General features: G+C 43.5%; 2 protein-coding genes across 2 annotated transcripts; both read right to left on the bottom strand.

The window, feature by feature from the left end:
• Window positions 1–23408: 23408 nt before the first annotated feature.
• Window positions 23409–44356, bottom strand: MEX3C (mex-3 RNA binding family member C). Its single transcript, XM_025273626.3, has 2 exons — window positions 43298–44356; window positions 23409–26447 (listed from the first exon to the last, which is right to left on the bottom strand). Exons 1-2 carry the CDS (start codon window positions 44076–44078, stop codon window positions 25222–25224), a joined length of 2007 nt encoding a protein of 668 aa, XP_025129411.2. The 5' UTR covers window positions 44079–44356; the 3' UTR covers window positions 23409–25221.
• LOC123331249 (translation initiation factor IF-2-like) lies at window positions 44275–68395 on the bottom strand. Its single transcript, XM_044934802.2, has 2 exons — window positions 68330–68395; window positions 44275–44988 (listed from the first exon to the last, which is right to left on the bottom strand). Exons 1-2 carry the CDS (start codon window positions 68330–68332, stop codon window positions 44386–44388), a joined length of 606 nt encoding a protein of 201 aa, XP_044790737.2. The 5' UTR covers window positions 68333–68395; the 3' UTR covers window positions 44275–44385.
• Between the last annotated feature and the right edge of the window lie 3694 nt (window positions 68396–72089).

Genomic DNA, 72089 nt, shown 5'->3' with positions numbered 1-72089 from the left:
TCCTGTCCCACTCTGTGTGACCCCATGGATTGTAGCCCACCACATTCCTCTGTCCATGGGATTCTCCAGGCAAGAATCCTGGAGTGGGTTGCCATGCCCTCCTCCAGGGGATCCCCCGGCACAGGGATCGAGCCTGGGTCTCCTGCACTGCAGGCAGTTTCTTTACTGTCTGAGCCACCAGGGTGGCCCGCCCAACAGCCTATACGTTTTGAAAAGCTTTGTTCAGTCTCTCATCTGCTCTCTGTGGATCAGCAGATGCACCCAGGCTCTGGACGCCTCTCACCCAGGGAGTTTCTGGTCTCCTTGAGCTCTTGGCCCAGTAATTTTTCACTCTCATGTTAGCTCTCTGATGCCTTCATTGATTTTTATATCTAATCCTGCTTTTCTAGTTGTCCTTGATGAAACAACTGGTCTGATTTACATGTTTTGTCCTTAACGGCCATGGAGGTGGTGCTGTTAACTATACTGTACTCAAAGAAGACCCACTGGGCAAGTATGAGGGCAGCTGTTGCCTATAGAGAGGAGGGCATGGCAGTCCACCCCAGGATTCTTGCCTGGGTGAATCCCATGGACAGAGGAGCCTGGCGGGGCTAAAGTCCATGGGGTCACAAAGAGTCAGACAGGACTGCCTGACTAAGCGCACAGCACACTGCCTGCAGAGCAGCTTTAGACACCCCTGGTGTCTGGGAAAGGTGACCCACAGGCCCAGCAGGGGACGCTGTTCTGGGGCGGGGGTGTGTGTCTGCCGGTCCTAGGAGCTGCACGTAATGCTTATCTCCCTGAATAAACACAATCCAAAAGGGCACCCGAGGTGGCCGGCGCGGTCCTGAGCAGATTTGGGCTCAGAGCCCAGGGCCTGGTGCCACGGGGGCCTCCCTGGCCTCTACAGGTCAATACGAAAATAGACTCTTTGTTCCACTTTCACAAAGATGGAAACAGCAAGTGCTCAGTGCATGTTAAAAGACCTGGGCCAAGGGTGAGAGTCAGGCTGTCCTTGCCGGGGCTGAGGCAAGGTGAGGGACCGGCCATTCCTCGAGCTCTGGCATCATCTTCTTGGGACTGAATGAAGCTGGGTGCTCTGCAGGACTCTTGCTGGCAAGGGCATAGCTCGGGTCTGACTCCACACCTCACACAAAGCCATTTCTTGGTGGTGTGAACTGAGTCTGTCCATGCTAAGTCACTTCAATCGTGTCCAAATCTTTGCGACCCTATGGACTGAAGCCTGCCAGGCTCCACTGTCTGTGGGATTTCCCAGGCAAGAATACTGGAGCGGGTTACCATGCCCTCCTCCAGGACATCTTTCCAACCCAGGGATCGAAGCTGTGTCTCTTACGTCTCCTGCCTTGTCAGGAGGGTTCTTTACTACTAGCACCATCTGGGAAGCCCACGAACTGAATGGTGTCCCCCCAAAGTTTGTATGTTGAAGTCTGAACTCCAATACCAGAGAATGCAATTATATTTGGAGATAAGGTGTAATTAAGTGAACGGGGTCGGATGGGTGGTCCCTCATTCAGTAGGACTGGGGTCCGTATGAGAAGGTGGAGAGACAGCAGAGATGCAGATGCACAGAGGAAAGGGAAGCTGACAGCCAGCTGCAAGCCAAGGGGAGGGGCCTCAGACCCAAACCTGCCCAAGCCTCGATCTTGGACTTCCAGCCCCCCAGGACTGGGAACAAATTCCTATCAAGCCCTCAGGCTGTGGGTCTTTGATATGGCAGCCTTAGCCAACAAATACTCTTGGGGTCACAGCCTCTCTTGGTTGATGGGAAGGTGATGCTGAGAACCTCTGTCCTCCTGGGAAACACCCCCACCCCTACCTGGTCCTGCAGTCTTGGGCTTCCTTCCCTCTACTTATTTCATCTTCCTTTACCAACCACCCGCTTCCCAGTGAGGAGACTCTATCAAGTTCTTGTCTCAGGGGCCAAGAGCCCCGATCGCTGGAGTTCCGACCCCAGGGGACCTGGGATCTGCGATCCTGGCTGTGCGGGGAGCACCAGCAGGGCCGCTGGTTGGACGCCCTTGGGGCCGCCACACCGCAGTGGCGGTGACGCAGCTGCCTTATGGGCTCCTTCGTTAGCGCCCCCCGCACGGCTGCATTTCTTGTTTTGCTCTTGTGAACACCGGGACCCTTGGGAAGTCTGAGAATGAACCGAACCAAGCTGTGGCCCTGGCTCTCCTGGCCCTGACAACCAGACCTGACCTGGTAACCCTCGACCCAGCAGCGGAGGAGGCGGAGGGAGCCCTTGAGGTTTCAGTTCCCAGGGTGGAGGCAAGGCGCTGGCTTCACCCCTGGGTGGTGACCTCACCTGCCTGCAACTGCTCTCCAGAGATTTGTGAGTGTTCAAATCACATTGCACGTGCTTCATTTGGCAACAACACACACACAAAATTCACTCTTTACTCATTAACCACAAAGCGCTAGAAACTAAGATTTCAGGCCCGAGTAACGATGATGGCAATAAACAGCTCCTGCTTAAACCCAGGAAACGCACAGGTGATCACATACCTCCTGCAGGCTCATTCTCTTGGTCGGTCCTAAACCCTAAGAGACTGTTCTGGAATTCTCCCAGCATAAACCCTTGCTTTAGATAATTCTGGATATCTGATTCGAACGCCAAAGTGGTGATTTTAAATTCTGAGTCAGGTACAAACTTCTTTCAAACAAATGAAACCAAAAGTCTTATGCTCCCTCAGGGCTGATTTAAATGATTTTGCTTATAATATTACTTAAATAAGTGTGGACACATAATTATTTAAACTTTGTATGCTTAATAGCTCTTACATGACTCTCAAACCCAAGCCAGCATGCAAATGAAATACAGAAAGTCCCTATGAGGCTGCTGCTGAAATTCCTCTTAGCTCACTTTTTTTTTGAAGTCTTTATTGAATTTGTAACAGTATTACTTCTGTTTTAAGTGTTGGTTTTTGGGCCTTGGGATCTTAGCTTCCCGACCAGGGATTGAACCTGTTACCCCCTGCATTGGAAGGTGAAGTCTTCACTGCACACCTTTCCCTTGGGTAGGATGCCATGATGTTCATGAGGAAAAGCCTCTCTGTTCTTTTTAGAAATAGTAATTGGTCCTGAAGTCTCCAGAAATATTTAGCCATGAGATCATCTTTCATGTGACATGGAACATGTTGACATTAATTTTTAAGATTTTCATCCAGATGAAAGTCAAAATTCTCATAGTGGGGGTCATGGAAACCCCTGAATGGGGCGGGTGCTTCTCAGGTCGTTTGCAGACCCCAGTTTGAAAACTCCTGGATTTGAGGATCTGGCTGTCATGTGAGAAGCTCTCTTGCTACTGTTTCCAGCTACTCTCGAGTCCTGTGGGACCCGGCTTCCCCCTAAGGTGCAGGCCCGGCTTGTTTTTGTTTTGCCTTCCCTGGCTGGAGCTGACGGCTTGCACATCTGAAATTCAACCAAAACGCAAATGGCTCTTAACCACCCCGGTAGGACTGGCTCCCGCTCCGCTCCGCTGGGCCCCCAGCACTCCCTGGAGGGTCCTCAGGTCTCTGGGAGGGGCTTTCTCCACACGACTGACCCTGCCAGGGGGTGGGTGGTTGAAGGTGGGGGGCTGACTGCTTACTGTGCCTCCCCCAGGGGCAAAAAATAGCACTTCGGTCCCTGAAAAAAAAAAAAAAAATACCCGACCGACTCACACAGACCAGAATAGCAACTGGAGAAGGATTTAAAAACAGAAACACCTGCCTCCGAATTGTGACAGGAAATGAGATTTCAGAAATGCCACAGCGGGGCGTGGTGGGCGGGGGCAGCGGCCCCTCCCTTGTGTCTCCCCTGCTTTGAGCGGCTGTCCCTCTGGGGAAAGCGGTGCCCACCCAGGCTGGCCAGCAGTGGGTCCAGCCAGGCTGGTCCTGGGGAGACTCCCGGCTCTGGGAGGGTAACAGGGTGCTGGAGGGAAGGGGGCATGTGGCTCTGAGACCATCCGACCGACCTGCCCTTGGGGGCCTGGGCAGCTCCTGGCAGGCTCTCTTGACAGACGATGCCTCGTTAGGGGCATCCACAGGCTTTGGGGGGAAGTGGAGAGTGGTATATTCAGTCTGGGGTCTCCAAAGTGGGGTACATGCACTCCAGAGGGCGTGGAAGATGATTTATGGGGTGGAGGAAAGAAAAGAACTGTCCCTCTTATTTGGACTGATGGTTTACTTCAAAAGCGAAACAAAGTTTGGCAACAGTAGGAAGGCTGAGTGCTGATGAACTGTGGCCTCCTGGGTTGTCACTGGGGGCAGGGAGGAGGTCCTGGAGGAGGGAGGAGGGGGCCCTGTGTGGGGAGGGGGTATCTCAGCACATTGTAACTTACATGTGTCCACCGAGGGGACCTGAGAGATCCTGTTATTTCTTTTGGAGTAAACAAACTCTCATGAAAATAACATGTGGCCTCTTTCCTGGCAGCTCAGCTGATGAAGAGCCCGCCTGTAATGCAGGAGACCCCAGTTTGATTCCTGGGTCAGAAAGTTCCCCTGGAGAAGGGATAGGCTACCCACTCCAGTATTCTGGGGCTTCCCTGGTGGCTTAGATGATAAAGAATCTGCCTGCAATGCCAGAGACCCGGGTTCGATCCCTGGGTTGGGAAGATCCCCTGGAGGAGGGCACAGCGACCCACTCCAGTATTCTGGCCTGGAGAATCCCCATGGACAGAGGAGCTATAGTCCATGGGGTCGCAAAGAGTCAGACACGACTGAGCGGCTAAGCACTTTTAAACATTGTTGAAAGGAACCTTGGACTGGAGCTGACACTAACATGGAAATCACAGGGAACAGCTCCGGGTGGCAGAGTTGAGCTGACCCATCCCCAAGCCCTGGAGGAGTTCATGGTCAGCCACGTGCTTTAAGCAGATCTGACCAACAGCTGGACAAAATTGAAATTATCCAGAAGACTAAAAGACTTTACTTCCGTAACGGTTCATGGTGAATGTTGCCTGCAGTGTATTTTGCGTCACGAGATACTGTTAATTTCAGCTGTAATTTCCACTGAGCACACTCATCCTTCATAATCTTTTTTGGATGCTTTACTTTGTACATAATATGATAGAACAGTACCTCACCATCATTGATAAAATAAGGCAATCAGAACTTGTAAACAGCTTTTTGTCCCCAGGGAAGAGTGGGTCACACAGGAGTTTGAGGACAGCTGACCTCAGACTTCACGAGCCTCAGAGTCACGGGGTGGCTTGAAAAGACACAGACCCCAGAAGGTCTGGTTGGGGAGGTCTGGGGTGGGATGTGAGAATTTACAGGTTCCCACATGATGTCCCTGGCCTGGGCCCTCTGTTCTGTAGAAATGACCACCACCTGACGGGACACATTCTGAAGGCCCACCGAAGACCAGTGACACCCCGTTCCCCCTGCCACACCCCCGACTGCCCAGACGTCCCCCTCAGAGGTGAATCCCTCTCCTGAGGTTTTGGAGTTGCCTCTAGAAAGGGTTTCCCAGGTGGTGCCAGGGTAAATAATTCTGCCAATGCAGGAGATGCGGGTTCAATCCCTGGGTCAGGGAGTTCTCCTGGAGAAGGAAATGGCAGCCCACTCCAGTATTCTTGCCTGGAGAATTCCCATGGACAGAGGAGCCTGGCGGGCTACAGTCCATGGGGTCGCAGAGAGTTGGACACAACTGAGCAACTGAGCACACCCTAGGAGGAGAGGACCTGGGCAAGAACAGTGGGGGAGAACCGCCTGGCTGCCTGGGGCCCTGGGGGAGCAGGGCCCTGTAGTCCACCTACTGGCCTCATCCTGAGGACCCAGCCCGGGGGCTTTGCTGTCAGAGAGACGTGAGGGGTTCTGTGAGGCCTCGCACTAGCTTTTGACCTCAGATCTTCATAGGACCCAAACATCCACGTGTACCCCAAACATCCTACCTACCTCCTTCTGCTGCTGCCTTCTCAGAAGGGTGGGTCTCACTGGCTGAAGGCTCGATGGGCCGAGCTGATCCATGAGGAGGGGGCTGGTGAGTCCCAAGGGGCTGAGCTGACCCGTGAGTGGGGGATGGCGGGTCTCGATGGGCTGAGCTGACCCATGAGGAGGGGGCTGGGGCGGAGGCGGCAGGGAGTGGGGGACGGGAGGAGGGAGCGCCAGACAGTGCGGGGGAGCGGGGAAAAGGGGGCCTGGGGGCCGGGGGCCGGGGCCGGGGGCGGGCCACTCGCTGCTCCGTGTCCCCTGCACACCCTCAGTTAGCACTAGGGTCAGGGACAGGAGGCTGGTCCTGCACCCGCAGCCATGGCTGGCCCAAGGTGGAGCCCTCCTGGCCCTCTGCCTGGCACCTGCCCCCTCCCGCTTATACTCACATCCAGCTTTCTTTTCTTTTTTCTACCCCACATTTTTCCCCCCACACTATTTCTCTATGCTTGGAAGTCGGAAGCAGTCACACACCCAGGGCAGGATTTCTAGCACAGGCTGGGCAGTCAGGAGTCAAGGTCTTTGACACTGGACCCCAATCATGCCATTTGCTTGTGAGGGAAGGCCCACTGTGCGGTCACTTTTCTGCATCCATCTACACGGGCTGCCAGTGAGAAGTGTTAGCATCCCAGCCTCAGGTACCCAGGCTGTAAGGAAGGGAGCAGGCTGCCCTGGGCTCCTGCCCAGCCCCTGCACACCTGTGCAGGTGCTGCCCTGCTTGGGTGAGGGGTTAGGGGGGCTGAGAGGGATGGAGTCATGGGGACCCTGGGATCCTCCCTTCCCCAGCCCTCTTCCTCTTGGGGCCTGAACTTCAGGGTGGATTATGGAGCCTCCTTGACCTGCACGATTGGTGCCCAGAATCGCCGGTGTGGAGACAGCCAGTGAGACCAGGGTCTAGACCCTTGGGCCCCACGCTGAGCCTCAGTTCCTTGATCTGTGAAATGGGGTGATGAGGGTGCGTAGTGCTGATGGCCACGGGGATGAAGCGAATCTGTGTGAAGCGCCGGGTCTTTCCACTGCTCCCTTGAATACTTATTATGTGCTGATCCAAAATAAGTAAATTAAAAAAAATTCCTGTGGATCATTCCACTGAGAGCTAATCATGGAGAATCTTATCCTGGCATTCCTGGGGTATCTGAAGGTGAGAGCTATTAACTCATTCACTTCTCCACGCACAAATCAATATTGAGCGCTGGTTGCATGTCAGGCAATAAAATAGTAAACATATAAGAAGAAAATGCAGTGAAAGGGATCTATGGCAGACAGGTCTTGGGGCTCCCGTGGGCCTCCCTGGAGACTGTGGTGCTGGGTGGGGTGGGGTGGGGTCGAGGCAGGCAGCCGGCCCTCTAGGTGGATGGAAGCGCCCAGGCCACAGAAGAACCACAGAGGGGCCCAGGTGAGAGGCAGGCCGAAGCTGGAGGCTGTACTCAAGGAGGCTGGAATGGCACCTCCTTGCTCTGGGGTCAGGGCGAGGCTGCCAGTCTACACGCATCCCTCCTCAAGTCATCCTGGAAACCGGGTCAGGGCTTTGGACTCAGACCTGGACGCAAACCACGCGCCCCTGCTCTGCCTGGGGAACGTCAGTTCAGAGCTCTGGGCCTCAGCGTTTCCATCTGTAAAATGGTGGTAATTACATCTCGTTGTTCATTCCACTTGGGGGAACCAGATGGGATTGTAAGAGGAAGCGCTTGCAGGACGATGGCATCTCATAGTTCATGTCTACCAGGTGGCAGGACAGAGTGTCAGCCCGCAGCAGTGATCTCCGATGGACTTCTGTATTTTTTGTTTTTTTGAATCAGTAACAAAAGCCCTCAAATGTAACAGTACCATGAAGCAATCTGACCTTTCAGCCTCCTTGTGGTGGGGCATGGATCCTACAGGTGGATGTGGGGAGAGGAAAAAAAAAACCAAATATCTGTGCAGCTGTGCGCCAGAGACAGGAACAGCCAGCTCCCCCTCGGTGGCCAGCCAACCCCAGCATCAAAACCACCGCTCTCGTCAGCTCCCCGCGGCTTCAGCGGTGATCAAGATGCAGGGCTTGCTCAGCCAGCCTGGTGAGCAGCCGCCTCCTTCTAGATGGGCCCAGGGGGCTGCACCAGGACTGCAGACGGCAGCAGCCTGTCCACACCGCCCCCTTCCTTGCCTGAGGCACTCGGGGGTCTCCTGCTCACTACCCGCCCCCCCTAGCCCTCAATCCTTTCTGCAGAACCTTGACCCACAAAGCACAGCCCTGACCGGGGGCACCTTAGAGCAAAGGTCTGGCTCTATTTTTTGCATGCTTGTGAGCTAAGAATGGTTTTCACACTTTTAAACAGTGTAAAATGCTTCTCAAAAGAATAATAATGTTCTCTGACATGTGATAATCATATGAAATTCAAACATCAGTGTCCATAAATAGTAATTTGTTCATTTGTTCTGTAGTCTGCAGCTGCTTTCTGTGCTGCTGTGGTGGAGTGGAAAAGTTGTGACCAAGACTGTGTGGCTTGCAAAACCTAAAATATTTATACTCTGGCCCTTTCACAGAAAGTGTTTGATGATACCTGAGACCCCTTCCTTCCGGGAGCATTTGCACTTTAATTCACACTCATGCCTTAAGCAAAAGAAATGAAGCGCTAATGATGGAATTTAGGCATCTCTCGCTGACAGATGGCTTCCTGTGGCTGAACTTTCCAGGGGAGGGTGTGTCAGGGGGATTAGAGCCAGGTGCAAAGAGTCAGACACGACTGGGAGACTAACACTTCCACACAACGCAAAGGCAGAGGCAGCAGGGTGTCAGACAGCAGGCTGGAACTTCTAATTCCAGCTTCAGCTAACTCCTAATTATGTGATTTTGAGCAAAAAGGCTTTTCACATTCTGGTGCTTTTCTCATCCATCCAAGATCTGCCCTCTCCACCTCACGCAGGAAGGTAATAGCTGTGAAATGTTTCGAGAGCGTCACTCAAATACGAAGATTGGCCAATTCCGGTGCATCCTGAGAAGGTACATTGCTTCCCTCCAAGGCAAGGGGAGCGAAGTGTGCAGGTGTTGTTGTTAAGTTGCTAAGTCACGTCCGATTCTTTTGCAATCCTTTGAGTTATAGCCCACCAAGCTCCTCCATCCATGATATTTCCCAGACAAAAATACTGAAGCGGGTTGCCGTTTCCTCCTCCAGGGGGCATCTTCCTGACCCAGGGGTTGCACCCGCATCTCCTGCGTTGCAGGCAGATTGTGTGCAGATGTAGCCACGCTATTCTCATCCCAGATTGAGACCCTTAGTTTGATGACAAGACTGTTGTAGATCCTTGGCATTTGTACAGCTGGCCTGGTAGCCATTCCTGGAAGGTCCTCAACTGGTGTATTTGCCATTTTGCAGGGGCACAGATCTGAGTTACTCACTTGCTGTGGAGTGAATCTAGTGGACGGTCCGGTGACCTAGTCCAGGATGGCTCACTATTCTCTTGTTATAACAGACAGAGTAACTAATAAAGTGATTAAAAACTGTTCTTTGTAAATAAGTGTTCTGTATTCATGACACTGGCCCTCTCAAAAGTCTCAGGAGAGATTATTCATGAGGAACATGTGTCTCCAGTAAACCGTTTGCAACCAGGAGACTGGCCTGTGACAGCCATCTCTAGAAGCTGCCCAACACGCCTTGAAGAACAGCCCCAGGAAGTGGCGTCCTTTTATGGCTGTCATAGTTTCCGGTTCCCAGAAACAGCTGATTCCAATGGTACCCGATGACCACACATCACCTGAGGGGACCTGAGGCCAGGAGTGGGTGACAGCCACATTTTCCTTGGACACCAAAGGGGGTTGCAGTCTGACTTGCAACCACATGCTGCAATGACCCCAGAGCCTGTAGCAACATTTGCACTGGTTTATTTCCATTCTACCCCGTGAACATGTGTGCTCTTAAAGATGCAGGCCACACCTGAGTCTGTGCCAGAGACAGTTGCAACAAATTGTATCACCTGGATTTTTTGGTTTGGAATAGTTAGCCCATGTTGGCAGGGCCCGTTGGCGAGTTGTGTGCTATTTTGAAGCCTTCCTACTCCTTTTCCCGTTGTGCCAAGAGGGCACCAAGCTGCCCAGAAGGAAGGAATTCAATCAGCATCAGAAGAATGCACTGAAGTCCTACTTTCTGAATTCTAGGGGAGGCCTGAGCAGGAGGGGAATACCCAGCTAGTAGGCCACGGTTTGTTTTCTGTGACTTTCCCCCAGGCCAAAGGCCAGGCCCAGCTGACACACATTAGTGGGAGGGCTGTGGGCACGGGGAGGGGGTGGAGGCATTCTTCCTGAGGACTCATTCTGCCCAGAGTTTTCAGCTGCCACCTGCACAGCCCCGTCTGTCTGCCTGGCCTCGCCCAATGGGCCCTGGGAACATGGCTGCAGGTGGGACCTGTCATCCCCTCCCCTTACCAGAACCCCCCCAGCCCAGGTCAACCTGATCGAACTGAGCTGCTCTCTTTATCTGACCCTCCATCAAGATCCCTGGTGGCTCAGATGGTAAAGAATCTGCCTGCAATAGAGGAGACCCAGGTTCGATCCCTGGGTGGGGAAGATACCCTGGAGAAGGAAATGGCAACCCACACCAGTATTCTTGCCCAGAGAATCCCATGGATGGAGGAGCCTGGCGGGCTATGGGCCATAGTGTTGCAAAAAGTTGGACAGGACTGAAGTGACTAACACTTGCACTTTCTTTTAAAAAAAAAATTAATTTATTAGTTTGAAGGTGAAGGTGAAGTTGCTCAGTCATGTCCGACTCTTTGTGACCCCATGGACTGCAGTCTACCAGGCTCCTCTGTCCATGGGATTTTCCAGGCAAGAATACTGGAGTGGGTTTCCATTTCCTTCTCCAGGAGATCTTCCTGACCCAGGGATTGAACCCGGGTCTCCTGCCTTGTAGGCAGATGCTTTACCATCTGAGCCACCAGGGAAGTCTAATTTATTAGTTTAATTGGAGGCTAATTACTTTACAATATTGTAGTGGTTTTTGCCCATTGACATGAATCAGCCACGGGTGTACATGTGTCTCCATCCTGAACCCCCCTCCCACCTCCCTCCCTTACCATCCCTCAGGGTTGTCCCAGTGCACCGGCTTTGAGTGCTCGGTTTCATGCATCGAACTTGGACTGGTGATCTATTTCACATATGGTAATATACATGTTTCAATGCTATTCTTGCAAATCATCCCACTCTTGCCTTCTCCCACAGAGTCCAAAAGTCTGTTCTTTACATCTGTGTCTCTTTTGCTGTCTCACATATAGGTCATCGTTACCATCTTTCTAAATTCCATACATATGTGTTAATATACTGTATTGGTGTTTTTCTTTCTGACTGACTTCACTCTGTATAATAGGCTCCAGTTTCATCCACCTCATTAGAACTGATTCAAATGCATTCTTTTTAATGGCTGAGTAATATTCCATTGTATATATGTACCACAGCTTTCTTATCCATTCATCTTTCATATCCATTCATCCATTCATCAACCTAGATGTCCATCATGCCGATGGACATCTAGGTTGCTTCCATGTCCTGGCTATTGTAAACAGTGCTGTGATGAACACTGGGGTACATGTAACGTTGCACTCTCTCTCCATCAAGTCACTGGACTGTGGCACTGAAGGTCGGCTTTTTCTCTGACGTCTCTGCCTGGGGAGTCTCAGAATGGATACACTTTCCCTCTCCTCATGGCCTCCCTTTTGTGAAATGGCGTGTGAGTCCCGCTCTGCGCTCACACAGGGCTTGGCTGGCCGGGCTCCCTGTGTGCTGACAGCTCCGTGCCCAGCCCCCTGCACCGCTTCATTTTGGGGGCAGAGGACCCCGCCCAGCCTGCCTCCCAGCTCTGAATAGTGCTGCATCTAGGCAGGACAGGGGGTCCCCACTGGGCCCTAGTAGGCCTCCAGGATGTCAAAAAGCACAGGGTCTCTCGTGAGGCTGGTGGGAAGGCCGTGGTGTAGAAGGGAGTCTGCCCTGAGCCTCCATTTCCTTCTCCAGGGGCTCTCCCCCACCCAGGGATCGAACCTGGGTCTCCTCTAGTGCTTGAACCTGCCCAGGGGGCCAGCCCAACCCAGCAGGTGACAGAACTTCCTGCCCCGTCCCTGCAGGGCTCAGTGACCCAGAGTGATGATGTCCGGATGTCCGGATGTCCAGGAGAGTCTATTGCTATGAACACTGCAGAACAGACAGGTATTTTTTTTTAATGAAGAAAACATTTCCCACCCAGGGGCTCTGTTTTACCATAATTAATAAAAGCTGTGAATCCAGAGAGTGTTTGGACGCTGCAAATGTCCCGAGGAGAGGGAGGCTCTGGGTTGGCATCATGAGAGGTTGTTCCAACCAAATGTACAGCCTGGTCTTGGCTTCCCCAAGCTTTGCTTCTGGCCTCGGAGCCTCCAGCTCTCCAGTTCTGGATGTTTCGCTGAGTCTCATTTCCTTCTCCTATGCAGAACCAGGTCTCCACCCTGCCTCTGGGACCGGCAGAAGGGTCAGAGATAATATATAAGGAACTCGTTCTGGAATGAATGGAAAGTGAGGCATTGAATGAGGTGCCAGAAGCTCCGCGTGTGTGGACTATGGAGCAGGAAGCCTCTCTCCTTGCTTGGGTCTCAGTGTCCCTTGCTGTACAGTCAGGGTTTTCCCCATCTGTGTCATCTTTCTTGGTCAAAATATGTTTTTTGTCACCCAAGCAGAACTTCTTGTTCCTCTTTTACCTGTGCAGCCTCAGAAGCCCTCAAGAATCAAGAACCTAGCCCTGGGGAAGTCCAGGCACTGGTTCAAATGAGGAAAGGGGTTCCCAGAGGCCCAAGGAAGGGGGCCAAGAGTCATTCACTTATCTCATGATGCAACTTCTCACATGGTAAGAGCGTCAAGGGATCGTAAAGACCTGGATCCCACCTGCCTCAGATGAAGCTATGTGATACGCGATAAAACAGCTTCCAGGCTATCGATTTTACTCTTGGAAGTGTATGCAAGAAGTTTAGTAATTTAAGATATTTTAATATCAAATATCTGGAGAAGGAAATGGCAACCCACTCCTGTATTCTTGCGTGGAAAATCCCGTGGTCAGAGGAGTCTGGTGGGGCTACAGTTCGTGGGGTCGCAAAGAGTCGGACATAACTGAGCAACTGAGCCTCAGTTATCAAATAAAGATGTTTGTAAAATGCAGATTGCTCACAGATCAAGAGTAAAGCTTGATCTGTGAACAAAGCTTCAGGGAGGTTTCGGACTTGCGGTTTAACAAGGCTGGCACAGGAGAGTATGTGGAACACCCCCACCCCCGGGGAACACCCCCACTCCATTGCCTCCGTGCAGCCTCACCTGGCCCACCCCAGAGCCACTGAATCGGGACCTTAAGGGGGAGGTGTGTCTAAAAGGGCTCTCAGGTGGCTCTAAGGTTCAGATAGAATTAGCAATGCCGGGTCAAGGGTGTTTGTTCTTCGATGGAAAGGTCTGGAAGGTACTCCCTCAGTGGTAGTTTTTGGTCTCTGCAGATGAGCTAGTGGTTTCTTTAAGATCTCAGTGATACACTGACAAGTCTATTGGGAAGCTTTGCCGGATCAAAGCGGTGTGAACATCACACCCTTGAGGGTGAGGATGTCCTGCGGGGTCAGCTCCAGACGGCCTTGAAGCTGCACAGCATGCCCGAGATGCTGGGTACAGGTCTGCCGAAGAGGACCCAGGGCTCACGCCTGGGTGGCTTTTTCCATCTTTCGATAATGGGGAGCGAGTGATCTAAGGATACCTCTCAAAACCCTGGTAAAGAAAGGTAAGACAGCATCTCCCAAAGTCCCCCCCTACCTCCCCAACTGAGGCCGGGAGGTGATGCTTCCTTCATGGGACCAGGGATAGATGGAAAAACCACAGAAAAATGAGATTTCCCAGAGAGGTGCAGGTCCTAAGTTTTCAAAAAAAATTCTTGGCACCCACAACATGGATTCTTAGGTAGGCAGCTTAGCTATTCATTGTTTGTTCCACAAAGAATATAGTGTCTTTCATCAGATTTCTGAGGCAGTTTTCTGACAAAGCTGCCAGGTTGATGGACAGCGTGTGCTTGGTGGTGAGGGCGGTCCAGGGCCGACCTGGTTAGCTCTTAAGCCAGCCCTTGGGGAATAGTCGTCTGGGGCCTGGCTGCAGAGAGGCCTCCAGAGGACTGGGAAAGGGGGAGACAGCCCTGTAAGAAGGGGGCCTGAGGCTCAGGAAGGCTGGCCAACTGTGGCGTCTCAATTAGAATGTCAGCAAGGGCGCAAAACAGAGAGGGGTGAAGACCGCGGGCGTCAGAGTCCCACCAACCTGGGCCAAATGCTGGTTCTGGCCCTCGCCGTGTGACCTTGGCAAGTACATCCATCTGAGGTGGTCTTCTCTGTAAGGGGGGGGGGTGTTTCTTCCCCGACAGAGTATAAAGATTAAATGTGACTGTATACAAAATGGGGCTTCCCTGGTGGCTCAAACAGTAATGAATCTGCCTGCAGTGCGGGAGATCTGGGTTCAATCCCTGGGTTGGGAAGGTCCCCTGGAGGAGGGCATGGCTACCCACTCTAGTATTCTGGCCTGGGACATTTGGTAGAATGCTTACCCTATGGAACTCAGTGGGTATTTTAGCCATTTAAAAATGTTTTTTTTTGTCACTTGCCCATAGAATGTCATGCTCAAGTTGACTGGCTAGATGAGGGCTTGGTTGAATGTTTATTTAATAAACTCAAATATTTTCCTAAAGTAGTGGTTCTCACTTTGCTGTACGCCTGAAACTAACTCAGTGTTGTAAATCAACTATACTCCAATAGAATGAAATTATCAACAACAACAAAAAAAAGCAGTGGTTCTCAATCAGGGGCAATTTTGCACCCCAGAGTACCACTGGCAATGTGTGACTGCATTTTGGATTGTCACAACTCTGTGTGTGTGTGTGTGTGTGTGTGTGTGTGTACAACTGACATCTGACTGGCGGGGGGCAGGGCTGCTACTCAACAACACACAGGACAGCACCCCCACCCCCACCCCCTGGTCCCAGTTACCCAGCCCCAAATATCAACAGTGCTGAGGTTGAAAGCTCCTGATGTAAAGGGTGAAGCTGAGGCTAGCCCACTCAGACGAGGGGAGTGGGGGAAGCAAATGGGACCCCCAAGTCTCGGATCTGGCAGCAGATGAAATCTCTTGAACACATCCCTGAAAATGGAACCCTCTTCTCAATTAGGACACTTTTAGTGGTTAACACTCACAGGGTTAAGTCAGAGAAACTGGATTCAGAATTAAAACTCAGTGGACTGATTCAAATAGCTTTTTGGGAAGCTGAAAATTGTGAAAAAGCAGTAAAAATTAGAGGGTCAGAAAGGGAAAGCAACTGGGGGTTGAAATGTGGTCCAGGAAAAAAAAAAAGGCATCACATAGTAGTAAAATAGATGAGACCTCTCTCCCATTTTTAAAAATTTTCTTTCTAGGACAAAATAAATTACATACTAAGAGACTGTAAGTTTACATGATTCTGGAAAGACTAATTCCTCAGAAGGTCAACAGTTGTCTGATTGGACCAGTATCTGCTCATGGCTATGGTCTTAAAGAAGAAATTAAAAACCTAAAGTGTAAATCCTGGTTTTACTACTGCTGCTGCTGCTGCTAAGTCACTTCAGTCGTGTCCGACTCTGTGTGACCCCACAGACGGCAGCCCAACAGGCTCCCCCATCCCTGGGTTTGACTACAGTTTCAGCCAATTTTGACATTCCACGTGCTTGTCAGAGCACTTTAGTGCCCAGCCTGAGTCCACAGATCAGTTTTGAAAGAAGACATGGTGGACTTCCCTGGTGGCTCAGTGGTGACGAATCCCCAGCATAGGAGACATGGGTTCAATCCCTGGTTAGGGAAGATCCAACATGCTGCGGAGCAACTAAGCCTGTGTTCTAGAGCCCAGGAACTACTGAACCCACATGCCGCGATGACTGAAGCCCATGCAGCCCAGAGCCCATGTTCTAAAGCGAAGCCACTGCCATGAGCAGCCCTCACCCCACAGCTAGAGGGTAGACCCGCTTGCTGGTGAGAGGAAAGTCCAAGTAGCAACAAAGACCCAGCACAGCCAAAAAATCCATAAACAAAATTAAAAAAAAGAAAATGTGGAGCCTTAATCCAGTCCAAGTCCTTCATGCTCATGATAGTTTGAGAATATTTACAAATGAACCCAATTATATTAAGAAGTGCTGCTGAAATTTCTTGATTGGCATGCCCAGGAATTAGAGGACCATTGTGTTCTGTGAAGAATGCTCATGCTGCACTTGTAAGAAACTCATGAGACATTTCCCATGAAATCTTCCTGAAAATGCTTTTAGATTTGGGGTTTTTTATCTTTATCTTAAGTCAGTTACTTAGATTCTTAAGCTTCAGCTTTTTTTCCCCTCTGCAAAATGGAGATAATAGTTCCTACCCCTAGGGCTGTGGCCAAGATTAACTAAGATTACGCACCTGCGGTCACTCTGTATTAACTGGGTCACTCAATTAAAGGTTGAGCTTTCAAATCTGAAGGTTCTTTACTTTTACTTCACGTTGCTCTCAGCAGCACCTCAACATTTTCTTTCAGGGTCATGCTGGGTGTTACAAAAAGCCAAAAGAACAAGAAGGATGCTGCCAAGGAGGGAACATGATTTCACAGTGTCTCCAGGTCTTAAGTTTCTTACTTGAATTTCATGTAGGTAAATCATTTCCATTTTACGGAAACAAGGAAAATGAGATTCAAAGTACATAATCTGTCAAGCATAGCAGTAGATGGCCTTTATCGAAGCCAGATAATAAGAGAACTAGAATTGAAATAGAGTCCAAAGCTGGAAAATAGGCTGTGTAGGCCAAGTCCAGAAGCAATTCCCCACGGACCAGGAAAACATGGGGAATGACTGAAAATCAGCCATGATCAGTCAAAAATCACCCCTAAAAGGGGGCACACCCAATTCCCTTCTGTCCTTTAACTTGGATTTAAAGGCCTCTGAGAGAAACTCGCAGTTCAATTGATTCCATGTTTTACCTGGAAGGGTTTACCTCTGTGTGTGTGTGTGTGTGTGTGTGTGTGTGTGTGCGAGCGCATGCGCAATCATGTCCAACTCTTGTGACTCCATGGTCTATAGCCCACCAGGCTCCTCTGTTCATGGTATTTTTTTCCAGGCAAGAATACGGTAGCGGGTTGCAATTTCCTCCTCCACAGGATCTTCCCTGGGATCGACCCTGGGATCGAAAGCGAATTTCCCAGGTCTCCGGGATTGGCAGGAGGACTCTTTACTACTGAGCTGCCTGGGCAGGGTTTACCTACAGCTGCCCAAACGGCAGGTGCAGTGGAAAGGATCGCAGAAGGATGCTATTTCCTGGGGAAGGTTAAAAAAGGGAGGTGTGAGGGCTGACGGGAGGTGACTGAAAAGGTTGAGGAAAATGGAATAGAACCTTTAGAAAGACTTGTCTACTAGTAAAGAGAGTAAAAGTAAAGGAAACATTTCTGTCATCCTTGACCGCAAATAGAATCTTTGAGTGAGGGCATATTTTCCCCAAAGTACTAGACATCGCTTGCTTGGGAAGACAACACATAAAATATGATTCTGACTCAAGAGTGCTCACCACAGTCACATGAAAATAAGATCTCACTGGTTCTCATGCGGCTCACGAAAAGCCACAGGGAACAGGCCAGGAAAATTAGACACGTTTGGAGTTTGTTCTTTTCACTTCCAGTGAGATGGTGGCTCTCTGAGAACTTTCATCTGTGTACTGAAAAGACAGACTTGGGAAGGTATGTCCAGCTTCAAGATAACTGCAACTACCAGAATTAAAAAGAAACATTCTCAGCCATGCCATTGGGTGACAATGTGTAGTTTCCAAGTTCACATTCAGCAATGTATAGAATAACAAAGGAAAGTTGCTTTTTAATCCATATACAACCAAAAACCCATTCACAGTCCATTCTTGGTTTTTATCAATATAGGAGGAAGAAAAGTCCTTAACTGAGGTGTTCAGTGTGCTAAGTCGCTTCAGTCACCTCCGACTCTTGGGGACCACCCCATGGCCTGTAGCCCACCAGCTTCCTCTGTCTGTGGGGTTTTTCAGGCAAGAATACTGAAGTGTGTGGGCGGGTGGTTGCCATTTCCTCCTTCAGGGGATCATCCCATTGAACCTGTGTCTTTTATGTCTCCTTCATTGGCTGACGGGTTCTTTACCACTAGCAAGAAAGTAGTTTTAAGAGCCACTTTAAAAGAAAACCCACATAATTACTTTCACACCCAAATTTTTAAAATTTACAGTAAGGTCTTATAGTAGACTCCACCAATGTGGAAGAAATGAAACAGTCCATGTCTCCAGTTTTTCTCTGTGATCTTGCTTTCAGAAAATCTTACTTTACAAAGAATTCCAGTAACAATTTCTTAAGGGTAGTTGGTTTGGCTCTTTACTAGTTTTATTACTCATATTTTAAAAATTGTCACCCAATAGTGAACCTCAGAGGCTTTATATCTAGGTAATTTACAAATATTTAACATTAGTGAAGTCCATAAGCTATCAAGTATTCCCTCAACCTTTGTGGAAATCTTAGCTCTCAGTTTTAGATTTATCTTTAAAGTACAATGCCTAATTTCCATATGTTAGCATTTTCCATCTATGACTCAAGTAGACTTGAAACCTCTACCCTACTCAGCTCTCTTGTTAAAATGCCTTTGGTAATTCCCTTGAAATTACAGTAACAGATCCTGTAAAAAATTCCACCGTAATGTCATGGAATAGATATGAGCCTCGGTATTTTAAAATAGGGAAATACCTATAATTTATTTTCATTTTAAATAATCATTATATTCATATAGTTCCAGGATCACATTAAAAAAAAAAACCCTCATATTTTCATTTTGAATAGACTATTGTTGACTTCTCCAAGAACATTCTGTGGTTGCTTCAGCAGCACATATACCAAGGAGAATATTCCACTTTAACAGAACTCATCTGTCTCGGCATAGGTCATCTCTGTATTTTGAGGTTTTGTGCATCCTTTAAGATGGGATTTTTCCCATCTTGGTGTTCAAAGTTAATACATGCGGTAAATTACGCATGACACTGCTAGATGCTTTAGGTGAATATTGAAACGTTGCTGGTAGGCACTGAACAAAGATTATATATTCTTGGCCTTTGTTGTCTGTTTTTTTTAGTTTATTGAAACATTGAAGTATGTTGATTTACAGTATTGTTACTCTCTTCTTTTTTTTTTTTGGTGTTACTCTCTTCTTAAACGAGCAAGATTATTAAGCCAGTTCTTGGCAGCTTTTCACTGCTGTGTTTTCAGTGAGTGTCATAGCTCTTAAGATTTCCATACTTCATAAAGTATTTTTGCATACGCTCTTGCAAAATTGAAGATTTATAATTTTAATCACAAAGGCAGCAAGGACTCCCTCAGGTGTCAGGTGACAAACATCTCCATTTCCCATGAGCCCTCTAAAAACACCTCGAGGGCCTAAAAATGTAGTTCCTCTCCGGCTGTTTTCCTCTTTTGCCTTCCAATCCTGATCTCTGATCACTGAGCTCTGTTTACTGTTAAAGATACCTAGCCAAGAGATACGGAAGGACTCTTGCACTTGTGTGCAAATGCTTCTTATAAACCAGATAAAACATCAATATGGAAACAGTATAGAAAATCCCCAAATGGCAAGAAAATGTAACGTTCATAACTTTCAATTATTTCATGTGGTCAGCTGAAGACACTTACTGGGAATAATTACTCTGTGACACTCAAGTAGGAAGGCAGGCAGTTTAAAGAGAACAATTTTTAATTTTATTCCATGGAATCTCCTTATTAGGTTTCTCAATGTCCTTTCCTATTTCATCAATGCTCTACTGCCTATAGTTACTTACCCACTAATAGAAAATGGTTCAGGTACGGAATAGCCATAGAACAGTATTACTGCAACCACTAAACTATGCTATGAAAGTATACTGACAATGGAAAAGGGGCTCACAAGATACAGGCGTACCTTGTTTTATTGCGTCTCGCTTCTCTGCACTTTTAAAAAATAAATTCAGGGTTGGGAGCAGTCCTGCGTTGTCTGTCAGCACCATTTTTCCAACAGCAGTTGCTCACTTTGCGTGTCTCCTTTTGGTAGTTCTTGTGGTATTTGTTTCATTATTTTATCCGTTATGATGATCTGCAATCCTTGATGTTACTACTCTAATTGTTTTGGGGTGCCATGGCCTGTGCCTATAAAAGATGGCAAACTTAACTCATGAATGTGTTCTGACTGCTCCACCAGTAAGAATGCTTCCATCTCTCCCACTCTTTGGGCCTCCTATTCCTGGAGACATAATTTTGAAATTGTGCCAATTAATAACACTACAGTGGCCTCTTAACTGTTGAAGTGAAAGGAAGTCACTTGAACTTTACATAAAAAGCTAGAAATGATGTAGTGCAGAAGGCACGTCAAGAGCAGAGATGGGCTGAAAGCCGGCTCTCTTGTGCCAGTTAGTCAAATGTGATTCCCAGCGAAAAGTTCTTGAAAAACCAATCAGTCACATTTCCTTAAGTCAAAAAGCCTAATCCAGAGCAAGGCCCTAACTTTCTTCAATTCTATGAGGGTTAAGACAGTTACAGAAAAAAACTCTGAAGCTAGCTAAGGTAGGCTCATGGGGTTTAAGGAAAGAATCTGTCTCCATAACATGAAAGTGCAAGGTCAATCAGCAAGTGCTGATGTAGAAGCTAAATAGCAAATTTATCCAGAAAATCTAGCTAAGGTAACCAGCGTGGGTGGCTATACTGAACAGACTTTCAATGTAAACAGCCCTATATTGGAAGAAGATTCCATCTAGCACTTTCCTAGCTAAAGAGAAGTCAATGAATGCCTGGTCTCAAAAATTTTCAAAGGACAAGCTGACTCTCTCAGGTACTAATGTAGTTGGTGACTTTTAAGTTGAAGCCAACACTCATTTACCATTCCAAATATCGGAGGGTCCTTAAGAATCATCTACATCTACTCTGCCTGTGCTGTCTAATGGTAGCACATCTATTTACAGCATGGTTTACTAAATATTTTAAGCCCATCACTGACAGGTAGGGGAAAAAAAAAAGGTTTCCTTTCAAAATATTACTGCTCATTGAAAACACATCTGGTCAACCAAGAACTCTGATGGAAGCTGTACAATGAGATGAACACAACATTCACTCTGCAGCCCACGTGTCAAGGAGTTTCGACTTTCAAGTCTAATTTTTTGACAAACGTATTAGGACTATAGCTGCCATGGATAGTGTGTTCTCTGATGGATCTGGGCAAAGTCGACTGAAAACCTAGAAAGAGTTCTTGATGCCATCAAATACATTCATGATTCATGGGAACAGGTCAACACACCAACATTAAGAAACTGGAAGCAGGTGAATCCAACCCTCATAGATGATTTTGAGGGGTTCAAGATTTTAGTGATGGAACTGCCTGCAGATGTGGTAGAAACAGCAAGGGGGTAGAATCAGAAGTTAAGCCTCGAGATGTGACTCAGTTGCTGAAACCTCATGATAAAGACTTGAGTGGAGGAGTTGCTTATGGATGAGCAAATAAAAAGGTCTCTTCAGATGGAACCTACTCCTGGCAAAGATAACGTTAAGGCTGGTGAAATGACGACAAAGGATTAATAGGGCATAAATTTAGTTGATACAGCAGCATGGGATTTGAGAAGATTGACTCCAAATATGAAGGAAGTTCTACTGTGGGTAAAATGCTACTAAACAGCCTTACATGCTACAGAAAAATCTTTTGTGAAAGGAAGAGTTAACTGATGTGGCAAACTCTATTAGTTTTTAGAAAATGACACAACCTTCAGCAACCACCACCTTGGTCAGCAGCTATTCACATCGAGGCAAGACCCTCCAGCAAAGAGATAATGACCCACTGAAGGCTCAGGTACTGGTTAGTATTTTTTAGCAATGAAGTATTTTAAAATTAAGGTATGTACACTGTTCCTTTGATACAATAGCAATTGCAGACTTAACAGACTACAGTCCAGTATAAATAACTTTTATATGTGGTGGCCTTGAACTGAACTCACAGTATATCAGAGCTATGCCTGTATTATAAATATCACTATCCTGCATTATTTGTACAGTTTTGGAATGAGAAAGGGAGAATATTTGAGGGGAGGTTGGTAGCAGATTGAGAACGTGTCTTTTTATGCTAACACACCCACTGATAAGAATAATTTGAAGTATAATAACATTCCTGTACCTATTTTCTAAACCTAACTCTTCTAGCCTTTCTCACTCTTGCTAAAAACCTATTTTGCAAGGGGATACTTTTGATAAATTCCTTTATAGAAAGAGTCACATATCATTATAACTAAGCTGCTATCTGAGCCTCACATTTGCAGCTTAGCATCTAGCCTCTAAGGCTGTGTAAATGAATAATGTCAAGTTTTCAACAGGTTTGTCTAATCCTTGATTATCCACACTGCAGATTATCCAGTATGGTGCAACAATTCCCTGGTAACACTGGTCCACGGGGTTCATGGAGCCCCACTCCTGGTACTTTCTTAAACAAGAAAACGGATGTAGGCATATGAGGAAAGGCAGGTTCAGATGGAGACCTTGGATAAGTATCAGTTTTGCTAATATTAATTTCCGACAAAGTCTTGGCTTCCTCTGGCAAGGAAAGCCTTGGAGATTATTTTCAAGGTCCTCTGAAAGATCTTGACCTTATACTATGTGCAAGTTAAAATTCATATTCACCTCTCAGTCTATGCTGGAATTGTAAAACTACAACATAGTCGAATAATTTGACTTTCATACTTCTGGAGGCTAATCCTAAAATGAGTGAAATAATTCCACAGGGCAATGATCCTGCCCATCACCAAATCCATACATTCCAGAGTTATCTAGCACAGCCTGGGAATTTGTTCAAAACTTACAATGGAAAGATTTCCTATGGCTGTGTAATACCTCTAAGTATTAAGGACAAAATTTTGGTTTTAGTAAAACAATCTAAAAGTGTCTTTATTCTTGCTTTTTATCAAACAGCAACAATTTATTCTAGTCTGCAAAGTTATTTTCATTAATGGAGTAATATTTTTTTTTTATCAACCACAAAGTCTTTCAGAAGGTACTTCAGAATTAAAAATTAAAAACTTGCACCTTCATACTAGAAAAAATTAGTTTTATAGTTTTGGTGATAAAAGGACAATCTGTAACAAAGGATAAAAACTAAGTCTAAGCTGAGTTCAGGATGTTAGTTAACATTAAATGTGTAAATCACTCACTATTTTATTCATATTAGATTAACTGTGACTATGTGGTCAACTATATAAACATGCAATTATATAATCTAAAACTAGCCAAATCCCTAGATGTACTATAATGTGACACTTATTTAAAGAAAAAAGCTACATTCGGATAGGAGCATAAGCAACACATTTCACACCTAGAACAGGGATCACTGGCTAGGGAGAAGGGAAGCTCTTGTTAAAGGAAGTTTTCAATTCTGGCAAGTAGCAGTCTTCCAGTGTAAACTAATGAATACATGAAAAACACCAAGGAGAATACATTCAAGTTAATGGAAACAAGTCTTTATTAAGTAACTTTTAATATCAGAAAAATAAAACTCTTATAATTCTCTTTACAGCAAATATATAATATCAGTGCTTTGGCCATCTTAAGTTAAAGGCCCTTTATCATAAAATATATGGTTTTAAACTTTACTCAAATTGAATTTATAATCCCTATGACTTCCCTACATATACATAACAAAAAGTGTAGTAAAATTAGCAAATACTAAACTATATTGATAATTTATCATTCTTAGTTTGTGGTTTTTAGAAACAGTACACGCACCTAATATATGTCGATTCCTTGGCTTATTAGTTGCAGTGTACAATGCAACGAAATACAAAATACATGCTTGGTGAACATTCGTTTGTATCTACAAGACGGCAGCTAGAGATTAGGTTTCAATACTGACATTTAACTATTCTACAAGCAATTAGCATTACATCATAATATGCCATCAAGGCAATTTTTTATACTGAAAAAATCAAAATAAAAACCGTTATTTGTAAACTTTTATACGAAATGTAACTCTTCAAGTGGAAATAAAAAATAAAATTTGTCTATTTACTATTCAATACACATAGGATTTCAATTTTTGTTATACCGAGAAAAAAAGCTCTTTTGTGTTGGGAAAATAACGCTTCAAAAAATAATTAGTAGAAAAACCCACCAATATAATGTTTTATCCGTTCAATGCCAGCAGATTTGGGAAGATACTGAGGATGAAAAGTCACAGACATCCACAGGTGAAATGTAAAAAGTGTATCTTAAAGAAATCTTTCCTTGTGATTGGAAACAAGTTTTGAAATGAAGTAAACTGATTGGAGGTCGTCACAGCTGCTTCTGTAAATATGCTAAGGGCATTGTTACCCCTCTCTCCCTCCCCCTCCCCTAAATTACTAAAAAATAAAAATACATTTATAATGTGCAAGACAAATATGGATTGAACATAAAATGTTTCACATTTTGATCTATAGTCTAAAAATTACTCAACAGCTTGATCAGACTAATGAATGGAATGTTCGTGTCCTCAATTATTAGCCAATGCAGGTGCACCCCAAAGCCTTTCCTGGAATGGAAAAACCCAGGTGGCCATTTCCACATCCACCGAGGGAGGCAATGGGTAGGAATTCACGATCAACACAACTGCATTCCTGCTCCACTGATCAGACCGGCCGGGAGCACTCTGGGCGAGATGAAGGTCAGTGTAGCAGTTTTTGTCCCAAATTATAACCAGTGATCGAGTAAACCGCCACCAGCCCTATTATTACCAATAAGCAACCACAATGCATTAAAAAGTTACTTGCAATCCTGCAGAATTAGGCATAAGTTGTTGTAAAATAAAAAAACAAACGGACCTGTTTTGTCAAAACTGGCAGTGTAAAGAAGGCAGCCCTGGAAGTGTCTGAGTCATCTGTAATGCCGCGTACCCTCCATAAACTCTTAATGTGGTTAGGCTTTGGGACCCATCATTTGGAAATCTTGGACGTATACACTTTTCTCATAGGTTCACACAACCTATGATTATCTTCACTCAGCCGAGTTGAACGTCAGCTTTAGCAATTCTTACACAAGCTATGTCTCTGGGTCTACAGGATAAGATTAATAATTCAAACCAAACTAAGACAAGAGACCACTTAGGTTTAGTGTTACCATAGCAGCCTTTTATAAGTTTACTAACAACTTTAGCCTAATCCCAATAAAGCCTGATAACAGTCATAAGAATTCATTAGGAAGTTTACTGGGGTACCATTATACCCATGCCTTTATGAGTCCATATAGAGATATAGTATTTATGTATATATATATAGTTAAGAGTGAATTTGGATTGCCTGAGTAACAGCTGTCTGGCAAACTGGACATGATGGCGTTCTCTTTTCACAGATCTTGTTGGCACATTCCATGCAGAAGAGGTTGTGGCCACATGGAACTAGGGCAGCAATAACTTCATTCTCAAAGCAAATCACACAGTCGTGCTTTCGTCTTGATTCTGGAGGTGAGCTAGAGGTGGAACCACCATTGGAAGAGGAGTAACTATTGGTACCATTAGAAAAAGCAGGGATGTATATTGGAAGGCCAACATGGTTGCCTGTACTAGGTGGGTCGCTCCTAACCCTCCGAGCAAGTGGGTGTTCAATGCTCTCAGGAAAGGTAGGAGACAGACGAGGAGTAGATGGCTGACTTCCTCTACGCTGAGTCTTCATGTTACCAGGAGGATCACTCCCAAAGCCAGAGAGTGCGTTAACTGGTTCAAACGGAGTCCAGATAGTTTGAGCAGATGTTGGTAGAGAGTCAAAGGCAGGAGAATCAACTGCAAGGTCTTCTGAGCCTACAGAAGGTAGTGTATCTCCAAACCAAAAGTTTCCTGTGCTAAATGGGCTTGTTGGACTAAAGTCAGCCAGCCTATTGCTTCCAAAGTAGGAATCTGTGGAACCGCTTCCCAGGGAACTGGAACTATCATTTCGATAATTGGAGATCATTCTGGCTCGGCTAGGAGGAACGGGATTGGAGGAGAGCCACGCAGAGCCCAGAGTGCCGCCTTCAAAGCTGACGTCGGTACCGTTGTAATGGAAGTCATTCTCTTCGTTGAGCTCAATGTAGTTTCCCGTGCGCATGGCAATATGCATTTCAATTTCTTCTCGTGCTCGGTCAACATTCTCAGGCATCCCTGTCACTTCAAAGACGGGCTCCTTGTCTCTGCTCGGAGTTACTATGTACGTGTGGGTCTGCTGCTGGATTCTTTTGATGGTCGCTCCTTTGGGTCCAACTACCAGCCCTACCACGCGATAGGGCACTCGGACTTGAACGGTGGTCTGACCCGGCAGATTAGGACTGCATGACAGCCCTCCCAGGGCAGGGCCATTTTTGTTTCGAGATGCACGAATCATGGAGAAGTGCTCTGCAGCTGACAGGATTTCTCGTTTGGCCATGGCAACATCTTCCTTCCGTCCAGTGACAACAAAAATGGGCTCTTCACCACGAACCGGTGTTTTGATATACGTGTTCGTCTTGGCTCTCAGCGCTTTAATTTTACAACCTGTTAGAAAGAAAATATTTCTTAAGTATCAACATCTACTTCAACAATACTGATAAAGACAAATTATAGAAAGCTCCTTTCAAGATAACAGTCTGTTTTTGGGCAGTTTTTCTTTCCCTCTTTTAGTTTAAGAGTATTTCTTTATCACAAAAACTTATCACTAAATGCTGATACAGCTTTCCTAGTTCCACTATGACTCCTGGATCCTGAGAGGTACTTTCCTGGTGATCTCTCATTCTCAGCAAAGAGGTGATGCCTCCATTGAAGGCCTTTAACTCAGAGGACAGGCTTATAGTTTTCTTCCTCTTGTTATTAGTCATTGCAAACGAAGCATGAAATAGGCCAGCTATACTATGAGTGGATTTGACTTTCAAAACACTAATAATTTACTACCTTGCAGGGTGTTGGTGACAAAGAAAAAGAATGTACAATGTGAGACGATACCTATCATCTTATTTAATCTGCATAACAACCCTAAGGACGAGACTATTACACTCCTTTTATTGCTAAGGGAAATAAAGTGCAGAAATACTGTGTTATATGCCTAAGTTCACACAATAAAAAATAAAGCAAGTAAGAGGCAGAGCCAGAGTTAAACCTAGGCTGACTTCATAGTCTATAGTCTTTTTTGTTGGTCCTAGAACCTCAAATTCCACAGAACTATACTGCATGAGAAAAGTTCTTCAACTGACTTCCACTTAGCTGTCTTGTCATTTTACCTCAACATCATTCTCTCCTCTGTAAAACTCGATGACAATAGCAAAGTGCTCAAAGTTAGCACATCATCTCATTTCTGTTTCATCAGTTGGATTTCAGGCTTAACTACGAATCAGTTGTCTTTATCCCCATCTGTTTATGCTAACTGAACTCATGCATTAACTAAATTAATAATTACATAAAGCAGTTATATATAAATCCAAGACATGGAACTTGTATCAAAATTGATTATTTTAAAAAATTTCAATAATGATGAGTACCTTAAAGAAAAAAAAAAGATGCTGTTGAACTATGGGTGAGACAACTGTAAAATCCTGGGGTAAAAAAACTAACCCAGAGTAATTTTGTATTCATTGTGAAGTTCTTGCTAAATTCAAAAGAAATATATTGGAAATTGTATGGAGTATGGTCATTGGATATGGTTTTATTGAAGGACTATAATGGTTGGCAGTCCCATTCTCAAATAAAAGGCTTTGGTTCTAAATCCTAAGTATATTTAAGTTAAATAAAATATCTAAGATACATATGTATAACTACCCAAAGATTACTTTTTGGAGTAATCAGCCATTACCAGTGCCAACTGTGTAACATTGGAGGGTTTCGAACAGTAACTTAAAGATGCCAAATATACGCTAAGGCATAAGACTCGAGGGTTATGCTTTTCAAAGATCTTAATGTGAAGCTTGCCAGAACAGATTTCTTCTCGTGACTGTATCGTGCTATTCCTAGTTTCTCAAAATAAAACAGTTAGATGCTACTGAAAAACACACGCCACAACCTGAGCAGATCATTTTCTTAAAACTTTTTTCCCCTGCCCTCACAAATTCATAATATACAAAAACTAATTCTTTCTGGACATCATTCCTAACCTGCGTGACTGCACTAGTACCCTCCACCCCACACAAAATAGGCCTCCTTTCCTCCATTCTTGCCTCACTCCAATCAGCGCTCTACCTCCACTTTAGGTAGATGATGCTTTCTAAAAAAGCACCGATCGAAGGCTCACTTCTTTGCATAAGGCTTTGACGACTTCCTCTTACCATAAGGATAAAGTCCAGACAGTGCGGCACGCAGGAGCTGGCCCTGTGCCTGGACCTACCTCTCTCTGGCCTTATCTCATACCCCTCCTTTCCTCTTCCTCACTCCTTAAACTCTGTGGGGTGCTTCCACCACATTCATTGCCTCTCCATGCTCCTTGCTTCCACGATCAGAATGTTCCCTTAACCATGCCCCTCTGCTACCAGCTCTGCGTAATTCCTGGTGGCCCTTCAGATCTTAGTTTATTAGGTGCCGTATTCTCTGTGAAGCTTCCGTTCCTTTCCCTGAGTCAGGTTTACTTTAACTGAAGGTTATATCTGAGAAGACCAGGGGGGTGGGGGTGGGTCGAGTGGTCCAGCTAAAAGCAAGACCGCAATGAATGCACTCAGCGGAGGAACTGCAGGAGCTGAGAAGGGCAGAGTGACAGGGTGGGTTGGGGGCTATCAAGAAATTACCACAATTAGTCTAATTTATGCTACTTTAAAACACAAAGTTACTACAGAGTGCTGCTATAAGTTTATATCTACAATGAACTACAAGATTAAATTGACAGTGTGACTTCTCGAGTATAGGAAAATCTATTCCTACTCTGCTCCACCACAGAAAGTGACTTGGAAGACCATAAACCTTCCACATCCACTTATCATTCACGCAGGCTGAATCTAGGAAACTCCCTCATGCAGCAGAGGTGGTGTTGCTTGAGGCCGAGAACTACAATCATTTCCACTGGCCAGTGTCTGACTGACGAAGAGACTCCTAGGACAGTCTGAAGGGGTGGTGAGAACGCCTAATTCTTCCTATTGCACCCTCAGAAGAGTTCCTATCATTATCTGGATATATGAGCTTCTTCTCTGCACTATAACCTAACAAGAAGGCAGTCTGCTAGAATCACACATTTCTAACAGAGAGGGTCCTGATCATCCTAGAGAAAAATGCTTGGCAAACTCTGTTACGGACGAAGGGAGAGTTAGCTTGAGGGTCTAGGGCTGGCCCTTCTCAACCCTTACTATAGTGAACATTAGAAAGCTAAATTAAGAAACTTCTCAAAATGCTTCTGAGACAATAAGCAGCTGTCAGATGAACCTCAGTAGGATATAATATTGGAGGAGGGCATGGCAACCCACTCCAGTATTCTTGCCTGGAGAACCCCCACAGACAGAGGAGCCTGGCAGGCTACAGTCCATGGAGTTGCAGAGAGTTGGACACAACTGAGCGACAAATACGCACATGCCTAAATCAGATACTACTGAGCCTATGGTTGTTACTAATGAGTATGTGTTTGATAGTCTCATTAGGAAGACAGAGAAGACAGAATGTGGATCACCTCTGAGATAGGGATGTAAGATAGCCTACCCTGCCCAAAAGGCCTACTTACCAAAAACAAGCTAAAAAAAAAAACAAATTATTTACAATTCACATCACAAATGGCTAATTTCTCTTTTACAGGTACCCATATGCTATGCTATGCTATGCTATGCTAAGTCACTTCAGTCGTGTCCGACTCTGTGAGACCCCATAGACGGCAGCCCACCAGGCTCCGCCGTCCCTGGGATCCTCCAGGCAAGAACACTGGAGTGGGTTGCCAATTCCTTCTCCAATGCATGAAAGTGAAAAGTGAAAGTGAAGTCGCTCAGTCGTGTCCGACTCCTAGCGACCCCATGGACTGCAGCCCACCAGGCTCCTCCATCCATGGGATTTTCCAGGCAAGTGTACTGGAGTGGGGTGCCACTGCCTTCTCCGCAGGTACCCATATACTTGCCCTTATATCTCAAAACACCAAAAACCACAGAAAAAATAGGTAAAATAGCTCATAGAAAAGGAAACATATAAATAGCTCTGAACACGAATTTAGGTGTCATCTCCCACCTATCATCTCCCACCTATAAGACTGTCAAATATCAAAAACAAACAGTGCTAGTAAGAATGAGGGGAAAGCCCTCATATTTAGCTGCAGAGTAAACTGCTCGAGGGCAGTTGGCACTATCCATCAAAATTACAACTTCCTGTATCCTTCTGCCCCTGCAATCCCACTCACAGAACCAAGTCTGTAGGAATACTTGCCCAGGCACGAATAACCTCTGTATTCCTGTCTGTATTAGTGGGAGTTGGTACAGTGATGTAAGGGAATACTCTGCAGTCACAAAACTGGAAAACTAAGGGAGATAGGTAGGAGGGTGACTTAATTTCCCTGGTACTTTTAAATTCTTACAAATTTTGGAGCCATACAAATGCATTATTTATTTTTTTAAAGAAATGTTGTTAAATTAGAAAATTTTAAAAATTAGAGATGAAGAAGTGACAGATTTTACTAGATTAAGCACATCAATCAGACTTTTGACTAGTTCTGAGATTTAGAAGAAAAAAAATTATGAACAGCAGGGTAAATGATTTCATAACCTCAAAGTTGAATAAAGCATTTTAAGTCTAAGAGGTAGGGACTAGCAATTGTTTTCTCATAGCTACAAATAAATATATGGCAAGCTGTATACCAGACTGTGTAGAGATTAAGAACCAGGACACCACTAATGACTTTCATGGTTACCATTTTATTTTGATTTGGAAGTAAATTCCCCCAATAAAGTCTCTAACTTACCTCCCTCCTATAGGAAACCCATTTTCCCCTTTCTGTATCACTATGGCTAGGGCTGTGATTCACCTTAAAACTCTTTAGTTGCAGCCAGAATTCTGGTCTTCTCACTTCCTGGTACAGTAAAAGGTTGGGTCTGGCTTCTCCAGGGTAAAGAGTCTCTCCCACCAGCTGCCTGAGCAGTTAAAAGGGAGAGGGCCTCTGTTTGTTGCTGGGAGAGGAGTTTAAAGAAAAGGAATTGAAATGGTCTTCAGTGTTTCTCAAACCATGGTTTGCAGGATCAATTTAATAGGCTCCAAATGTTTTGATGAAATATGTGGACATTGACTGCAAAATAAAATGTTCTTTTGATGGGGAAGGGCAGGGGGTGTCACAGAAAAGCTTAAAAGCACTAGACTAGACCTTTAAGGCTGCTTTTTAATTCCATGAAACGTGGAATGATATACTTAGAAGAATCAGATATAGAATTACAGTCTGCAATGTAGATATAATTACAGTCCAAATCAATTCACCTTAAAACAGGAAGATTATCCAGATCACAGGGGTGGGCCTGACCTGATCACAAGTTCTTTAGAAGAGCTTTCTCCGGTGGGCTTCACAAGTCGTCAGATGTGCTCTGGCTTTTCTGGAAGAAAGCAACCTATGCTTGACCTGCCTGTGGAGGCCTCATGGCAAGGAACTGTAGGTGGCCTCTGGGAGCTGAGAGCTAGGAGGAAAATGGAGGCCTCAATCCAGAAACTTTGTTCTGTTCTTTACTTTTATTATCTGCTTTAGTTTTCTAATGCTGCCATAACAAGTTACCTCACATAGTGCTTTCAATGTCACAAATTTTTTATTTTACACTTCTGACATGGGTTCTGACATGGGTTTCAACAGGGCTAAAATCAAGGTGTTTGCAGGACTGTGTTCCTCTCTGGAAGCTCCAGGGAAGAGCCTGCTCACTTGGCTTACTGGTAGAGTTGAGTTGCTTATCATCACAAGACTGAGCTCCCTGTATTCTCGCTGTCTGCTCAAGGCCATTCTCTGCCTCAGGAGGCCTCCAACATAGCTTGTGGCCCTGTCTCTCCATCTTCAGAGTCAGCAATGGGGACTGAACCCTTCTTGTACTTCAAATACCTCCCAATCTCGTATGCGACCCAGCTGGGAAAGTTCTTCTGTGCTGAAGGACTCATGTGATTACACCGGACCCACCCAGCTGTTCTCAGATAACCTTTTCACCTCAAGGTCCATACTCTACATCTACATAGTCAGAGTTTCCGGGGATATAGGGTGTAGGCATCTTCAGGGAAAGGGGGTTTATTCTGCTTACCACAACACAAATGTCCCGTTCCTCCAATTATTTCTCCATTCTTCCAGGCCCCTGGGCTTTTGAGCAAAGGAAAGTATTGGATTCAGAAAAATCTTAAACCCTAACCCAAGAATAGTGACCCACTGTCCGGAACAGTAGCGAGATACAAGAACAAGAAAAATTTGGGGATCACGGGCACTGAAGTAGGGTGAAGGGATAAACCACCGATAAAAATCAAAATAGGTCGAAAAGAAATATATAAGCCAGGGTGTTGATGAAGACAGGGTGTTTATGTCGAGAGATGAGTGATTTGGTAAGAAATGGACAAGTGAACCTGGTCTCCACTTGTCCTGTGGAATGTGACTAAGTGTTCCTAGCTAAACCACTCCTCCTTTGGCCCAGAACATCCACCAGCCTGATGCTTCAACTTACCAATTCAAGTATCAAGTTCCCTATAAAGGTGCAGGTGGCTAATTCCAGATGATATACAGAAACTACAATAATCTCTGCTCTCCAGGAGCTGACAGTGTAGAAAGGAAAGTCATGAAAACAATACTGGTATAAGGTAACTGCTTTAATGAAAACAGGCGTACAAAGCAGTGGGAGCACAGAAAAGGGCAGGGCTTTACTGCTTACAGAAGGTCAAAGAAGGCTTCAGATGCATCTGAACTTAGGTTTGAAGAAAGTAGTTCTGCCAGGTGGAAAGGAGAGTCAAGAGAACTGGAAGTGCCAAAGCAGGAATCAAGAGCCCAAGACAGCAGCCTGGATACCACACCTGGCTCAGTGCTACAGGAGCTTTAAGTAACTGGAGGGCAGAATGCCAGGGGAGCAGGTCAGGTGGGGGATGATTTAGTTTAACAAAGGCAGGGGAGTTTAAATTCTATCTGGGAGGTGCAAAGAACTTGTTTTGTTTTTTAAAGAAAGGAACCCCAAATGCTATGTGAAGTATTGCTGATTTTCGACAGAGGGTTTTGTTTTCCAGAAATTAAATTCATTATATTTTCCACTCATTTCATAAACTAGCTACAAATATAAGGTGATTTAAGAAAGCTAAAACCCTTATAAACACACCAAAACTAAGGTCTGTATATTTTTACTTTGGGTCATCTTCAGGTATATCTTTCTTCAGAAATTCCTTCCAAGAGGTTTTATTTTCAAAGAGAAATCAGTGTACATGCACATACACAAACATACCTGCTTTAACAAAAAATAGGGAGGGGAGTGAAGCAGTTCTTTTTATCTTCAAGAAAATTAGAATGCTGGGTTTGATATTAAAAATTACCTCCCCATCCCACCTCCCTTTTCCCATCCCACCTCCCTTTCCCCATCCTTCTCCTAATTAAGTGGCCATCACCTACCTTCTCCCAGACTTCATCATCTCCTAAACATGCCTGGTTCCTCCTGTCTCTACTCAGATATTTCCCTAAATAACCTGGAAAATCCTCCTAGCACTGCCCCCTCACCCTATATCTTCTGAGTAACAAACATAGTCATTGGAAAAGATGAGACTGTGTGTTGAAGGCTCTATGAACCCAAGAGTAATACAAATATAGATATGACTATTAATATCACAGCTACAGCTTACTAATTCTATTCCAAGGTCTAGTTTAAAGGAAATGTAAGGATCAAAAAACTGGTTATCTGCTGGACTGGGCTCTAATCTACCATCAGTTGGCTTGTGGTTTTAATGTTAGGTCATTCAACCTCTAGGTCCTTTCCAATGCTTTTATTTTTGACCAAGTCTCTCTTCTCCTGGGACATACAAAATCACTTATTTCTGAAAACTACAAAGCACGTGGGACAATCTCACATGTATACACATTTATTCTTCCTTTCCTCAAGAAAAGCAGGTTGAGTAACAGCTGGAAGCACAAGACTTTGAATAGACCATCACTAACCATCTTTGTGAACATCTTTGTGACCTCTGTGAATAGGTCACTAAACCTCTCTCTCTCCTTCTTGAGGGTGTGTGCTCAGTTGCTTCAGTCATGTCTGATTCTTGGCAATCCTATGTACCATAGCAGGCCAGGCCCCTCTGTCCATGGGATGTCCCAAGCAAGAGTACTGGAGTGGGTTGCCCTGCCCTCCTCCAGGGGATCTTTCTGACCTAAGGATTGAATCTACATCTCTTACGCTTTCCTGCATTGGCAGGCGGGTTTTCTTTACCACCCGCCCTGAAGCCCACCTGGGTGTCACCTGGGAAGCCCAGAAACTATAATGAAAGTTACTTCTCTCACTTGGTTGTTGCAAAGATTAAATGAAATAACATCCTAAAAATACTCATCACAGTGCCTGTTATTCAAGTAGGTGCTCAGTAAAGAGGAGCTTTTTAAGCTCTCTAGCCCCTCTCCCCACTCCACCCCCACCACTGCAAGTATTTCATAAGTAAACTGAGCCAATAGGCTTGCCTTTGAAATAATAAACTTGTAGTGCATTTTTCAGTTTTCAAAACTCTCCTATATTTTCATTTAATCATCGTAACAGAGTGGTGACTAGCTTAATAGCTTTAGGAAGGATAGGAAACAAACTGAAAGAGGTTGGAAAGGTCTCCCAGCTAGAAAGCCCGACCTCAAACACAAGCTGTCTCCACACTCCTCTCACTACTCCATACTATTTTTCTCTAAAAGCATTAGAGAAACACATTATTTTATATGTATATTTCATGATATATTAGAATTAACAAGGGGGGATCATATTCTTTAATGATTGTACATATAAATAAGACCCTTTCCTCTTGGAATAATCTCAACAGACTATTCAAAAGTTCCTACAATTTTATAGGGACTCAATTTTTCAGTATTATTAGCTTCAAAGACTGGTGAATATCAGATAAACCCAGTAAGAGAGTGTTTCTCACACACACAACTTAACTCAACATTTAAATAAATTGTTTAGATTAACAATGTAATAGATTCTTAAATGTACAATACAGAAATAGCTTTCCTTTCCCTGCTCAAGGGTCCTTCTTGCAGCTCCAGTCAAAAATCGCTGAAATTTTCTGTTAAGAATATGGTTTCACATTAGACATCACTTCGTCAACACTTCAAACAGTTTCATTTATGTGACTTTTTAGTTTTGCTTATTACCAGTATTCATACAGACATATAATACCCTAAATCAAGTAGCATCTAGAACAAACAGATCCAAACAACTTTTGGTTGACTGACTCCTCAGGTAAAGGGTTAGAGATAAAGGCAAGAGGGAAGAAAACCTCACAATATAAAAACTATAATGATAAATACTAAAATGGCAAGTCTCGAGTCCAACAGTTCAGTTCAATAAAATAAACAGCAAGTATCTGCTACATTTCAGGTAATTTAACCGAGATTAAGACTGAGATTCAGTTCTGCCCTCACTGACCTGTATCCAACTTCAAGCATCAAAAGGATTTGTTGTTTATAGGTGTTCATGTACAGATATTGATCAATCATTTTCTTTTCTTATACCATTGGCTGGTGGTGGTGTTCAAGTCTTTTATATCCTTGCTGCTTTGTCTGCTTGTTCTACCACTTACAGAGTTGGGAGCACTGAAGTCTCTAATTCTATTAGCTTGAGACCCTGGGTATGTTACTTACATCTCCATAGACTTGTTTCCTTATCTGTATGGTTGCAATAAGAATGGATCAAATGAGATGACATACTACTTGACACATTTAAATGTTATTATTTTTAAAGAAAAGCAAATGAGTCAATTTTCTCTAGGAAGTTAAAAACATTAAAAAACCCTTAAGTCCTAAAGATAAAACTTATATTTAGATTATGAAAAATATGTTTAAGATATTAATTTTACAAAACTGGGAGGAGATATGTTGAAGTCAATCTAATTGGTAATTTTAAATCTGGTTTACTTTTACATGATTTTAGGAACTCTTCTTGGGCAAAGATAAGAATATAAGGGTTACAAGAGATATAATCTAGTCCAATGTCACTTTATTTGTGGAGAAAACTCAAGCCAAGAATTGCCCAAAGTTATAAACTAACGACTCTGAAATGCCTCAATTCCCTAAACACGCCACTTTCTCAACCTGCCTTCTTTTTCCAGTTGATTCTTAGAAGTGGAGAATTCCCAAAATATATGATGTATTTTTAAAAGCAGAGGTTAAACTAAATTTTAAATCCCCCCCTCTCCTTTTTGACTTAATTTAGATAAGAGGATCCACATACGCAACAAAAAAGGGTTCCCATTTGGCCTTTCACTAAACCTGTGACACCCAGAGGTGGGTGTCAATTAGAGATGAGAGGCAGAACAATTTTCCTAACTGGGGATTTTAAAATTATGTTCATGTCCATTAGAGGATGTTAATAGAAACTTAGAATTACTTCTATTTGGGAACCATATAATGGAATCAGATTCATCTGTAAATGATTCTCTTTCAGACTATAGACTGGATGGATCAAGTTTTTCCCCCAAGAGGAAACTGAGACTCAGTGAGGTTAAGTGATTTGTCCATGGTCACAGGCAACAAATGGTAAAACCATGTCTCTAACAAGTTTAACTCCAAGTTCAATGTCCTTACTGCAGGTACTGGTGGAAAGGTAGATGATAAGCCAAAGGCGAGGGGACAGTGGTATAGAAAGAAGGTCAGCCCAAAGGCCATTTTACACTGGTAATCTTCTAGAAGTTTGGAACTATTCCCTCCCCACTCTTCTCTGTGTTTAAGATGAAGCTTTATGCTTATCTTCAACTCTATCTGCAGTTCATTAAATAATTTTCTTTATTATTTTAAGGCCTAGTCTTATTTTATTGCATGATACCTACCACTTTACTTATGGTCAAACCAGGTTTCCCTACATACAATGAACTGCAGTTTCTGCTTATTGGACAAAGGCAACAAGCCATGCCCACATGAATTGTTCTTAAATCCTGAACCCTGGCATGAAAGAGGCGGTACAACTATGCAGTGTAACTTAGAATTCTCAGAATCAACCACTGAAATAAAGACTCAAAAGGATTAAAAAAAACACTGCGCTGTACATATTCAATTTAGTATAGTTTGGCTTGGTATTACTAATGTTAGAAAATCATTTAAAAAGCTTAAATATCAGATGTAATCACTATAAATGTCTATAGAGTACCTAATGGTAGTATGGGGAGAAGAGTTAAAGACTAAACATGCATCATGGTATATAAGCCATTTGGGAAGGATTAAGATGCAGTTTGATTAAACATATCATTTTAGAATCACCTGAAGATCAATGAGGTTTTAAAATAGATTATTCATAATCTCTTTGGAGTTTCCTAAAGGAGTTGTTTTTTTTTTTTTTTTTTTTGACCACAGCATGTGGGTTGTGGGATCAGATGAGCCCTCTGTAGTGGGAGCCCAGAGTCTTAACCAGTGGTCTGCCAGGGAAGTTCCTCAAGGAGTTTTAAATTGCAAACACCCTTTCCTATTTAGTATCTTATGAACATTTTTATCTCTCTTTTTTTTTCATTTTGAGTTTAAATTACAAATGCTATTAAGGCAGAAATTACACTAAAAAAATTCGGCCACAATCCCACAGACTTTAAAATAATACTGTGATAGTCATCATGGCTGTTCATGAATATTCTGGCTCTCTCCTGTGGACACATGATTGTAATGCAATTTCTCACCCACTTGAAGTTAGGAGTGGCCAGATAACTTGTTCTGATTAATGAAATATGAGTGGATGTGATTACCATGCTACTTCAGGTCTAACATTTAAAGACCGGTGTGTGCTACGCCACCATCTCATCCTTCAGGCACAGAGAGGAAGACCAGCCACACTTGAGATGGTGGCTGCTTTGTTGGTCTAAGACCCTGAATGACCAAAATGAGCAGAGCCCCTGTGAAAAAGAAATAAATCACTGGTCATTTTAATACTGAGATGTTGGGGTTCTTTGTTATTACAGCATCATTTATGCCTATCTGGATAGAAGTGCCATGTGTCTAACAGGCATTTAGATATCAGTTCCTTTCAGTTCTGTCACATTAGAAGGATACAGTAATGTGTGAAACTGTCTGCTAAAGCAGAGAAAAGGTGAACAAGATTAACAATTAATTTCAGATTTAACTTAACAACAGTAGTATGTGCTTATCACTTAGTTTCATATATGTCAATTTATTTGTGTACAATTCACAGTCCCTAGAGGTACTGTAGATAACGCCTATACCCAGCTGAAGAAGAGGAATCTGAATCCTAGGGAGTGATTTGTCCAAGGCCACACAGTGACTTACTGGCATAGAGTAATCAGAATTTAGGAAGTTTAACTTCTGATTGCTGTCTCTTTCCAATATATCACAGCTGAGCAAGGACTGCTAAGGGCAATTTGGGACAGCTTTCAACATATATTTTTATAGCAAAACATATATTCTAAAATAATTTTTGTCTTCAGTTTAAGACACAAGCAACACATTCTTCCATCTGTGCAAATATTAAATTAATTCAAAATGAGATCCACAAAATACTAAGCACGATCTTATAACTAAATTCCACCTTTCCTTGAAAATGTAAGATTTAAGATCTAGAATTCCAACCCATAGACATTGCTGGAAATCTTCCTTGAGGAAATCTCTATAGGTCTCAAATACTTGACTCCCTGCATCAGTTTTAGGTCACTGGCATTTTCTACCAGGGGGCAGAAAACACACCCTTGAATTACCACTTTATTTTCCATTTCCTCCTTAGTGAATCAAAATAGTTCATTAGCTGAATAAGGCAGGAAGAAAAGGCAGTGGATTCCCCACCCATCTGCAAAACAATTAAGGTTCCAGAGCTAATATAAACTATTATTTGGATCTTAAAGTCTAAAAAAATGACAATGTTTAATTTTTAAAACTAGCATGTATATACATAGAAATTAACTTTCTGAATTATAAATGATAGCGAATTTCTAGTTAGACATAATAGAAGTAGAATGTTAGAACAATGCTTGTGCCTTCTGGACACCAAAATCTTATTAAGTAAATTAATTTGGACAGTGATGATATTTTAAGCTATGCATATTAGAAACACAGCATCCTAAATCACGTTTAGGACTGAAACGGACTCAAAATATTCTTCCTGAGCAAGATGCCTACTGAGGTAGCAATGTAGAATTGAGAACTTTATCCCCATTATCAAACAATTGGTCTAACCGCAAGTTCCACTACCTGAGCAAGGTATCTATTAGCACCTCAGTTTCTATGTCTGTAAAATGGGGATAACCACCTACCAGAGTTAAATGGCAGGTAATAGAGTACCTGGAAGAGGGAATGCCAACAACTCTCCCCCCAAAAGAAAAAGACACTGTGCTTTAGCATTATTCTGAAACTATTTCTCCTCATGAAATAGATATTTCTTCTTAAACAGGGAATTTATGTACAATACCAAACTTTCTCTTTTTAGAACCTGAAAACTTGTTCCACCCTAGGAAACTGGGGAAAATTTTCCCAAGGATGTATTTAAGACAACCTAAAACAATGTGTCATATTGTCTGTTTTAAAAAGTGGAAATGTATACAATCCCTGGGGATCAGTGGAAACAGAGTAGCTGAATAAAGAAAAAAAATTTCTAAGGAGGTCTAGCTCAGTAATAGCCAAAACAGGGTACAAGAAAAGTCATTGGAGTGCAGGAAAAAAAAAAATCAAAACACTCCAATTTCCATCTTTAACTCATCCCTTTAAACTGTCTACATGTTTTAAATATGTATAGTATATCAGCATATGTATTATTCATAAATATTCACATATTGAGATTATTAGCTTAAATATTTTTTGACAGAGTGTACAACAAAAAAAGAGGCTTCCCCAATGGTTCAGCAACAAAGAATCTGCCTGCAAGGAAACGTGAGTTCCATTCCTGGGTCAGGAAGATCCTCTGGTATAGGGAATGGCAACCCACTCCAGTATTCTTGCCTGAAAAATCTCATGGACAGGTGTGCGCGTGAACACACACACACACAGAGCCAGAAATAGCTTTTCTCAACTAGGTTAGAGAACACACATATACCATCAAGGAAATCACTCATGAAAATAGTTAAAGATGTACATTAATCTTAAACTGTACTATAAAACCTTTACAAGTCTTTAAAACAACTGAACTTATGACATTCAATATTTATTTATACCATCGTTAAGTAGACTTGTATTTTAATTCATTTTTCAGTCTAACTGGTTCTCAACGACTATACAAATTGGAGCAAAGTCCATTGACTTAAATTAAACGTCCTGTTAACCACTGTGAATGTATCTTGCAGGTACTACATTTTTAAAAAGTTAGGTCATATATCTGTTGTCAGGTTTACTTTTGATGTCTATATTCCAGAACTTCTTTGATTATCAACAAGCCTCTTTAGTTCCTGGCTTTATTTTACAGTATTGTTGGTTTCAAAATGAGATGCAAACTTAAAAAGGGGGACCAATTTAACATTTGCAAATGACCATATGCTGCTGGGGAGTATAAGTATGAGGTCAACACTGCCAACTTAAAGCAGTAGTTTTTCTGAAAGACACTGGAACTAGAGGCCATCTACATGAGTTGCTAGTCTATATGACTCAGAATTCCATTTGTCCTACTCTCTGCTTCAGAGCTGAAGTCACAGATGTCTCCATCTGTGACATAATTATTTCCAAAACCAATTAAGAGATGTCAAACAGAAAAGTATGACTTCAGGTAATGAGTAAAAATGGCAGGAAGGGATAATTCTTAAGCAGGAAAATTTTGTTCCAAAGCAAGAAGTAAATTAAATGATTTGCCCTGTTTATTCACTTAGGGAAAGGGGAAATTATCACACTGTAAAAGGATGCAAACATTAGAAGTTGCCTGGTTCTCTGTGCAAGTGGGAAAATAACTACAGGCTTTATAATGGTGCTGCTGAGGGTGGGGGTGGCAAAGGGGCCAATGATCCACTAGTTGAATGGGTCGGAACAGGAGAAGGGTAAAACTTTTTGCTCTTAAGATAATCTTGAGAATGATGACATACTTTTAACAGTACTGTCAACTCTGGGAAAATAAGTGCAAAAGGAAGAGTCAGCAACTTGTCTCTATGTCCTAAGACATAAATAGATTCACATTTCCTTATTAACTAATAAGCTCTGCCCTAAGAGGAAAAACTAAAGACTTTATTTCATTGCTATAATTTGGTGCAAGATTAAAACCTGGAATTCAGTTTACTTTTAAATAATAGAGTGGTATAAAGGTAACAGTCTGCCTAATTAAGGGCTATTTTACCATGCTTCAAAGGGTATAATACAGAAGACAAAAATTCGTATTAACTGAACAAAAGCTATCAGTATCTCGTCCCTTAGTAAAACTAGCCTCTAAGCGTTCTTTTCCTTTGTTATCCTAAACTGTCACCATAAGCAAACTGAAGCAACTTGTGCTGAGGAAATACCAGCCTAGAAGGGCCTGAACACACCTTGCCATCGCCTTTTCCCCACTCTGCTAAGTATCAAGACTCTAAGTATCAAAACAGTCCCCCTCACAACTTTCCAACTGTACCTAGAGATTATTTCTCCACACCTTTCCTCACTGTGTCCCTCAGTCTTTCTTCCACCTTCCATTTGTTAAAGTCCTATCCATTCTCCAAGGCCCCCCACAGCTGATACATGTACGACTTTGTCACACACTATAGTTAATGACATTAATTACAGATTAGATTAGTGCCACTCCGCTGTTTATATTTGACTGTTGGCTTCTTAAGGGCAGCAAGTTAGTTGGAACTAACCTCACATTCCCAACTGCCATAAACTCAAATGCCTGGCAGAATGTAAGCTTGATATATAGCAATTCCCAGATGCTGTTAATGGAATAACCAACTCATTCTGGATCTATAACTTGAGATGTTATAATTTTATCCTATGTGAGGTGAAACAGTTCTCTCCTGGACTAGCATCTTCAGTATTGCAAAAACAAAACAAAAGCAAAACAAAAAAACAAAAAAGGAAAGCAAAATTGATTCACCAAACTATGGGAATAAACTCTTAAGGGAATGGCATCAGCTTTGAACACTGTCTTTAAGTACCAGGCAGTCTGAAATAGGCTATCTCCTCCATCCAGATTTCAGATGGATGGATTTTTCATGTTAAAATCCTAGAGGTAAGAAATGAGCCAACTCTGATATTTGAAACCACCATTTCGACAGACCTTATTTATGTGTACTTTAGACCACTTGGGAAAGATGAGATCATTTAAGCAGCAGCGCCATCATTTCTTTTTATTTGACCCCAACAATGCTCTCAACCTAACAGCAGAGAGACATGCATCAACCAGGCTCAATCATATTGTAATAAGTCAGCTGCAGAGAATATTCACTCCTTCAATAAAGGGGGCGAAGCTACACTAAAGAGCATACGACCTTCCCTAAAAATGTCGGATAGAGAGGTACTCTGGGCATCCCCTTCCCCCACCTTCACAAATCTACTCCTGGAATCTGAGACATAGGTCCTTTGTCTGAACAATGTGGGAGGAGTCTGTCTGCAGTACTGGTGTGCTGGCAAGTGAGGAGAATCTACTGAAAACTGTATAAACGTAAAAAGTTCCTTAACTCAATTACTTTACTGTCCAATTTTCCTTCATCGTGTACCCTAAAGCGTTCTAAAAGGTAGCCACTCCGTCTTTTCGAGAGTTAAAATATATCGGAATACCGTAAGATCGATCAACAGAGTTAGCTAAGAAGCTAAGTTTCTGAACAGCAAAGGGGTGGAGGGGGGGTGGCGGTAAGAACGACCACTTGAACATCTCCTCTTCCCTCGCGAATGAGCTTCCCGCTCCCCACCCCACCGACAAGCCTCCATTTCTGTCAATTTCTTCTTCCCAGAAAGCCGCTGTAACGCAGGCTGAGAGGTTTTTACTAAGACAGTAGTCGGCTGCGCAAACTTGCGATCTCGAAGCTTTTCGTGCACAACACCGAATCCACAACCGACCCCGACCTTTTACCACCTCAGGTTGTTTCTGGTGCCACGCCAGCTGGGGTGTTCCAGGAATACAGCCGGAGTCAAGGGGACACCGCCGGGCTGGGTGGCTCAAGAAACTTATCGCCTTGCATTGTGCAGGAGGAGAGGGACACCGTCGGGGGGGGGGGGGGGGGGGGGGGCGGTTCGCAAGGTGACCCATCTTCTCGTCTGATAGCCCCTCGGGTTCCTCCCACACCCCTTCCCGGTGGACCTAGGGCCCTCGCCAGGTTCGCCTTTCCAGCCCCAAGCTCCTTTCTTTCGTCTCCCCACCCACGCGCGGGGCCCAGCCCGGCTGGACACCCCCCAACCCCCCACTCGCACTCACCCTGGCGACCGACAATCTCGGCGACATGCTCGGAGCTCGGCACCGGAACGCACTCGGTGGTGTTAACGCTCTTCCTCCGGAGCAGGGCCGCCTGCTCCCCGTTCAGGGCGGCCGCCGCCGCCGCCGCCGCCCCGCAGCCGCCGGGGCCGTAGGCGTGGGACAGCATCGCCGCCATCATGCCCTGGGCATCGTCCCCTCCGTAGAGCACCCCCGCCGCCGCCGCCGCCGCGGCCGCCTCCCGGGCATCGAAGCCGGCGGCGGGCAGCAGCACCGACCCCAGGGACCCGCCCGGGATCGGCTGGGTCTGAGAGGCGGCGGCCGCGGGCGGCGACAGCAGCAGCAGGGACGGCCGGCCCTCCTCCTCTGCCTCCTCCAGCTCCTCCTCCTCCAGCAGGTCTCCGTCCAGCTCCGCGTCCTCCCCCTCCTCCTCGTCGTCGTCGTCGTCGTCGTCCTCCTCCTCCTCCAGCTCCAGCTCGGCCGCCTCCGAGACCCCGGGTCGGCCGGGCGGCGCCCGCTCCTCGGGTGATGGCCCCGCCGCCCGCCGGGCCGGGCCCTGCGCCGCCGCGGCCCGGATCGCCGGGGCGCCGGGCTCCGCCGGGCTGGGGTCGTCGAGGCCCAGCGCTGCCAGGCGTTCCCTCAGCAGGAGCCCGTCCCCCTCGAGCTCCGGGCCACCCGCGGGGGGCGGCGGCGGAGGAGGCAGCGGCGGCGGCGGCGGGGGCGGCTGCGGCAGCGGGGCCGGGGCCGCCGCCAGGGCCAGGGCCGCGGAGCTGCCGCTCGGCATCGCGGCGGCGCGCTGTCAATGGCGGCGGCGGCGGCGGCGGCGGCCGCGTCAGGCGCGGCGGGCGGCGAGCCCCATGGCGGACAGGGCCCCGGCCCTGCTCAGCGCGCAAACACTTTTCCTCGGGGGAGGCGGCGGGGCCGAGCGACCCGGGCCGAGCAGCGCCAGGGCCGCCCGGAGAGCGGAGAGGGCGGGGTGGAGGGGCAAGGGAAGGAGGCAGAGGCAGGTAACTAGGTGGGTGGGTGGGGACGGCAGCGGGGCGGGCTGACGGAGGTTCGGCCGCGGCTCCCCTCTCAGGGATTCTTTTGTTTCATGGCCTCAACCAGGCCCCGGCGCGCGCGGCGGCGGCGGCGGCGGCGACGCCCCACGCCGCTCTCCTAAGGCAGCCGGCGCGCTCCGATTGGCCGCTTTTAATCTCCGGGAGCCCGCCCTCTCCTCCCCGCGGCCTTCTAACTCCTGTCCCTAGCCCCACCCCCCCACCCGCTTCTTGGGCCCCGCCCTGCTCCTCCCCAGAGCTTTCTGATTGGGTGACTGGGACGAGCCCGCCTCTCAAAGCCTTCTCCGTCCGTCCTCTGCCCTCCCCCCCCACCCCCCCCTCCCCGTTCCCTACCGGCTCACGAGGAGAGGGACTGTGATTGTTCGCTTTATACGTCACTCTTTGTGACGTAGCCGGGTGGAGGCGGGGCGAAAGCAAGGCCGAGGAGGGCTGAAGCTGGGAGCCTTCTGGAGGGGGTTCTCGCGCAGGCGCGTGCAGTCCAAGCGCACACCTGGCCGTCTGCGGTCCTGGGCATCCTTGGGGCCCACCTGGGTGGGGTCTTTCAGTTCCCAGTGGGGGCGGCTTTGGAGGTGTAGCGTAGGCATGGGCCCGGAGGGCATGGTTCAAGAGGTGATTTCCCTCTTTCGGAGTAAGGGCCTAGGGAGAGAGTCATTGCAGGAGGGGCCAGTGAGGTGTCCTCCTGTGCAGCCGCAGGGGTGGTTTCCTAGCCGCGTGGCTCCTGGGCCTTCCCTGCACCACCCCTGGAAGCTCCTCCTTCCCGGGCGGGGCCCTCCCACGCCCTGCCGGCTCGCCTTCCAATACCAGCCCGGTAGGTTCCATCAGGAACCTTCAATGCTGAACTCCAGTTCTTTGGGGGCTTTTCTTCCTCCAAGACGTTCTTCCCACAGTATTGTCCGGGAGGTACCACACAGTGGGTATATTTTAGAGGGGTTTATTTTTAAATGGTTTGTTAAGAACAAATCTTATTACTTTCCTTCATCTCGGGCTGTGACTGTCATCCCCCACTCCCTTGCTCCCCTTGCCCTCCGCCCCGGTTAGAATCTCCTCAGGGAATCTTCCCCAGGTTAGTCTTAATCACCAGCGTTGTCTTATGAAGGTGAACAGCGTAATGTAATTTTAAGGTTTCTAGTGTCACCGTTATAAAAGAAGCAATTTTAGTAAATATAACGAGTTCAGTATATTTCAAATATCATTTCAAGATGCAATCAGTATAAAGTTATTAATATATTTTATAGTTTTTTTCACCCTAAATCTTTGGTATTTTGCCTTAGGATAGCTCAATATTTACTTCACGCTGGCCATATTTCAAGGACAAAATAGTAATGTTAGACTTCTTGAATTCTGAATTATAAATTGATACCTTATTTTGGATTTATTATATCTTGCTCCCTGAAACTTGTTTCTTATGATGAACTTGAATGAGTGCCTACTTTTCTAAATTGCCTGAGGTGCTACAGAGACACTCTAAGAGAAGGCTAAGGTATGTCTTCTCTTGCTCTATTTTATGCCCTTGTAGCTGTGCAACGTTTCTACTTCAATTTATGCACCCCTCTGAGAAATGGAGTATTTCCTGCCATATCAATAAGCAAGGATGTTAATAGTTCAGTTCAGTTCAGTTGCTCAGTCGTGTCCAACTCTTTGCGACCCCGTGAATTGCAGCACGCCAGGCCTCCCTGTCCATCACTAACTCCTGGAGTTCACTCAAACTCACGTCCATTGAGTCGGTGATGCCATCCAGCCATCTCATCCTCTGTCGTCCCCTTCTGCTTCTGCCCCCAATCCCTCCCAGCATCAGAGTCTTTTCCAATGAGTCAACTCTTCACATGAGGTGGCCAAAGTACTGGAGTTTCAGCTTGAGCATCATTCCTTCCAAAGAACACCCAGGACTGATCTCCTTTAGGATGGACTGGTTGGATCTCCTTGCAGTCCAAGGGACTCTCAAGAGTCTTCTCCAACACCACAGTTCAAAAGCATCAGTTCTTCGGCGCTCAGCCCTCTTCACAGTCCAACTCTCACATCCATATGTGACCACAGGAAAAACCATAGCCTTGACTAGATGGACCTTTGTTGGCAAGGTAATGTCTCTGCTTTTTAATATGCTGTCTAGGTTGGTCATAACTTTCCTTCTAAGGAGTAAGCGTCTTTTAATTTCATGGCTGCAGTCACCATCTGCAGTGATTTTGGAGCCCCCAAAAATAAAGTCTGACACTGTTTCCACTGCTTCCCTATCTATTTCCCATGAAGTGATGGGACCAGATGCCATGATCTTTGTTTTCTGAATGTTGAGCTTTAAGCCAATTTTTTCACTCTCCTCTTTCACTTTCATCAAGAGGCTTTTTAGTTCCTGTTCACTTTCTGCCATAAGGTGGTGTCATCTTCATATCTGAGGTTATTGGTATTTCTCCTGGCAATCTTGATTCCAGCTTGTGCTTCTTCCAGCCCAGCATTTCTCATGATGTACTCTGCATAGAAGTTAAATAAGCAGGGTGACAATATACAGCCTTGACGTACTCCTTTTCCTATTTGGAACCAGTCTGTTGTTCCATGTCCAGTTCTAACTGTTGCTTCCTGACCTGTATATACGTTTCTCAAGAGGCAGGTCAGGTGATCTGGTATTCCCATCTCTTGAAGAATTTTCCACAGTTTATTGTGATCCACACAGTCAAAGGCTTTGGCATAGTCAATAAAGCAGAAATAGATGTTTTTCTGGAACTCTCTTGCTTTTCAATGATCCAGCGGATGTTGGCAGTTTTGTCTCTGGTTCCTCTGCCTTTTCTAAAACCAGCTTGAACATCTGGAATTTCACGGTTCATGTATTGCTGAAGCCTGGCTTGGAGAATTTTGAGCATTACTTTACTAGCATGTGAGATGACTGCAATTGTGTGGTAGTTTGAGCATTCTTTGGCATTGCCTTTCTTTGGGATTGGAATGAAAACTGACTTTTTCCAGTCCTGTGGCCACTGCTGAATTTTCCAAATTTGCTGGCATATTGAGTGCAGCACTTTCACAGCATCATCTTCCAGGATTTGAAAGAGCTCAACTGGAATTCCATCACCTCCACTAGCTTTGTTTGTAGTGATGCTTTCTAAGGCCCACTTGACTTCACACTCCAGGATGTCTGGCTCTAGGTGAGTGATCACACCATCATGATTATCTTGGTCGTGAAGATCTTTTTTGTACAGTTCTTCTGTGTATCCTTGCCACCTCTTCTTAATATCTTCTGCTTCTGTTAGGTCCATACCATTTCTGTCCTTTATCAAGCCTATCTTTGCATGAAATGTTCCCCTGGTATCTCTAATTTTCTTGAAAAGATCTCTGGTCTTTTCCATTCTGTTGTTTCCCTCTATTTCTTTGCATTGATCGCTGAGGAAGGCTTTCTTATTTCTTCTTGCTCTTCTTTGGAACTCCACATTCAAATGCTTATATCTTTCCTTTTCTCCTTTGCTTTTCACTTCTCTTCTTTTCACAGCTATTTGTAAGGCCTCCCCAGACAGCCATTTTGCTTTTTTGCATTTCTTTTCCATGGGGATGGTCTTGATCCCTGTCTCGTGTACAATGTCATGAACCTCAGTCCATAGTTCATTAGGCACTCTATCTATCAGATCTAGTCCCTTAAATCTATTTCTCACTTCCACATCAGCAATTCCAGCTCTTCAGGGCAACCAGGAAGCAGAAAAATACCTCCCATCTGGCAACTGTTAGGCTGCAGCCACTCGCTATGGTGAGCACTGAGGAAAAGCTCAGGATACTAGCTCCAGATAGGTAAGATGCACGAATGGAATGATTTCAGTGAGCCCAGACTTGCATTTTCCCATACATAGAAAAGCGCTAAATTCCTTAACTTGAGGTATCTGGTTTTCTTTAATTCACAAAATACTTTTGATGTTCAGACTACCTGCCCTTTGTTGCAAACTTCTATATAACCTGACTCCTCCCCGGCCCTCTCCCGCCTCCCTGGAGCAGTTCTCTCAGGGTCACTTGAAATGACCTGTCTCCTAGGCTTGAAGTCCTAAAATTTCCCACTGAATAAAATATAACTCTCAACTTTTAGGTTGTGACTATTTTTCAGGTTGACACTTCCAATCAAAGGCATAGAACATTTTATCTAGCACCAACCTTTTCTGTTACTCCACTGTTGTCCTATAACCCTATAAAGTTGCCTCTCTAACAACTCATTTATAACAGTGGCCTCTGGAGCAGAGATTTCAATCTTGGTTATATAACAAATTCAAGAAGGGCTTTTAAAAATGGCAAGTGAAGAGCAGGAAGAGGAAAGTCTTGGATTTTGTTATTAAGTGCATCTAGAGTGGGAACCTGGACATGCTTTTTTAAAACTACACAGAGTTGAGCATACTGATCCAGGGTGTGAGTTTGAGGTTTACAGAAGAAAATCTTGCTATTTTCTGAAAAGTGATCTTTTTGTCCCTTACCTTCCCAATTTGGAGACAGAAATGGCAATCCACTCCAGTATTCTTGCCTGGAGAATTTCTTCGACAGAGGAGCCTGGTGGACCGCAGTCCACAGGGTCGCAAAGAGTCAGACACAACTGAAGCGACTTAGCCATGCACATACCTTCCCAATTAGGTACTATTTTCACGGATTTACTATGTTTATACCCTTTTGGGGATATATCCCAAGGACATAATATTTTGTGGCATCTTAATAAAGGTACTGAACATATTTTTAAAAAATTTACCAGTGAATAGCTTATGTAACTAGATATTTACTTATAGACTATGCAACAATGTTTGCTGTCCGATATTTCTGTATAAGCAATAAGCATTATTTGAAGGATTTTTCTAGCACAGCAAATCTCATTTCAAGGGAGAAACTAAAACACACAGTGGCTACTCCCAGGATATTTTTGTCATGAGGAAATGCATAGCAGAATTACAAATGAAACTCAGAAGTTCCTTTCCCTAACCTCTTTCCATGACTTGTCATTTATTGCTCACCCCTTGGCCCTACATTCACTTCCCGGGAACTCCAAGCAAAAGCTGTAGCAAAAGCGGTAGTTCCTCATATAGCTTTCTTTCAAGGGGGGAGTTGTAGCTAAGATCCATCCAGCTAAGATTTTTTAAAAAATGCTAAGTGGTTTAATTTATGTGTTTTTAACATAAAAATTGCTTCCTGCTTCAGTCTCATGTAATAAATGAGGTTTCCTAAGTTCCTATACACAAATGTATACTTTCATACATTAATTTATATTTGATCAATATTGTGATTTATGAACAAAGTAGGAATTATTGAAGTTCAGAGACCTTCCCATTTGGGTCTGAATTTATTGTCTTGTATTAAATTTTGTTTATGAAGCAAGTTTAAGATTTGGTTTTGCTCTAAATACATGACTGAGTTTCTTTCATTTAAATCCACTAAACACGCTGTTCCCCCCCACCATCCCACAACCACACAGCATTAATTTGCACCTGATTTAGTTTTCCCTTTCACTGTCTGCTGTTGTTTAGGACATAGGTTCATACACTAGGACAAAGGGATTGCTTTAAGATCCCAGGACTAAAAGAAAGTACAGAAATGGCTACATTTTATCAGCTAGTAGGCTTACTGCTAAAACCTGATTGTAAGGATATTAAGGTGGGAACAACTGCAAACTAAACAGACCTCCACAAAGATGTTTGTTCTAGTAAGGAGAAATTTAGATAATAACTTTGAAGCCATGCTGTAAAAACAACCACAAAAAGCCTGGTGAAAGACTTGGCTGACACTCTCACCTAGAACCCCCAAAGAAACATCTGCTTTGTTTTAATCAGAATGAGTTTCTTTAGGGTAGAATGTTCCCTAAAGAGCCTCTTCATGAAAGTGAAACAGGAGAGTGAAAAAGCTTGCTTAAAATTCAAACATTCAAAAAATTCAGATCATGGCATCTGGTCCCATCACTTCATGGCAAATTGAGCTCCAAAATCACTGAAGTTGGTGACTGCAGCCACAAAATTTAAAGATGCTTGCTCCTTGGAAGAAAAGCTATGGCAAATCTAGACAGCATATTAAAAAGCAGAGACATTACTTTACTGACAAAGGTCCATGTAGTCAAAGTTATGGTTTTTCCAGTAGTCATGTATATGGATGTGAGAGTTGGACCATGAAGGAAGCTGAGCACCAAAGAATTGATGCTTTTGAACTGTGGTGTTGGAGAAGACTCTTGAGAGTCCCTTGGACTGCAAGGAGATGAAACCAGTCCATCCTACAGGAAATCAGTCCTGAATATTCATTGGAAGGACTGATGCTGAAGCTAAACTCCAATACTTTGGCCACCTGATGAGAAGAATTGACTCATTTGAAAAGACCCTGATGCTGGGATAGATTGAAGGCAGAAGGAGAAGGGGATGACAGAGGATGAGATAGTTGGATGGCACCACTGACTTGATGAGCATGAGTTTGAGCAAGCTCCAGGACTTGATGATGGACAGGGAAGCCTGGTGTGCTGCAGTCCATGGGGTCACAAAGAGTTGGACATGACTGAGCGACTGAACTGAAGAAGCTAAGGATGTCCCCTGGGAACAGGAATACTCAGCTCCATGGTAAGTCTTACTCAATGAACATGTCATTCTTCTGCTTCAATAGCTTCCAACTGTTTAGGAATAAAGTTTCATACCTGGAATTCCTAGGCCTTCCACACGCTGGGACATTCTTCTAAGTGCTTGAAATTGTTATATAAACATACTCAAATCTCTCATATTATTCCTTGATGCTGCATTCACCTTTTGTGACCACTTGGTTCTCTCCTCCAAATCAACTTCTCCAATAGCTGCCTGTTCTCCTTTACTGCATAATGCAGAGTGCCTGTGGCCTCTTGCTGCTTCATTGAAATTATCCTCATATTGTCATTGTACCCAATGAGCACTTGTCCTTATTCCACTTCACCTTTCCACATCAGGATTGGACACCAATGACTGTTCCTCAAAGCACTGTCTTCCTTTGCCTGCCTTCTGCCTTCCTTTCTGCTCCATATTCCTGCTTCAGTCTCCTTCACAGGCTTAGTGTCCCAATCTCTCTTGAGGTATTTATTGAGGATTTGTCTTGGGCTGGCTTTCTGCTTACATCATACTCTCCACCTAAACATCTTATCCTTTCCTAAGACTTCTGCCACCTTATTGACAAATTCCAGACTTCTTGTCACTCCTGATCTCTCCATTGAGCATCAGACCTAGAAATCCAGTGTTTTAGGTATGTTTCCAGTTGGCAATTAAAATTCAACTCAACTTTTCAAACTGAAATCTTGGTTAAAATGCTTTTTAGCTTCGTTTTGGAGAGCACAACTCATCCGCTCACTTCTTCTGGCCCTGAGCCTGTGGCCATTCTTGACTTCTCTTTTAACCTCCATAGCCAGTCAAGGCCAGATCTTGTGATTCACATCTCTCAACTCTCAAAGACATCTATCTTTCTCCATCTTTACCACTATTACCATGGTCTAGGCCACTATCATTTAAACCATGAACTGTTGCAATAGTGCCCCAAACAATATCCTTACATCCAGCCTTGCTTTCCTCCAATGTATTTTTCATGCTGCAGCTGGAATGATTTTAATTCAAGTTTACTCCACCCACTTCTCTGTTGTTGTCCTTAGGATTAACATCCCAGTTTCTTAACATCACTTAGAAAGTTTCCTGCATCTGGGCCCTGTTTAACTCTTTAGCCTCATTTCCTGCTATTCTTCTTGCATTCTTGGCCTCAGCCATAGAGACATTCTAGGAGCCGTTGATGTATTCTGTGTACATACTCCTATTTTGCCTCAGGGCCTTGAGTATGGCTCTCTTCTGCCCACTCTCAGCTTAGCTAACTCCTACTTGTCTTTCAGAGCTCAGCTTATGTATCACTTCCTCTAGGATGTCCTCCCTAACCATCTAGGTAAGGTTAGGTGGTCTTGTAATAGGCACCAATTGCATCCTGCATGTCTGGAGCCACACTCTGCATATCTTACTTGTCTCTTTTCTATTTTCATCCTAATAAAGCCAGTACCTACATCATCCCTGGTGGATAAGAGAGGCCAGTATGTACTTACTAACTGAAGATTCTTCCAAATAAACTCGCTACTTTGAGCTTTTGACCATTTTCAAAGATGCAGTGTGGTCTCCCATCTTTGGGCCTTTGCTTGTGCTATTTTTTCTGCCCCGATTGCTCTCACCTTTTATCTCCACTCTTCCCATCTCTACCTGTTTTAAGGCCTCAGCTTAAAATGTTGACTTCCTTTGACATATTTTCCTAATCACTACAATCAAGGGTAGTCCTTCCCTCCCTCTCCCCTGGAAAATGCACACGAAGGTGATGTTTTGCTTATGTCTTCTGAATGCTTAAGCAACTCCCTTTACAGTCTATCCATGGATCTTTTGGGGTTGCATAGACCTGTGACTCAGACTAGCTAGATATTCATTAACCCACTTCCTCTTCTTCCTGAGCACACAGCCAGACTACATTTCCTGGCTGCTCTTGCACGCTGGGGTGGCCATAGACCCAGTTTCACATAGGGTGTGCCAGTTGCAGCCCTAGCCCTGAGGAATCCCTCACACAGTCTCTTCCACATCCTCTTCCCATCTGCGACGTAGATGAGCATGATGACCACATGTGAGACATGGCAGACTCACGAGATAAAAGGTACATCACCACATGGGAGGAAAGATGCCCTGCAATCTGATTTGGTGTTTTAAAGTTTGTGTGAAAAAAAAAATTATTGAGTTTGAGGTATTATACATTTTTGTGTACATTTGTTACACTGGTTAACCTATCTTAACTTATATAAAATGCTTGGTTAACAGGGAACTCAGCTCAATATTCTGTAATAACCTAAATGGGAAAAGGATTTGAAAAAGAATAAATACTTGTATGGGTATAACTGAATCACTTTGTGGTACTCCTGTAACTAACACATCATTGATGATCAACTACAGTCCAATATAAGACAAAAATTAAAGACCAATACTGGATGGAAAACCTGTGGTTTGCTGTATACCATGGAGCTCAACCTGGTAATCTGTGACAACCTATAGGGGTGGGATGGTGTGGGGAGGGAGGCTCCAGAGGGAGGGGTTATATGTATACTTATGACTGATTTGTGTTGTTGTATGGCAGAAATCAACATAATATTATAAAGTGATTATTCTAATTTTAAAAAATCAGAAAAATATCCTGTGGTTTGTAAGGAAAAAGTAAAATGATCAGTGATTAAGGGGTTAAGAGGGGAAAAGGATAAACATGTGGGGCACAGAGGATTTTTAAGGCAGTGAAGCTATTCTGTATGTAATCACAATGGTGGATACACGTCATAATACATTTGTCAAGACGCACAGAAGATACAGTACCAAGAGAAAACTACTGGCTTCGGGTGATGACGATGTGTCAATGCAGGCTGCAGATTGTAACAAATGTCCTGGTGCAGACTGTTCATAGTGAGGGAGGTTATGCTCTGTGAAGCCAGGGCATGTATGGAGCTCTTTGTACTTTCTGCTCAGTTTTGCTGCGACCCTAAAACTGATTTTAAACAATAAAATCTAGTTAAGCAAAAAATGCACAAAAACATAAATGTTTTGTACATTTATGGTACTTAATTTGAGCTATTCATTTGCTCTGATCACAAACTGCCTGGGAAAATCCCACTTTGTAGCCTTTGTGTGTGTGTGCTAAGTCATTTCAGTTGTGTTCAACTCTTTGCGACCCTATGGACTGTAGCCTGCCAGACTCCTCTGTCCATGGGATTCTCTAGGCAGGAATACTGGAGTGGGTTGCCATGCCCTCCTCCAGGGAATCTTCCCCACCCAGGGATCAAACTTGAGTCTTTTATGTCTCCTGCATTGGGAGGCAAGTTCTTTACCACTAGGACCACCTGGGAAGCCACTTTGTAGCCTAGAGCCTGATAATATTTATTGTCAATCCACCAAGATGACATAGCAATCCTAAATGTATATGCAGTAAATAACAGAGCTTAAAAGTATATGGAAAACAAATGAATAAGGCTAAAAGGAGAAATAGACAAATTTACAATTGTAATTGGGGCCTTCCCTTTCCAGCAATTAATAGTATTAGACAGAAAATTATCAAAAACATAGAAGGACTGAGTAATACCATCAGCCAACAGGATCTAATTAATATTTCTAGATAGATGCATATCATATCTAGGTATGCATTGCTTTCAAGTGCCCATACAACATAGACTATATCCTAGTCTGTAAAACTAATTTCAGCAGATTTAAAAGAAATGAAATCCTATAGAGCATGCTCTCTGACAATAATAGAATCAAACTAGAAATCAATAACAAAGAAAACAAAAGAATATCAAAATACCTGGAAATTATACACTTCTAAAAATGCATTGAACTGGAGGAAAATGAAAATCAAACATACCAAAATTTGTGGGACACAGCCAAAGCAGAGATGAGAGGATAATTTATGGCACTAAATGGTTATATTAGAAAAGAGATCTAAAATCAGTAATCTAAATTCTTATCTTAAAAAAAGAACAAAATAAACCCAAACAGCAGAAAGAAGGAACTAGTAAATAGCTGGAATCAATTACATTGAAAATAGGAAAACAGAAAAAACAATGCAAGAAACTGATTCTTGCCCCAAATTCAATAAAATTGATAAATCTTTAGTAAGAATGACAAATTTGAGAGAAAACACGAATCAACAATATCATTAATGAAACAGACAGTAGCACTATAGATTCTGCAAACATCAACAGGATAACGGAGAATACTGCAAATAGTTTTATATTTAAAAATTTGACAACTTGGAAGAAGTGGGCCAGTTCCTCAAAATCCACAAACTATCAAAATGCAACCAAGACAATTAAGGTAATTGAACTCTTGAAAAGGAAAGGAAAAGCTCCTTTCAGGAAATTTCCCAAACCTAATGGTTTCACTGGAAAATCCTACTAAATACTTAAAGAGGAATATAAGACCATGTTATACAATATCATCTACAAAACAGAAGGGGAGGGAATACTTTGCAATCATTTATGAGGTCAGTAGAGATGCTAAAACCAAAGACAACACAAAGAAAACAAAGCTACTGACAAAATCTCTCATGAACAAACACACAAAAGTCTCAATAAAATATTATCAAATAAAATCTAACAACACTTGAGAAGAATAATATACCAGCACCAACTGGCATTTCTTTCATGTATTTACAGCTGTTTCAATATTTAATGGAGCAGTAAAGGTGGCTCAGTGGTAAAGAATCAGGCTGTCAGTGCAGGAGACTTGGGTTCAATCCTTGGGTCAGGAGGATCCCTTGAAGGAGGAAATGGCTACCTATTCCAGTATTCTTGCCAGGGAAATCCCATGGACAGAGGAGCCTGGCTGTCTACAGTTCATGGAGTCATATAAGTGTCAGGCATGACTTAGCGACTGAACAACAGCAAACATATGTTCACACAAAAACTTGTACAAGCACAAAGAGAATAAAATATAAAGAAGATTAAAAAAAAGAACTTGTACAGGAATGTTTGTTGCAGCATTTTTCATAATGTCTATAGAGTAGAAACAACCCAAACATTCTCAACTGATGGATGGACAGACACAGTGTGGTATATTCACACAATGGAATATTATCCAGCCATAAAAAAGAATGAAGTACTGAGATATGCTACAACACAGATGAACCTTATAAGCATTAGGCCAAGTTAAAGAAGTCAGTTGCAAAAGGCCACATATTGTATAAATCTATTTATATAAATACTCAGAATAGGCAAAGACATAAAAATCAGAAAGCAGATTAGTGGCTGTCAGGGACTAGAGAGTGAGAAAGGGAGTGACTGTCGAGGAGTCTATTTTTGGAGTAATTAAAATGTTCTGAGATTAGTGGTGATGGTTCAAAAATCTTGTGAATGTACTAAAAGCCATGAAATTATATGTTTAAATGTATGGATTATCATACTGTAATTTATATCTTAAAAAGTCAATCAATGTAATCTACCATATCAACTGTCCAAAGAATAAAAATCATATTATCCTATCAATTGGAGCAGAAAAAGCATATCACAAAATCCCATACCCATTCATGATAAGAAAAACTCTCAGAAAACAAAGAATGGAGGGAAACTTCTCCTTGATTTACAAAAAGCCTTTAGCCACCATTATAATTAACGACAAAAGACTGAATACTTTTAACCTAAAATAAAAAATGAGGCAAAAATATCTACTCTTACCACTCTCATTTGCCACAGTACTAGGAATTTTAATCAGAGGAATAAAGCAAGAAGAAGAGATTTAAAAAATATACAGACTGGAAAGGAACAAATATTTATTTATATGTTTGAATGATCAAATATAAATAAAAAGTGGAAGAGAAATTTCAGTGAAAATTTTCAAGTTTCAAAAAAAGGAGAAAAATCACCAGAATTGATCTTCATATTATATGGAATTGATTCTGAAAAGCTCAATGTAAAACAGTAGCTATCACAAAAAAGTACAGTCAAGAAAAGTCAAAAATATACAAGCAACTCCTGCAGCTCAATTCCAGAAAAATAAACGACCCAATCAAAAAATGGGCCAAAGAACTAAATAGACATTTCTCCAAAGAAGACATACAGATGGCTAACAAACACATGAAAAGATGCTCAGCATCACTCATTATCAGAGAAATGCAAATCAAAACTACAATGAGGTACCATTTCACGCCAGTCAGAATGGCTGAGATCCAAAAGTCTACAAGCAGTAAATGCTGGAGAAGGTGTGGAGAAAAGGGAACCCTCTTACACTGTTGGTGGGAATGCAAGCTAGTACAGCCACTATGGAGAACAGTGTGGAGATTCCTTAAAAAACTGGAAATAGAACTGCCTTATGACCCAGCAATCCTACTGCTGGGCATACACACTGAGGAAACCAGAATTGAAAGAGACACGTGTACCCCAATGTTCATCACAGCACTGTTTATAACAGCCAGGACATGGAAGCAACCTAGATGTCCATCAGCAGATGAATGGATAAGAAAGCTGTGGTACATATACACAATGGAGTATTACTCAGCCATTAAAAAGAATACATTTGAATCAGTTCTAATGAAGTGGATGAAACAAGAACCTATTATACAGAGTGAAGTAAGACAGAAAGAAAAACACCAATACAGTATACTAACGCATATATATAGAATTTAGAAAGATGGTAACGATAACCCTGTATGTGAGACAGCAATAGAGACACAGATGTATGGAACAGTCTTTTGGACTCTGTGGGAGAGGGAGAGGGTGGGATGATTTGGGAGAATGGCATTGAAACGTATAATATCATATATGAAACGAATCGCCAGTCCAAGTTCGATGCATGATACTGGTTGCTTGGGGCTGGTGCACTGGGACGACCCAGAGGGAGGGTATAGGGAGGGAGGTGGGAGGGGGGTTCAGGATGGGGAACACATGTATACCTGTGGTGGATTCATGTTGATGTATGGCAAAACCAATACAATATTGTAAAGTAGTTAACCTCCAATTAAAATAAATAAATTTATATTTAAAAAAAAAGCCAAAAATCCCCCCAAACCAGGGACTTCCTGGTGGTCCAGTGGTTAAGACTTCACCTTCCAATGCAGGTGGTGTGATTTCAGTCTCTGGTTGGGGAGCTAAGATTCTCACACGCTTGGAGGTGGTGGGGTGGAGGGGAAGGAACATAAACAATAGAAGCAATATTGTAACACATTCAATAAAGACTTTAAAAATGAAAGTGAAAGTCGCTCAGTTGTGTCTGACTCTTTGCGACCCCATGGACTATACAGTCCATGGAATTCTCTAGGCCAGAATACTGGAGTGGGTAGCCTTTCCCTTTTCCAGGGGATCTTCCCAACCCAGGGATCGAACTGAGGTCTCCCACATTGCAGGTGGATTCTTTACTAACTGAGGTATGAGAAAAAATGATCCACATCAAAAAACAAACAAAAAATAGCCAAAGAAGAAGAAGAAAAAAAGCCACAACATATAGGCACCAAAAAGTTGAGAAAAGTAGGGAAGAATCTAATTGGCCAAATAGTTAAGCTCATTGAAACAGAAGGATATGCTATGGTATATACAGCACAAAAATATGTAAAACAGTAAAAATTCATTAGAAAAGTAAAACTAGAGAAACTAAAGAAGAAAATGAAGTGCAAATTGTATAAAACAGGAAAAGAGAAAAATAATAAGATGAATCTGGAATCGATAAATAAATATTAGTTGATCGAGAAGCTAAGGAAAATGTCTATAAGATTAAAAAAATCCGATAGTACATTGCAAATTAACAACATGATTTGAATACATCTTAAATTTATGTTTATTAATAAACTATGTAAAGAAATTTGATTGAATAAGTATATAAGTAATTATTCTTTTTTCTTAAATTTCTGCTCTTAGTTTGGATGGCATCAACATGACTTAAGATTCTTTACTCTCTTGTGGTCTCCACTTTTGATTATCTATCCATTTTAAAAACGGGATCATTCTGAAAGGATGCTTTTTCTAACTTCCACAGTTTGTCAATTCAGTTCAGCATCTCACCACTAAGTTCTAACCCACTGGAGCACAACGCAGTTTTGAATAGGGTGGTCAGGGTAGATCAACTGAGAAGGTGAATGTCTGAGTAAAGACTTAGAGGTTAAAGCGTTAGCCAACTGTAAATCTGGGGGCAGCATGTTTCAGGAAGAGTCTCATGTCTAGTTGTTCAAAGGTCTGAATTGGGAGTCAATCACACAGACCTTTGCAGGCTGTTTAATAGGCTTTAGTTTTTTATGTGAAATGAGAAGCCGTTGCTGAATTTTCAGCAAAGAAGTGATATTTTTAAAGGTGTGGAGGATCTTTACTGTAGGAGGCATGAATAGGAGTGGAGTCATAAGAAACAGTAGGATTTGGGACATATTTTTGAAGAAAGTGCGAACTGACTCCAAGATCTTGACCCGAGAAACCAGAAAGATGGTGATGCCATTAGAAGGGATTGTTGCAGGCAGATCAAGTCTGGGCTGAGTGTAGGGTTTCATGACCCGGGTGGCTTCTCTTGCGGCTTGAGTCCAAAGGCCTGTTCTCTGATTTGATGTTTCTCATGATCCTTCCTGCCAGTTCTCCTCTTCAGCTTTGCAACCTTCGAAGTCAGCTTTAGGGAGAAGGAGCAGCCTAGTTTTCTAGGCAGCCTAGTGGCTGGTTCCTCTTCCTCAGTATTTCATTATAGATCTGCTAAACATTCTCCCTCTGGGACAGTGGTCCTGGAGAGGATATAAATGACTCCTAGTTGGAAAAGAAAAAACCCTACTAATACTTTCAAATTTTCCTTAAAATGTTCTCATAAGATTAATTTAAAAAATATTTTTCTTAAAATTGTAGTTTGCAATAATTTAACTTTTATTTTTAATATTTAATATATTTTTTTGGCTGTGCTGGGTCTTCATTGCCACACACAGGCTTTTTTCTAGTTGCGGTGAGCAGGGGCTCTACTCTCTAGTTGCAGCGTGCGGGCTTCCCCTTGCAGTGGCTTCTCTTGTTGAGAGCACAAGCTCTAGGGCATGCTAGCTTCAGCAGTTGCAGCATCCCGGCTTCTAGAGCACAGGCTCAGTACTGGTGGTGCATGGGCTCCGTTGCTCTGTGGCATGTGGGATCTTCCCAGATCAGGGATTGAACTGGTGTCTCCTGCATTGGCAGGTGGATTTTTTGCCACTGAGCCACCAGGGAAGCCCCTAATTTAACTTTTAGAAGCAATTTAAAGCTCATTTTGCAGTACTAGAGGGTTAAATTTCTGTAGATAAAGAGAATATGGAAGCATCACTTCTTCCAGTTCTTAGCAGAATATTTGAATCTTGATCATGAAAAATTCCTCTTAAGGATGAGCAGGAAATACACTTTTCTTATCAATCTAATCTCTGACTTCTTTTTTAAAAAAAAATTGCAAAAATGAGATGTTTAATAAAAATTAATATATTTAATAAGATAAAAATATTCATTTTACTTTTCTGTTTTTTCCTTTAAAAACATTTTATTTATGTATTTTTAATTGAAGGATAATTGCTTTACAGTATTGTGTTGATTTCTACCAAACATCAAGATGAATCAGTCATAGGTTTTAGCCAAAGGTCCGTAGCCAATGGTTCATAGCCTAAGGTCTGTCTAGTCAAAGCTATGGTTTTTCCAGTAGTCATGTATATGGGTGTAAGAGTTGGACCATAAAAAAAGCTGAGTGCTGAAGAATTGATGCTTTTGAACTGTGGTGTTGGAGAAGACTGTTGAGTGTCCCTTGGACTGCAAGGAGATCCAACCAGTCCACCCTAAAGGAAATCAGTCCTGAATATTTATTGGAAGGACTGATGCTGAAGGTGAAACTCCAATACTTTGGCCACCTGATGCGAAGAACTGACTCATTGGAAAAGGCCCTGATGCTGGGAGGGATTGAAGGCAGGAGAAGGGCACAACAGAGGATGAGATGGCTGGATGGCATCACCGACTCGATGGACATGAGTTTGAGCAAGCTCCGGGAGTTGGTGATGGAAGGGAGGCCTGGGTGCTGCAGTCTGTGGTATTGCAGAGTCAGACACGACTGAGCAACTGAACTGAACTGATTGCGTTGATTTCTACCAAACATCAAGATGAATCAGCCATAGGTTTACCCATGTCCCCATTGACTTCTTTATTTTAGGTCATGTGCAGGAGTTGTTGAGTTTACAGTGGACAGAATGAATTTTGAAATACACCAACTGTCCACTAGGCTCTGGGTTGAAGCCATGAACTTATTTTTTCAGGTCCCTGTGTAATCGTGACAGAGGCGTTGGTCCCCACAGCCAAATTTGCACTGAAGTCATTGCACAGCAAAACCTTCCCAAGGCTACATTTTTATATTTCATTTTCAGACTGTTGGTGCCAACGGAGCAATTAAAATTTGTGAATAATGCCTGTTTCTCCCTTGATAAATAATGTGGATGGCCTGCAGTCTGTTCATATTCATGGCAAGGGATTTAACAGGCTATTGTGTTAGTAACAATGTGGATGCAAATTATAAACATTTATCATCCCAAAGTTTCATACAGTTTTCAAAGCAATATCAGTTGAAACAGATGCTCTAAACCCCCTAAATAAAACAATCTTTAGATGATTTTCCCATACTCTCCAAAACCATTTTGTCTCTCAGTGACTTCTATTTATTATATCAAATGAAATTGTAAAATCTACTAAAAAGTGATGAGTAAAGGATAAAAAGTTTAATGCAATGTCCTCTAAAATTGATTTCCTATCTCTGTAGATGCTATGAGCTATTACTATATCAATAACACCATCCATATGCTGGAATATAATATGTTCCCTCTGCCTATTTATCAGCGTGTTTATTAGGAGGTGAACTACTTATAACTTGTGAAATTTTCCTGATATAATTATCTATTTATTTCAGAAATTTACAACTGATACTATCTTCACTCCTGAAAATCATTGATCCTAACAGGAAATTCCAAAGATATGGAAATCTTAAAATTGAATGGATATTTTTCCAAGGGGGAAAACTCTTTAAGAATCATTATTTAAGTCTCCTAACACAGCAGGTTGGAGGAGACAGACATGGATCAACAAGTTTTTTTTTTTTTTTAATAAAAAATTTTATTATTGGCTGTGCTGTGACTTGTGGGATTTTAGTTCCCTGACTAAGGATTGAACTTGTGCCCCGCCCTGCCATGGAAGTGCAGAGTCCTAACTACTGGACCACCAGGAAATTCCTGTCTAATTTCTTCTTATGAGGACTTGGACTGAGCATGTGGGAATACAAAGAAACATAAACTGTGGCCTTGACCTCAAAAGGCTCAGAATCTAGTCAGGATAGTCAAAAGTTAAGAATCTGGCAAGATAGTCAAAAGTTGAAACATGCTTGGGCAGAGAAGATGGTAATCTATTAAATAATAATTAAATGGATGTTGGAGAAGCATATTTTAGGTATTTTGAAAAGAAATATTATTTTTGTGATAATCAAGAAAGACTTTATGGAAGAAGTGGAATTAGGTAGAGATTCAGGAGGTGAATTCTGAAGAGTCTTAAAGGAGCAGGTAGGCAGTGTGTTGGTGAGAAACACCCCACGTGAAGGAGTAAGAGAAGCCCGCAGTCTTGGGAGTAGGGGTGGCAGGACTGTGAGGTGAGTAGACAAGTCTGATTAAAGTGAGGGATAAATCTGTGGCTGTGAGAAAAAGCACAGCCTGGTCACATGGAAAAGGTGAAGGCATTTAGACTCTACTGTGAGGCCCTTCTACTGTGGGGAGGTCGGTTTCTTGTGTTAGGATTCAGGCAGAATGGAAATAAAGTCCCAGCTCCACCACATATGAACAGTATTTTACTTAGTGATTTAACGTTTTTGAACCTCAGTTTGCCTTCTTGCCAATGGAGATTATATCCACCACACAGAGCTCTCAGGGCTGCGTAAATAACATTTCACCGTCACATTGGCTGTCAGCCCTCCCCAGTAAGTGGTGGAGGGGGGTGCTGGGAGGCCGCAATAAGCGCTTGTGAGGAGGAAAATGACATCATTAACGGGACGGACGTGGTGTTTGGGAAATGCCAGTTTTGTGACGGTGTGCAGGGTGAACTGAAGAAGAGGGGCGTGCGTGTATTGCAGGTGAGAGGAAGCAGGAAACCAATCTTATCAGGCTATACACAAAGAGACAGGGTCCTAACTAGCCCTCCTGGCTATGGCCAAGCCAGCAGAAATGATGAAGTGACTGTCAGAAGGGAGGAATGAAGGGATTTGCTGAAAATAGGGCCAAAGGTAAAAAATGAAATCCAGAAGAAAAATTGATTTCAGGATGGACAGAAGTATCAAACTAGTAGCAGAAAGTATTGTTTTAAAACCTTCCAATGGATGTTTGTTTTTGCTTTGTTTTGCTTTGTCCAGTATCTGCTCTTTCCTTTGGGTTAGCTGCTTTCTTCTCTCTCTAAACACGTCTTTATCTGGAAAATCAGAGCCCTTTATTGTCTTGGCACAATGGTTGGTCTGGAGATCAGGCCAGCCAGAGTCTTTCCTTAGGACTTTTCTACCTGAAGATAAATCCACTTGACCTCTCTGAGTATAGAAACTAGCAAGATTTCTAGAGAAGTCTGATGGTAGGAATGCAGAAAGCCAAATGGAAAGCATAGGAAATCAGAGGAGAAGCAGAAGGATGGATCGGAGGTTTGGTAATGTTGGTACTAGTTTCACTTCCCAAGATCCACAGGGTTGCCCTGATTTTGGTAGGATCTCTTTTAAAATTTCTGTGAACTACAATCTTTCTAACAAACGCTTTTCTGTTTAAGCTAGGTTATGCAACAGAAACACCAATAGATGTGACTGCGCAAAAGTTAATGTTTCTGCAAGCCTAAGTATTTTAAACAAAATCAAGTCAAATAAACTAGATAACATTTGCAACAATACAATATGTCAGAAAAGGTAACTATTCTTATTGTGTGGTGAGAGATTACATATCAATAAGAAAATGTTACTATTCCAGGAAAAAAGTGAGCAGAGGTCATGAACAGACCATTTGCAGAAGAAATACAAAAAGTCAATAAGTAAGAATCTGCCCCAATAACAAGCACAGAAATATAAATCAAATCAGCATCCACTGACCGATGACTAGATAAAGAAGATGTGGCATATACAGGGCAAAAATAGAGACGCTGAGGTAGAGAATGGGCTTAGGGACACGGGGAAAAGGAGAGGGTGGGCTGAATTGAGAGAGTGGCATTGACATATATGAAAGTGAAAGTGTTAGTCACTCAGTCAAGATGGACTCTTTGTGACCCCATAGACTGTAGCCCGCCAGGCTCCTCTGTCCATGGAATTCTCCGGGCAAGAATACTGGAGTGCATTGCCATTCCCTTCTCCAGGGGATCTTCCCAACCCAGGGATCGAACCCGGGTCTTCTACATTGCAGGCAGATTCTTTACCACTGAGCCATCAGGGAAGCCCGAATGTACATGTTTACACCACCATGTATAAAATAGATAACTAATGGGAAGATACTGTATAGCACAGGGAGCTCAGTTCGGTGCTCTGTGATGACCTAGAAAGGTGGGAAGGGGAGTTGGGAGGGGTTTAGGAAGGAGGGGATGTACACACATTTATAGCTGATTCACATTGTTGTACACCAGAAATTAACACAACATTGTTATACACCAGAAACTAACACAATGTAAGAGAGGACGTATATATGCCTATGGCTGATTCATGCTGATATTTGGCAGAAACCAACAAAATTCTGTAAAGCAATTATCCTTCAATTAAAAAATAACCTAAAAAATAAATCAAAAGAGCAAGATATGCTGTTCATTAATCAAATTGCAAGGTGAAAAATATGGTAAAAATGCTTGTATACAATGTATGTGTTTGTGTTATTCTACTTTTCTTGAGGGCTTTTCTGCTTTATGTGTTAAGAGCCTTAAAAATGTTCATAACTTTTGTTTGAAATATTCTTCTAGGAATGATCCTAAGGGTATACTTAAAGGTATACACAAAGATATACATATCCATGTTGTTAATTGCAGTGATATTAGCCTAACTGTAAATGTCTAACTGGTGATGGTTTGATAAATAATGAGGAATGGGAAGTCACATGATGAAAAATTATGAGCCAATGTAAATCCCATTTTTGGAAAATATTCCTTGACATGGGAAATGCTCCTTATATAACATTAATGGAAATCAAGTAGAATGCAAGATGATGATATGGTCCCAATTATTATTATTTTATGTATATGTGTATGTATATATGTTTTAGGATGTGAAATGAGACTTTTCTATTATCTGGAACTTTCTCCACCAAAGCCCAAAGTTGAGTTATCGATACAAAGTATCCTTACATTCTCAAGAAGGGGGTTAGACAGTCCCACAGTATTTACATTAAAAAACAAAAGCAAAAAGGAATGAAATGTAGTAGTCACTGTTACTATAAGGAACAGTCTATATGAGATTTCTCAGAAAGGATGATTTGAAGTGAATTTTTTAGGGTAGCATGTGCTTTTTGGCAGAGGCCCTGGTGCCTGATGCTACCTTGGAGGTATCTGAAGGTGGGAAGTTCGTTGGAGCAGTCTGCAATCGTAGGCTAAGAGAGGGGAGTAGCAGTGTCCACAGGCCTTCCTTTCCTCCTTGGATTCTTCCATGGGGTGAGTGGGGTGGGACGAGGAGAATGAAAGATCAGACCATTCATTACCTCCTTCTCTGCTCCAATTCCCTGAACTACAGAGAGGCCTGGGCTTAGGGAAGAGAGAAGCATTGCCTTGATGGAGAGTGAATGAGACCTTTTCATTTGTGCACGAGAAAAACAGTTCCCCTACCTGAAGGTGACAGAAAGAAAAGTTATGGTTGTTTGGATCATGGCTAAAGGCAGAGAATGGAGAAATGCAAACTGGAAGGAAACAGTAGGAAAAAATGTCAAGCCGCTTCATCTTTGTACTCCACTGTGTCCATCCTATGAAGTCATCACTCCTAATCACATCCATCCATCTTGGAAAAAAAAATTTTGTCAATATGTTGTCTGAAATCATCTCTGAGTGGTGAAAGCAGAGGGCTTTCTTAAATGCTTTCTTTATATTTTCTTCTGTATTTTTCAAATTTTCCAAAATAAAACATGTATACTTTTATAAGAATAAGGAAAGACATTAAAAAAGATTGAGAGGAAACGGCTCAAAAGAGAAGAACCAAGACCAAAGTTTTAAAAGGAGATGAATTATCTCCTACTTAGTCTAATGAGTGTGTTATTTCTGGATTTCTCTTGAGATGTCTTTATATCTCTCCCTCTTTTCACAGTCATGTCATCACATGAATGCTGAACCTTCCTCCTCCACATTAGAAAACTGCAGTGACTTCATAATTGCTGTGTTTTCCTCCTAGCAACCACCACATGACTGATGGACCAAAATCTCTAAACATTTTTTCTCCTCTTTGGAATCTCTCATTGCGTTCAGCAATGGCAACCCACTCCAGTACTCTTGCCTGGCAAATCCCATGGATGGAGGAGCCTGGTAGGCTACAGTCCATGGGGTCACTAAGAGTCAGACACGACTGAGTGAATTCACTTTCACTTTTCACTTTCATGCATTGGAGAAGGAAATGGCAACCCACTTCAGCGTTCTTGCCTGGAGAATCCCAGGGACGGGGGAGTCTGGTGGGCTGCCGTCTATGGCGTCGCACAGAGTTGGACACGACTGAAGCGACTTAGCAGCAGCAGCATTGCTTCCTGACTGTTCCAAGATGGCCCTCTAGCTTCAATCAAGAACAGTTTATTTACACTCCCTTTACAGTAGGACAGTTTCTTTACAGTAGGCTAAGCTAATCCCTACTTGCTGCTGCTGCTGCTGTTAGGTCGCTTCAGTCGTGTCCGAATCTGTGCGACCCAATAGACAGCAGCCCACCAGGCTTCCCCGTCCCTGGGATTCTCCGGGCAAGAACACTGGAGTGGGTTGCTATTTCCTCCTCCAATGCGTGAAAGTGAAAAGTGAAAGTGAAGTCGCTACTTGGGCTCTTGTCCATTTCTGACATCCAAAGTGTCCTTTCAATGTATTCAAATTACAACCGTTTCCTGGAGCTCATCTTAGTTCCCACCATTTCAGTCATTTCAGGAGGCAAGGGACACTTGCTTTGGAGGTTGGTTAAGTGGTGAATAGAATTTTCTACTTTTCTGTGCGTGTAAATTGGATTTACCTGAAGACATAAATTCTACAGGTGATGGGGCCATGCAGTGTGCTTTTGTGTGTATGTCCTTATGTCATTTACCGCATTGTTTAGCACATAATAATTTCAGAAAATATTGTTGCATTGATTGAATTTAAGTAGTCATCACAAAACTAATCTGTTAATTCATCACCAGAACTACTAGAATCTGGTACTTAAAATAGCCCATTCAGTTAGTTCCTTTCTTGAATTTTGGAAACAACTTTCTAAATAATCTTTCTTTTCATCTGTGATATATGGTCATATGAAAGTAATTTGACATCATAATACCTAAAATATAAAATACGAGAGTAGATTTAGAGAAAATAACCAGTATTTAGACCCATTCGTATTTGTATTTGAAATTTAAAATGAATTAGTACTTTCGTATTACAGTTGTCATTTAAAAATTACTTTTTTTGAGCCTCCGAACAATAGTCACTAAAAACATAGAAAACTTTTTCACCCTTTTCCTTGCTTGATCACCTAGGAAAAGATTTTTCTTTTGAACTTTCTGAATAGATCCAAAGGAAAAAAATAGAGGCCCCTACTTGTTTTCTCCACACTTACTGTTTTATTTGTAAGTAAATTTGCCCTTGGATTCCCAGGTGCCTCAGTGATAGAGTCCATCTGCCAGTGCAGGAGACGCAGGATATGTGGGCTCAATCCCTGGGTAGGGAAGATCCCCTGGATGAGGAAATGGCCACCCACTCCAGGATTCTTACCTGGAAAATGCCACGGACAGAGGAGCCTGGAAGGCTACAGTCTGTGGGGTCCCAAAGCCTCAGACATGACTGAACAGCTTAGCACACACATTTATCCTTACTCAGTGCAAGGCAAGGGCTAAATAGCTTGCAAAAAAGAAAACGAAATTGAATCTAGACAAAGGTCAAGTTTCCTCCTAAGTCTACAAGACAGCCATGTCCAATGGGACTGACACGCAATACTTTTCGTGGGCTGAGTATTTCGGAAGCCATGATATATAGTATTAAATTTGATTTGACTTCATTAACATAGTACTGATCACAACATTGATCTACGTTAGCTTTTTCAAGTTTTTGTTTTTAATTCCTTATTTGACCTCACATTGAAACCCATGACACATTTTCTTTAGTTCCCACCCCGTTCTACTGGAATCCCCAACTCCATCGTCCTCAGAGCGGCAGTGCAGTAGACCAGGCCTGTCAGCTGGGTTGAAGATCTCTGGAGGACCCTAAACCCAGAGGCAGCTTGACTCTCGCCCCCGCCCCCACCCTTCTGAGCTCTCCTCCCTGTACAGCCTGGTTTCACCTCCCAGAGTCACATCCTTTCTACTCCTTTCCTTAAAAGTTAAGCTCTCTAGACTTCCGTCGTATCCCTACCATGGGGTTGGCAGGCTGCAGAAGGTGAAAGCCTGGCTGTTGCTCCTGATGGCTGAGGCAGAGATATGTTCACAGCTGGAACTCAGAACTCATTTAACCATGGAAACCAAGGTGTTTTGTTAGCTAGGTTCTAGAGTACACACAGAGCTCCAGATGAGGTACGGAAGTGAAATGCACTCATGTGAGTTCTCCTGGGCATCTACCTACTCCTTTAGGGTTGTTTCCTTAGGAGAATGGCTTTGCGCTCCAAGTCGACCATAAACTCTCTTTGTGTAGAGGGAGTCCAAGGGGCAGAGGTTGAAATTGTTAGCTGGCTGTGAACCCAGGCAAGGGTGGGTCCCTCTGAGGGACTCAGCCCTCTTTACCATGACTCCAGGCCCAAGACTTCTGAGCAACTAGGGAAATGAGGAGGCAATTTAGAAGGAGCACCGGAAAGGGAAATAAGACATGAGTGGGGAGAGGGCACCCAAGAACGTCGTGCAAGGACCATGGGCGGGGCAGGAAGGGCAGGCGGTTTGGGAAAAGTAGGGGTGAAGTTTTCCAGAAGGGCTTTTGGCCCGGTCCCTAGAGATGGTAACAGTGTTATATTGTTAAGTTAGTTTTTATGGACTTGAGTCAGACATTGGTGGGAATCTTATCACAAAAACACAAGTGGAGCAAAGAATTCTATCTTCAGTTCTCTAAGAAATGGAGGCCAGGGGTAGAGTTATCTTGTATATGGCAGGCATTCTGCTTTTCAGTTGGAACAAAATAAATTTGTAGCTACAGTCAAGGCCACCCCAACCTGGAGGCAATAGGAGGTGAAAGCAGGAATCCTTATAAAGTGATGAAAGAGCTAGAGCCACCAGAAAGCAGGAGGAAGAGTCATGACGGTCATTTATGACTCTGACTTGCCCCATAGGAGGAAGAGCGAGCCGGGGCACTGGGATCCAGACATTGAGATGCAGGTCTCTGATCTGCTGCTGCTGCTGCTGCTGCTGCTGCTGCTGCTAAGTCGCTTCAGTTGTGTCTGACTCTGTGAGACCCCATAGACGGCCCACCAGGCTCCCCCGTCCCTGGGATTCTCCAGGCAAGAACACTGGAGTGGGTTGCCATTTCCTTCTCCAATGCCTGAAAGTGAAAAAACAAAGTGAAGACGCTTAGTCGTGTCCGATTCCTAGCGACCCCATGGACTGCAGCCACCAGGCCCTTCCGTCCATGGGATTTTCCAGGCAAGAGTACTGGAATGGGGTGCCATTGCCTTCTCTGAGGTCTCTGATCTAGGTTTAGCAAATAATTTACTCATCTGGTGACTCTTTTGATTGTGTCCTGGGGGAACCTGGGTGCTTTGATATACCTCTTGGTGTTTAGGAGAGGCAGAGATATGTTTATGTTAGTGGTAAAAAACCTGCCTGACAATGCAGGGGAAACGCAAGAGAGACGGGTTCCATCTCTGAGTTGGGAAGATCCCCTGGAGAAGGAAATGGCAACCCAGCCCAGGATTCTTGCCTGGAAAATTCCATGGACAGAGGAGCCTGGTGGGCTACAGTCTACGGGGTTTCAGAAGAGTCAGACACGACTGAGTGCACACACACATGCACAGCGTATCAGCCCTCAATGAGTGTTACTGATAGCCTGAATAAAACTAAATAAAATAGAATTAATATATAATAAGACTATACTTTGAGGTTCAGACAAAAGGCAGAAAGAATTGTTGCTGTAAAACTGAAGACACACTGTGTTGGTTTCGAAGCTGATTTTAGCCTTTGTTTATCATCATAGCTGTTGAATGTGCCCATCCAGTCTTTTCCTTCAGGGGAACTGAATAGAATTAGGAAGACACACCAACCTTTGCTGTGACAGTTTAGTATTTATTTTATGGTCTTTCAAAGTGGTCTTCTGGGGGCTTCCCTAGTGGTCCAGTGTTAAGAACCTGCCTTGCAATACAGAGGATACCGGTTCGAACACTGGTCTGGGAAGATCCTACGTGCTGTGGGGCATCTAAGCCCGTGAGCTACAACTACTGAAGCCCGTGAGCCCTAGGGTCCGTGCTCCACAACAAGAGAAGCCACTGCGATGAGGAGCCTGCACATCACAACTAAAGAGTAGCCCCTGCTCACTGCAGCTAGAGAAAGCCTGTGGGCAGCGAGGAAGACCCAGCACAGCCAAAAATAATAAAACTGTTTAAAAAGCGGCCTCCTGGGGCTCTGAGCCTTCTTTCCTGAGTGTGGTGGGTATTAAGGTAGAGGATGAGTTGATGCCAGAATCTCGAAAGTGATGGAGACAGCGGTGGTGGTGGTGGTGGTGATGGGTGTGTGCATCCCTGAGTGCTAAGCCGGGAGGGATTTTTGAGGAGAGGTATAACGCTTCTTCTAGCCATTGACTCCTATAGCTGGAAGGAGTTGTCCCAAGTGTTGGGAGTGGAGTATGGCTGCAGAAATTGGCCTCACTATCCTCTCCAAAATTCAGCCTATGTGTTACCTTTTGGCACGTGAGTTGGAGGTGGAAGGCAGACTAGCTTGCTCAAATGTATGCAAACAAAGTATATACTTTATAAATGCCAAATGCTCTTACTTACTGAAAGCACCACTTATCACTTTATTTGTTTCTGGCTGCACTGGGTTCTGTTGCTGCACGTGGGTCTTCTCCAGGTGCACTGAGTGGGCACTACTCTCTAGTTGCCATGTGCAGACTTCTCATGGTGGCTTCTTGTTTCTGAGCCTGGGCATCAGTAGATGTGATGCACAAGCTTAGTTGCTCCACGGCATGTGGGATCTTCCTGAACCAGGGATCGAACCTGTGTCCTTTGCACTGGCAAGCAGATTTTTAACCGTTGGACCACCCGAGAACTCCCTCCTTTTCTTCATTTCTACTGTTGCTACCTTAGTACAGGCCCTCGTGAACTTCTGCCTGGGATTTTGCAGTGGCCTTCTGCCTGAGCTCATTCCAGTTTCATCGTAAAATCCATCTTCCCTGTGGCAACTACATAAGATATTCGCAGTGCAAGCCTAGCTGTATTATTATGATAAGTTCCACCCACCCTGCCCTCCAGTTTCTCACTTTTCTTTTTCCACTGCTTTGCTCAACAAAAGCTTATTATTTCACCCACAGACCAAGTCCAGGCACTTGCATCAGTAGCTAAGACAGATTTGATAATGAGAAAGAGAGATGGTCAGTGTCCACTGATTTAATCTTTAAGATCGTCTTCAACACTTTATTTCCTACAAGATGAAGCAGAAGTTTTGCAGGTTGTCATTCACTGCCTTCCTTACCTTTTAAACTCCACCCTCCCCTCCCCTATCCCCCACAACTAAAACCCCATAAAAAGAATCACTGCTTCAGTCAGATTTTTCTATAATATAGTTACCTGTAAGTCTTTCTCCAATGGTGGTTTGTTTGCACAGATCTTTCTGCCTACAGAGCCCTTCACTTCTTTTCTGTCCATTCACTCAAACCAACCCTCAAGGGATTCTAATTCACACTGATTTTTGCTCTTCTGGCATCTACATCTTTGCACAACTTAAAAAAAAATCATCTATCACTTATTGCTTTATATTGATATTTGATTCTTCATGAGTAGGTCCTACCTCTGTCACCGGATTTTAAGCTCTGTGGGGGACGAGGTCCAAGCTTCAAGCCTCTGAGTGCACTTAGCTCATTGTTTTGCCTTCGGTGGGTGCTCTGCACGTGTTTGTAGATTTCTTTCTACAGGATCCATCTCTTGAATCATAATAGCTCCACATTTTGGTGAATTTTCAATAAAAGGGTTCAAAGAAGACAA

The sequence above is a fragment of the Bubalus bubalis genome, chromosome 22, assembly GCF_019923935.1.
Source record: "Bubalus bubalis isolate 160015118507 breed Murrah chromosome 22, NDDB_SH_1, whole genome shotgun sequence".
Lineage (NCBI taxonomy): Eukaryota > Metazoa > Chordata > Mammalia > Artiodactyla > Bovidae > Bubalus > Bubalus bubalis.
The sequence above is the reverse complement of the archived record's forward strand: the minus strand, read 5'-3'. Positions and strand labels throughout refer to the sequence as shown.

Coding starts and splice junctions, on each gene's coding strand:
- MEX3C (XM_025273626.3), bottom strand. CDS start 44,078: ATGCCGAGCGGCAGCTCCGCGGCCCTGGCCCTGGCGGCGGCCCCGGCC. Junction 26,448..43,297: donor CGAGATTGTCGGTCGCCAGG/GTGAGTGCGAGT, acceptor TCTTTCTAACAG/GTTGTAAAATTAAAGCGCTG.